The sequence below is a fragment of the Pyrus communis genome, chromosome 6 (assembly GCF_041283825.1).
Source record: "Pyrus communis isolate YQ-2024b chromosome 6, ASM4128382v1, whole genome shotgun sequence".
NCBI lineage: Eukaryota > Viridiplantae > Streptophyta > Magnoliopsida > Rosales > Rosaceae > Pyrus > Pyrus communis.
Window position 1 is genome coordinate 22,375,837 of NC_142570.1, and position 71,122 is coordinate 22,446,958.

A 71,122-nucleotide genomic window follows, 5' to 3' on the forward strand; every position below is an offset into this window, starting at 1 on the left:
CAGTGAATGGGTGTGTGGTATCTAAATGACTCTTTAGTTGTTTGACCAGTGAGATATCGATGAAATAATGTGAGTTACCTGAATCTATCAGAAAAATAGCAAGACAATTAAGTACTAACCCACTGACTTTCATTGTTTTGATGGATTTTGGAGTAGGCATTCCATAAATTGCACAAGCAGTTACCTCAGGCTCTTCATTGTCATCAAAATGGTGCTCAATAAGGTCTCCATTTTCGTACACATCCATGAGTAGTACTTGACGTTTTGGACCTGCACACACATCCTCTCTGGAAAATTTTTCATCACAGTTAGAACACAACCTGTTCTTCCTTCGAAATTCAATTTCAGCTGCTGTTAAGCGCCTAAAACTTTCATTTCTTGAAGGAGGCTCAGTCTTTGGCTTGTTGGTGATATCAGATAACGACGTAAGCTTGAACTGGGATGCAGATGAAGAGTTTCTTGGAAAAGATCAAACCTTTAATTCTACCAAATTGGCATCAACCTGTTGAGAATACGCAATGGCTTCATGAACATCGAATGGTTTCAGAATCTTGACATCATGGCGAATTTCTAGTTTCAATCCACCAATAAAACAACTTTTCAAGAGGCCGAGGGTCATTTTGACGGTCCGATTTGCAAACGTCAGAATTCCATAATGTAATTCCTTAGCAACCCAGATTGTCGAAGTTTCACCAAATTTTCAGTGCAATCCATAACGTCAGATGAACCAAATTCCCTACAGAAAATATTTGTAAAATCTTCCCATTTAGGATAATTCCTAACGCAATTAACCCACTGAAACCATTGAAGCGCTTCACCCTCCATATGAAAGGAAGCCATACGAACTTTCTTGTCGGCCATAATATCAAAGTAATCGAAATATTGCTCCGCCTTATAAATCCACCCAAAGGATCATCCCCTTCCTGGAAGCAAGGAAAATCAAGTTTAACCAGAAGGGGTCTTGGTTGAAACCCAAATTCATGGCAGTTGATATGCTAGGTTCTTGAATCGTCATGCAGATTGGGATCAAATTGAGTTGCCTTCGATGAATCTCCCGGACAACCCATTGCACCCTTTTCTAGAAAATCGCGATGAAGCTTTTCGATTCGAGCATCTGATGAACCTTGACGCTCTTCCATGGCGTCGAACCTTTGGAGTAGAGTGGTGATAGTGATGTTGATCGTAGCAAGTTGATTTTGCGATTCCATAGCTTTCTTTGTCGATATATGAGTCATACGACAGCAGAGAAGGGATGAAGGAGTCAAGACTGGCTCGATACCAATGATAGATCCTCAATCGACCTTAACTCAGAGAAGCCATGAGAGAACTCGAAGAGAGAGAATGACAAAAGGAATTCTAATACTATTTCATAACTTCCCTTCTATCACTCACAAAACCAACCATATAACAACTTTTCCGAACTACTTTTATCCTATTACATCTATACTAACAACCTTATTACAAGTATTATAGCTCGATCGCTCAGATGATGCCATCTGGCACAATCACAAGCATCTTATTTACTAGTAATCCTGTTAGAATCCTAACAGTAATAATATGTGGTTAGCCAATAAAATAAACATACGTATTGGTGGGTTACTTAAGGCTTCTGTAAGAACTAATTTTCATTTACCAGGAAAAGCTATTTTTCCAAATTTCCCTTGCAGAACTAGAAAGGAAAGAAAGACCAACTTCTCTCTCTTTGTTTTCAGTCTGATCTTTTGCATTGCCTGCCGACGAGAGACTCAGTCTCGTGAGATAACAGTTACCACCCACCAGCAGACCATTGCAGATGCTCTAGTCTGGCAATCTCAGCCGTTCATTTCCAAATCTCGCAGATCTGATAGCTGGACCCAATCCCATCAGCTGATTTGTTCTTGATTCACTGGATCAGAGATGCCGGTAGCTGCTTCCGCCATCTACTTCTTGAACCTCCGCGGTGATGTTCTCATCAACCGTCTCTATCGTGACGATGTTGGGTAATCTTTCTCTCTCTCTCTCTGCTTTTAGGAACTGTTAATTTGATGGTGAAATTGTTGAGATTTAGGTTGTATGTTTAATTTTTTGTTATGGGTTTGGCCTGAAATTTACTTTTATGTATCTACAAAGGTTTTTGGTCAATGGGTTTTCTGTATTGTGATTTATGATTTCTGGGTTTTGGTCAAAGTTTTGAAATTTAAATGGGACATGGTACTTTTGTGATTCATGAGAGTGTGCCGAATTGAAATGTAGATCAAAGGTGGTAATTGATACATAGTTCTGTTTTGTTATTCATCATACAATTGCTGTCCAGTTAATTGATAGGCTGTGGGTTTTGCTCGGTTTAAGTAGCGTAGGATTTAGATGAAACTAGCTGAAAATTCCCCGCTGCTGCCTGTATCTCAGTTCACTGATCGTTGTCTTGTTAAGCTATTGTCTAACCAACTAGCTAATCAGATGTGATTCCCTCATCAGTCGTTAACCGTGTGGCTTGATAGAAACTCATGAAGATTGATGGTGTTATGGCTTTAGGTAAATTTGTTACAATGAAATTAAGCCATCAACAATGGGCAAAGACATAATGTTACCTTTTCTCAGGGCTTAGTTAACATTTTAATTATCTAGTTCTTCATGTATATGTAATAGTCTGCTGGATAGAAGTGAGGGCTTATTAGTCAACGTCTACAGTGGATTTAAGATCTTTTTTTTTTTTTTTTTTTGTCTTACAAAATGAACCTAATACCTCCTTTATACCATAATACACTCATTACGTCCTGTACTAAGTTATAGACAGGCAGGCTCCTTAGTTTTTCCTTGTATATGTATTCATTCTGGGCTATGTATGCAGAAAGGTATTATTTTGAAATTATTCGCCCTTGAGAAGGCAAAAGAGAGGGTTCGGGCTAGGTTCCAAGCTCACTTAAAAAGTTCTATAGGGTGGTGCTAGAATATATTGTTAGTCTGGGAATGCTACCTTGTTAGGCCTTCTCGTCATGAGTGGAAAATTTTCTTTGTCAGCTCTTTGCTTGTGTTTGGAGCATCTATGCTGGTGCTCTATTTGAGTAAAATTTCATTAAAGAATCAACCTTGTGGGGTTGTCTAAATACTCTAATCATTTTTTTCAGCGGAAATATGGTGGATGCTTTCCGCACACATATTATGCAAACAAAAGAACTCGGAACATGTCCTGTGCGGCAGATTGGTGGATGCTCTTTCTTTTACATGAGAATCAGCAACGTTTACATTGTGATTGTAGTCAGCAGCAATGCCAATGTAGCCTGTGCATTCAAGTTTGTTGTTGAGGTAATGAGATCTTATCATCTAAAGTCTATGTAGATTTCATTTTCCTTTAGAATTCAAGACTTTTATATATAATGCTCTGATGTAAGGATCTTATTTGCCCTTGTTGATCTGTTCTCTAAAAAAGTTGAAGGAGCTTGCATCGTATCTTGACTTCTAAGTTTTACTCCCAAAAAATTTGACAGGACAAAAGCAATTAAAAGGGAATTATTTTTCCTTTAGTTTTTATTTTTTCCGATGTTTATCTGGAGTGCATATATGTAGTCTTGCCTTTTCTCTCATTCATGCTTCTTCTGTATTGTAGTTTACCATTCTTTGCATCATAGGTAATTCAAGGGTTTTTTTTATTGAAGGAATCTTTACTCTCACCAAGACACTGTTGCAAAACGCTAAGAATTCCAATGACTTATTATATAGATGAGTAGACTTTCTTTTATGACAAAGAACAGTAACTCATTTCTCTCTTATGGGGGAGTGAGAAAATCTACGTGCCTCACAACATATCTTCAATCTAATCCTGTGAAAGTACTGATTGGTTTTTGGTTGAATTTGGAATTACTTTGATAAAAAAGTTTCTTGAAAAAGGATGAATCAACTGTTTTGTTTTTTCCTTCTTTATGGCGGCTGGATTAGTGCTGTAGTTAGCTACATGACTTTAGATGTGGGATAGTGCATTCTCAGGAGAACTATTAATAATTGGCACGGAGTTCTCTTATGTCAATGGTCTCCTTTTTATTAATTTCTTTTTATGCTAAAAATATTTCATTAATGTGGTAAGTTGTAACTGGTAAGTATACAGGTCTTGCAAGGAATGTGATAATCTCCCCATAAAGTTTTTTTAACTCACCATAGACAGGTTTAAAGTAATACCTGTCTTTTGAGCTGAGGTTGGGGAACATGGTTGGGTAATGTGTTTTTGACTTTCTGGGATATGAACCAGCAAATAATAGTCTTAGATTTTGGTGAATGATTCTGGTCTATTCTGCTTGCAGGCAGTTGCACTGTTCAAATCTTATTTTGGTGGGGCTTTTGACGAAGATGCAATTCGTAATAATTTTGTTCTGATTTATGAGCTATTGGATGGTACGTAATTGAACAATTCACCTCAACTGTTTGCATGCATTTACAGAAGCTATTGTATAGTATACAAAAACCATTATCCTGCACATGTTTCACTCTTTAGAATTCACCTCATAAAATATGGCAAAGAGTTTAAAAGCAGAAGATATTGGGGGAATGCCACAAATTTTCAAATAAGGAAGGATTTTTATGTTGATAGATGAACTTTAGTCGCCGAAGATGCATATTCTAGAAGTCTATTTTGTAAATACAAAACAATTCAACTATACACACCATCCTCTTATAACATGACTAGGTTTGTTAGTTGTAGTATTGTTGGGCACAAGACCATGTGTGGGACTTTCTAATATGGCATGTCATAACCATTGTTGTGCATGTGCATACAAGGCATTGTCAAAGGATTGTTTTTATTAGATGATGTCTATTTCATTTGACGCCATCAATTCTGGGCTTGGCATCGTTATCTGAGAATATCATGAATTTCACACTTAAGAATGTGAAGGGAAATTCTCGACCCTAATGATTAGCGTGGTTCTTTGTATCCGTTTTCCTACCACTTGATAAAAGCACTCTTTGGTTATTTGTGATCTTGATTATTGAATTCATCTTTAAGGAATATGATGATGTTGAAATAAGTTGCACTAAGTAACATTGAATTTTTTTGTGATTGTGATCTGGTACCAATTTCATTGACCATGTCAGAATCCATACATGCATTCATCACATTACTTGTTGATTATGATGTTCAAATGCTTGCATGTTTTCATTATGCCAGTTGTTTATATGATTTAAGCTTTTATCTAAGTGTTTGCTTGTAATTGTATGTATCTTTAGAATTCATCATGTCTGAATAGTCAATATCCACTTTTCAATTGCAGAAATTATGGATTTTGGTTACCCACAGAATCTTTCTCCAGAAATTTTGAAGCTTTACATCACTCAGGAAGGAGTGCGCTCTCCATTCTCTTCTAAGGTAAGATATGGTAGGGCTATTACGTGTGATGAATTTGGTGACTTTTTCTCAATAATAATATACGGAACCTTTTAGTTCTTCATGTGTGTATCTGTATCATGATCTTTCTCAAAAAAAAAAAAAAAATGTGGACATCATGATATTAGTTTCTGATGATTTTTCTTTTCAATTGTGTGCCTAAAACAACAGCCTACAGATAAACCTGTCCCTAATGCAACACTACAAGTTACAGGTGCTGTTGGTTGGCGTAGAGAGGGCCTTGTTTATAAAAAGAATGAGGTATTTAGAATTTTCTTACTTTTCTTTTACATCTTTATTAAACAGTCTACTAGATTACAAATATTTCATTCGTGCAGGTCTTCTTGGATATTGTGGAAAGTGTAAATCTTCTTATGTCTTCCAAAGGTAGGCAGGTGTTTTTGAATGTGTTTGACACAAACAAAGTCTGTTTTGTCACTTATAACTGATTTTGGAGGCTATAGGTAGTGTTCTGCGCTGTGATGTAACCGGGAAGGTTCTAATGAAGTGCTTTCTCTCTGGAATGCCCGATTTGAAGTTGGGCTTGAATGATAAAATTGGCCTTGAGAAAGAGTCACAACTTAAATCCCGTCCCACCAAAAGGTATGTTTCAATGGCTCACTATGCTGTTCTGGTACTTAGATTGTATTTAACTTCAACCACCAACTTCTTAGCGTAATATTTGCTTTCAAATTTCTGTTTCCTTAGATACGGGTGAACTTTTTAACTAGTTACTCTTCCTTTTGAAGACAAATATAACTAGTTTATTAGATTTCCACATGGAATAATGTTGTTACATGCTTTTGCTGATGGGAAATTTCTTAACTCAACTCCCTAGCCTAACATTGGAAAACAAAATATTAAGTATATAAATAGAAGAGAACAAAGTAAAGCGCACCTCAGTTTTCAGTAGAGAACCCTCAATACAGTGAAGCTTGCATGCTCTCTTCTCTAAATTGTGGCCAGCCTATAAAGATTAAATAAACTTTTCTATTTGCAAGAGAGAATTTAGGGCCTTACTAAGGAATTTCTCTCCAAGCAAATTGCTTACCTTAATTGAGCTGCAGCAGACATTTAGTGGTATTGAAGACATATTTGTTTCTTTCTTTCTGATTGATATGGAATGAGTTTTCTGCAATGTACATGTGCACTGTGGTTAAGATGTAATACATTTTTCTTTTTCTTTCCTTAGTTTCTTCTTGCCTTGTTACTGTCAAATCTTTAGTAGATTGAGATTTACAACTCTTATGTTTATTTGACCAATCATTTTTATATTTTTATTCCAGCGTTTCGTAAACTTTGAATTTATCTTTTCTTGGTCATTTTATTTGCCTTTATAGTTGGATGCAGAAAAGTTGATATCTGTATTTAAAACCTTGCTTGTTGGCCTTTATTGAGATGGTTATAGTTTCTGACCGCACAAAAATGTAATCCCGTTTTAGTTTCTATTTTGACTCGAGTATTTTTGCAGTGGGAAAACTATCGAGCTTGATGATGTTACTTTCCATCAATGTGTAAACTTGACGAGATTTAACTCAGAGAAGACAGTTAGTTTTGTGCCACCTGATGGTGAATTTGAATTGATGAAGTAAGCTCATACTTCCTTTAATGTCTTACTTTATGCTTTGAATTTAATTTAGCTTTTCTTAATCTCAGTTCTGCTCACTTCATGGTAGTGTTTTGTCATTGCTCATTATTGTGTTTCATTAGGATTTATTAGGATGCCGCAACATGGTAAAACTTGTTTTTATAATGAGGCTTGCTATTTAACCTTGTCTGTGATTTCGAAGAGTTTCAATTATGCAATTCTCATATCATTTGATGTTCTGATTATATCTTCTATGTTTTTGATGGCCCAGTTGGTTTTACGACTCATAACTCCACTCATTAATTTTTTCTTTTTTGACACGAGCTTTGTTGGTTGATGAAGTTATCAAGCAACAATAAGTCCTCAATAGCTGCTATATTGTTTTACTTAAACCTTTTGAACTCTTTACCACTACCTTTTCTGCAGTAACATGCGTAATGCATGCAAATTTGCTAGTATTAAACTACGACATCCAAATATCACTCTTACAATTATTTATCATAGGTTGAATTTCCTTTGATACAGTTAAATTGTCATAGTTACTTATCAGTGTTCTACAAATTTCATTGTATTATGAGGCCTTCTTGTGTGGTTGGATTTTATGTGCCTTAGGTATCGTATTACTGAGGGTGTGAATCTTCCATTCCGAGTATTGCCTACAATTAAAGAACTCGGCAGAACTCGCATTGAAGTAAATGTTAAGGTTTGCCACTTTGCATTTTAAAACTGCTATCATTTAGAAGTTCTTTGCTGGGAAGATAGCTTATAGACGCGCTTGCTTTGCAGGTCAAGAGCGTTTTTGGTGCAAAAATGTTTGCTCTTGGGGTTGTCATCAAAATTCCTGTGCCAAAACAAACAGCAAAGACAAGTTTTCAAGTGACATCTGGTCGAGCAAAATATAATGCTGCTATTGATTGCTTGGTCTGGAAGTGAGTTCTTTATATGTTTATTTGTTGAATTATAGTCCTTTAAGATTTGAATTAAATTTTTCATTAAAAATAATTCTGCAATATGATTCAATGTAGTAGCCCTTGGACATGGTCGTAGGTGGTAAAAAGATGAGTTAGATTTGGAGTTGGGAAAGATTCTACCTTTCTAGGTTCAAAGTGTTCAAATTTTGTCGGGCATATATGGAGCTTATAGCCTATAGGAGGCTAACTGAAATGTGTCTCTGCGTGTTGCACATTATTGTTGTTTCTTCCACTATATTGTATTAACTTTCTTGCACTTTGTAGGATAAGGAAATTTCCAGGACAAACAGAGCCAACTTTGAGTGCAGAAGTTGAGCTGATTTCCACGATGACAGAAAAGAAATCTTGGACAAGACCACCAATTCAGATGGAGTTCCAGGTGCGTAACTAATCGTCATTACTAATTCCAGGAGTATTGTGACAATTGGGCACACATTTCATTTGTTTTTAATCCCAGCAGCTCATCTCCACCTCCGTAGGTGGTGCTTTATTAGAGAAGAATAAAAAAATGAATTAAATGTTGCCAAGCCCTAAATAGGTTGATGTGTTACCGAACTAATACCTTTCATGTAACTTTGAAGTTCTGTTCCACGTCTATGTCCATCTGAAGCACATATCAAATGATTAATCATAAATTACTTTTGAAGTTATTTTAATCAATTATTAAGCACCTCAGTAGGTGGTTACAGATAGAATAGTGAGCCATTTCCTGGCTTATAGTTTAACATGTCCGTTTCCTGTATGTTAAGGTTTTATCGCATTCAATATTATTTTTCGTCCACCTATTTAGAGGCGACTCATTGGGGTTATTACATATACAGGTTCCAATGTTTACAGCGTCTGGTTTACGTGTGCGCTTTCTCAAGGTAATGTCTTTGCCCCGTCAACACTGGTATGCCTTAGCTAGAAAATGTATAGTTTATTCATTGATTTTCTGCAGGTATGGGAAAAGAGTGGATACAACACTGTTGAGTGGGTTCGCTATATCACGAAAGCTGGTTCATACGAGATTAGGTGCTAGAGACACGGGATTGCTGCTGTGAGGAGAGGAATATCAGGTGGATGCTGGAATATTTTATACGATTGATTTGAGTGGGAAGAAATTATTCAGGAGTTTATATTGACGAGGATAAATTATAGGGATTTCTATTGCTTGTGTTTTCATGTCGATATGCTTGTTTGCGATGAATGTCTTGTATCCTGTTGTAAATGCTAGCTTACTCTAGGACTGGTTTTGAGCCTTTAAATTTGTTCTCTGTTTCTATTGAGAAAACGTTTAATGCGGTTCGGCACACTTTCATTTGTTGAAATAATGAGATTGTAAGTGAATTTGTGATGGCTTAGATGGATTAGTAAATTCGGCATCACATTCCGTAATTTGTGCTTGCTGTACTTTGGAATGCTGTTTTCATTGTAATTCCTTGATGTGGTTAGCTAATTGGCTAGGAAGCGTATCTGCCCTGTTGCGCTCAAGTTCAAATCCACTAGCAGTTCTTGAGTATAAGCGTTATTCTATACTAATTTACACTGGACAGGAGAGTTTTTGAACTCATGACGTAATGAGGAAGACCCCAACGATCAGAGCAATCCATAACTCAAATTCACTTGTAGTAGTTCAGCAATTTAGAATATTGTCTTGTGAACAAATGTACTTGTTTAAATCCTTCAGCACACGAGCCTTTAACAATGCTTATCTCCGTCGAAGAAAAGCAACCAGTTCAAGCCCTTTCTCGACTCAGTACTCTAGGACAAGTAGACGTAGATGACTCTCAGGTTGGAACTGGATTGTGCTCGGACAACGGCCATGAACTTTCTTGTTTCCGTTTTTGTTTTTTGAGAGAAAATTACAAGAATGCTTAGCTACTAGTAGCATCTGAGCCAGATCTTAACCAATGGATCCTTCAGCTTTCCCCCATTCCCCATTCCATCATTAGAATGTTCCAACCCTTGAATGGATTTCTCAATATTTTGGAGGGAGAAATTACATATTAAATATGCATGTTGAATTCCCTTATCAGCAGAATCTCAACACAAAACGAGGTGTATTCCATGCCAGCATAACGAGGCATACTCCGCGCATGCAGAACGAGGCCAACATAGGCACGGAAAGTGAGGAGGGCGCCGCTCACAGAAAAGGCGTCATGGTTCTAGCATGCAAAACGAGGTGGGTTCGGTCATGCAAATTGAGGTTGGCTTAGGCCATCTCCAACCGAAGGGTCTAGAGGGCCAGAGGGCCGAAATATCCCGAAAACCATCTCCAACCAAGGGCTAGGCCATAGGGCTGTGGAATCAGAGAGGGCCCCACGGAATCAGAGAGGGTTGGAGGGCTGGCCAGAAAAATCATCTTTCCTGTTGGTTATAACTGACATGAATACGTTTATATTATTTAATATAAATGTATTCTCTGTCGGTTATAATGCTTAAGAAAAAAATTCAAATGCAACGGCTAGATGACGTTAGCTAGCCGTTGCATTTGAATTTTTTTTTTTTTTACAGTTTTATTATTATTTTTTATTTACAAAATTTTTCCCATAACTTCTATTTTTCATATTTTTTTAAATTCCATTTTTTTTCCTATAACTTTTATTTTAAAAATTTGTTTCATATTTTTTCCTATAACTTCTATTTCACAATTTTTTTTTTTAAATTCCATTTTTTCCTATAACTTCATATTTTTTATACTCCTACAATGGCGGATGATGAAGGTGATGTTGATTATGGATATTAAATTTAAGTTGTTGTAGTTTTTAAATTTAAGTTAATGTTGTTTTCGAATTTAATTTGTAGTTTTTAAATTTAATTTGTTGTTTTTAAATTTTAGTTGTAGTTTTTAAATATAAGTTGTAGTTTTTAAATTTAAGTTGTTGTTTTTAAATTTAAGTTGTTGTAGTTTTTAAATTTAAATAATAAATTATGTTTGGCCCTATAGCCCTCGGTTGGAGACGGTTTTTTGTGACAGGGCTAAAACGAGCCCTCTGGCCCTTTGGCCCTCGGTTGGAGACAGAGGCAAATATGGGCATGTACTATTCATTAAAATATTAATATCTTGGAGGACCAGAGGGCTAAAACGAGCCTTCTGGCCAGCCCTCAGTCGGAGATGGCCTTAGCGAATGGAAAATGTGGCATGCAAAACGAAGGTAGCCGGCGTGTGAAAAACAAGGTACACAAAATGAGGTGGGCCAACACATGGAAAACGAGGATATAATCTTGAATCTAAAAAAAGTAATGTAGGAGAAAAAATTCAGAGAAAAGGAAAAAAGCAGAAAATAAATAAATAAAACAGAAAATGATATGATCGGTGGTTTATACCGACTTAAAGCTAAAATGTTGCTATTAAGGTAGCGACTTGATAGGCCATGAAGTCGCTATCTTTGTCCCGATCATCCCTTTTCAATTTTTTATTTGCTCAAAAGTAAATAAATTCAATCTGATTTTTGAATTGTTGTAAATCTTATTTTAGTCTTGTATCCTGTTGTAAATGCTAGCTTACTCTATGACTGGTTTTGAGCCTTTAAATTTGTTCTCTGTTTCTATTGAGAAAACGTTTAATGCGGTTCGGCACACTTTCATTTGTTGAAATAATGAGATTGTAAGTGAATTTGTGATGGCTTAGATGGATTAGTAAATTCGGCATCACATTCCGTAATTTGTGCTTGCTGTACTTTGGAATGCCGTTTTCATTGTAATTCCTTGATGTGGTTAGCTAATTGGCTAAGAAGCGTATCTGCCCTGTTGCGCTCAAGTACAAATCCACTCGCAGTTCTTGAGTATAAGCGTTATTCTATACTAATTTACACTCTGGACAGGAGAGTTTTTGAACTCATGATGTAATGAGGAAGACCCCAACGATCAGAGCAATCCATAACTCAAATTCACTTGTAGTAGTTCAGCAATTTAGAATATCGTCTTGTGAACAAATGTACCTTGTTTAAATCCTTCAGCACACGAGCCTTTAACAATGCTTATCTCCGTCAAAGAAAAGCAACCAGTTCAAGCCCTTTCTCGACGCAGTACTCTTGGACAAGTAGACGTAGATGACTCTCAGGTTGGAACTGGATAGTGCTCGGACAACGGCCATGAACTTTCTTGTTTCCGTTTTTGTTTTTTGAGAGAAAATTACAAGAATGCTTAGCTACTAGTAGCATCCGAGCCAGATCTTAACCAATGGATCCTTCAGCTTTCACGTATTCCCTATTCCAGCATTAGAAGGTTCCAACCCTTGAATGGATTTCTCAATATTTTCGAGGGAGAAATTACATATTAAATATGCATGTTGAATTCCCTTATCAGCAGAATCTCAACACAAAACAAGGCGTATTCCATGCTCGCATAACTAGGCATACTCCGCGCATGCAGAACGAGGCCAACATAGGCACGGAAAGTGAGAAGGGCGTAGCTCATAGAAAAGGCGTCATGGTTCTAGCATGTAAAACGAGGTGGGTTTTGTCATGCAAATTGAGGTTGGCTTAGGCCATCTCCAACTGAAGGGTCCAGAAGGCCAGAGGGCTGAAATATCCCGAAAATTGTCTCCAACCGAGGACTAGGCCATAGGGCTGTGGAATCTGAGAGGGTCCCACGGAATCGGAGAGGGTTGGAGGGCTGGCCAGAAAAATCATCTTTCCTGTTGGTTATAACCGACATGAATACGTTTATATTATTTAATTTAAATGTATTCTCTGTCGGTTATAATGCTTAAGAAAAAAATTCAAATGCAACGGCTAGTGATGTTAGTTAGCCATTGCATTTGATTTTTTTTTTTTTTTACAGTTTTATTATTATTATTTATTTACAAAATTTTTCCCATAACTTCTATTTTTCATATTTTTTTAAATTCCATTTTTTTTTCCTATAACTTTTATTTTACAAAATTTGTTTCATATTTTTTCCTATAACTTCTATTTCACAATTTATTTTTTTAAATTCCATTTTTTCCTATAACTTCATATTTTTTATACTCCTACAATGGCGGATGATGAATGTGACATCCCGTCCCGGAAATATCGAAACGTACATTTGAAATTACAAATTTTACCCCTAGTTCGTTATTTTACGTGTAGTTTTGTGTTGTGTGGTGTTGTAGGACCACACACACACTCATACACCCCGTTTCACTCTCCCGTGTTTTCCTCTCCCTCTGTCTCTTTTCTGTCACTTCTCTCTCTCTCTCCTCCCTCACAAATCTCTCATTCACTCTCCGTTTTCTCTCTCTCTCCTTCGAACTCACACAGACCACCCACAAACCACCCCAAAACTATACCAACGAAGGATCTAAGACCACCATCGTACTCCTGAAGACCACACGAACACGATGGTACCAATTTCAGGTGAGTTTCACTTCGGAAAACATGGATTTCAATTTCACTGTGCGTGTGCACTGTTCATGCACACGTAAAACTTGATGTTTTCTGGGATTTTGAAGCTTGTAGGAAGCTTGGTGAGGTCCTAAGGAAGCTCGGAGTGCTTCGTTTGAAGGATTTGGACGTAGGAACACGGAGAACGATAAGTTCAAAGTTTGGCCGGAGCTGTCGGGGCTTTTTCCGGCGAAACCACGGCGAGTTAGGGGTCGAGACAGGTATGGATGTGTTCGTCTCGTCAATACCTTCATTTTGATATATAGTACGTTGAAAATGGTTAAGAAATGAAGAAGTTATGACACTTTGAAATTTACCCAGAAATTCCGGCAAAACACTATTTCCGGCGAAACCAGTCCGGCGACGCGAGGAAGAAGATGCGCGCGTGGGCAGTGCGTGAACAGTGCGCGTGGGGGCGCGTGAGAGCTCCAAATTGAGTTCTGAAAATTGTCACGCGTTCGTGACGTCGTGTAGATCACCGTGGTATATTCATACACCCAAATTGAGTAACGTATGAGAAAGTTATGGACGAATGTTTGGTGTATGTGCGTTAAATAACGTCAATTTGGTTACTTTTTGTATAGGTGAAAATTATACAGAGGAAGAATGTAACCAAGCTAAGGGAGGTTCAGAGACCTATGAGACGTCGATGTGATCAGTGAGTGGGCAGTTATTTTTCAGTATATATATATATATACGTATGCTTGACGTATTTCCCAGAAAACGTATTTTTAAAAGAAATACGAATTAAATATCCTGTCATATATGCATCATATTTTAATATGTGCATTACCATAATTATGCATACTGTTGCATGGTGCTGAGGAGGCCCAGGTAAGTGCCAGGTAAGTGGTATTCATGTTTGTATGCAATATTAGTAGTTGAGATGTTTAGAGAGCTCATAATCTGCACCCCGGTGTTAGTGCTCCCGCCCAGGGCCAGGGCACAGTCCTTCACGTGATGTTCACCAGCACCACACGCTCGCCTTGGATCCAAGTTAGGTGCAAGCCTTGTCGTACAGACCACATTAGGTGGTTCCGACTCGTAGGTGACCCGCGATTATTCGCACAGTCTTCACGTGATCGTAGCACTAGAGCGTATATATTACACCCAGTCTTGTCGTACAGACCACGTTAGGTGGTTCCGACTCGTGTGCAGATTCAGATGATGAGTTGAGATTGGAGCTCTATATGCAGCGGTACATGTCACGTTAGGTGACTCCCGGCTGCCAGATTATATGTTATTGATGTGAATTATGCTTGAGCATTTACATTTGATTATGAGATTCTGTTGTGGCATATTCTCGAGCATGAATGGCATATTGCAAGCATGATTGATATATCTTTGAGCATGACTGGCATATCTATACATACGTATATATGTTTATTTTCTGGGAAACTATATTTGTTTTACGGCGAGGGGTTAGTATATTCAAAGAGAAAAGAAGGTTTTGAATAAGTTCGTTTTGCTGACCCACTCAACTTTGTTTTGCGCCCCTCCAGGTTCAAGAATTGAAAAGGTGTGGTGACTACGAGGAAATTCAACGGTGTTCTGACAGAATGGACAAAAATTAGGACTCACCTCTGGGTGTTTTATCTTAGAAATTGTATCTTTAAAGCTTCCGTACTGTGCAAATGGTTACGTCACTCTCACGTGACGGCCAGCATGCCCTCCTTCGGGACGGGGTGTGTCAAGTTGGTATCAGAGCCTAAGTTTCAATCTTGGACATCTTGAGAAGTTCTAGTGAATTCTGTCAGAACTACACCGCCTCGTAGCAAACCACGTAGTTAGAGGAACTTAGTCTCCCTGATTTAGCTGTGAAGGGAAATTATTATTTTGGTGATTCAGTATATTATCAAAAAGGGACATTTTAAGATGGGTTATGAATTTAATTTGAATCACCTTATGAAATGATGGACCTAAGGGAGCAAAGTGATGGATTAATCATTTGGAAAAGATGTTTTAGATTATGCAAGTCAAAGGAATCTTCCTTTTGACAGAAGGGTTGAGACAATTACCTGGTTTGAGTTATGAACTTGTATCCTGGTGGAAACAGGAGTATAATTCGTTGTCACCGAAGGAAACAGTCGATTGAGAATTGTCTAAGGACTTGTTTAAAGAAAAGAATTATTCCTTTGGCATCTTATGATGGTAGAAAGCAAGAGTTTGCAAATGTGAGACAAGGAAAGCTGACGATCAATGAGTATTATAGAAAGTTCTCAGACTTGCCTCGTCCCATTCGAATATTGCTGCTATTTTGATTGAAGTGTTATATTGTTTTAGGCTGGGTGGCATAAGGCAGTGGTACTTTGGGTGACCACTATCCATTGTAATTCTTACCAGGAGTATACAAGATGTTGTTGAGCCTTGAGGACTCTGAGAACATGTTCAGCGAGAGTAAAGAAGAATGATAAAAGAATGGGAATCAAAAGAGGACGATAAAGTTAATTATTCGTTATATCAAGAATATAGAAAGATTCGGAACTTCAAAAGAAGTGAAGCTGATTCTAGTTCTTTTGGCAAAGGTTTTAATGCCATTGGTCAAAGTCAAAGTGATAGATGTATTGGTAATCCCAGATCTCAAAGACAAGGTGATTTTGGTAAAAGAAATGTACCTTTGGGCTGTAGGTACAATAATGGACACCTTTAAGAATGTAGGCAAGAAAGCATTGGACGCTTTACAAGTGGATAGATGGGACATAGAACTGCAAATTATGTCCAAAGCCAACAGAAGCCCTAGCAGTCTTCTTTGCCACAACTGGCGCCGATCCAGCAAGTTCCTGGATATATTAATTATGGTCAGTTAGGCCGTGGTGTACACGAGCGAAGTATTTACACTAATAGAGGTTGTGAGAGACAACAACAAGCCCAGGGATGTGTTAACCACACATCACTGCAAGATACTCAGAATTATTTGGATTTGATTAGGGGTACGATAATTATTCTTAATGACTTAGCTAGAGTCTATTTGTTGTTAATGTAGAAATTTTACGTTATTATTGTTATTGCCTTGAAAGTAGTAAATAAACGTGGTTGAGACGTGTGTATGTATTTCCTAATGAGTGGCAAAATAGTAATATTACACCCTCGAGAGTTGTTGCTTACTTATCGAGACAACGATGATTTATCAGTATTGCGGGCTGCAGACCGTAATATTAATAACTTATTCGTGGATTCGTTAAGCAAGCAAACCGGTAGGTTATCCTATGTTAGTATCGTACTTATTTAGAGTGCTCAGTATTAGTAGAGTATGTATTGTTGCTAGCTACTTTTGTTCCATTAGATTGTAGGTTTTGATGTTATTCTAGAGCATTCTATTATGATACTTGGCATGACATACATTCATATTGTCTAGCATTTTTGAGATATATTACGTATATGAGTATATACTTTATTTCCGGGAAACCAATTATTTTCCATCGGTCTGGATGACTAGAGATTACTTTTGTAAGTATGCAAAGTGGAGTGAGGCAGGCCGTTATTTATGCTGTGAGAGCAAAGAGATTATTATCAAAAGGCTGCCAAGGATATTTATATCATGTGGTGCTAAGTGATGTCACTTCTAGTAGTGTGGAAGAAGTGGGAGTAGTCAAATATTTACCTGACATTTTCCCTGAGAATTTACCTGGATTGCCGCCAGTTAAAGATGTAAAGTTCACTATTGATTTATCTCCAGGTACAAACCATATATTATAGAATGTTGCCTTTTGAACTAAGAGAATTGGAAATTGGTTGATAAAGGTTTTTATTCAACCTAGTACATTACGTTGGGGGAACCCCAGTTTATTGGTGAGAAAGAAAATGGACGTTAAGGCTGTGCTTTGATTATAAGCAGTTGAATCGAGTAACAATTGAAAACCGTTATTCGTAACCTCACAATTGATGGTTGTTTGATCAGCTTCTAGGTGGTTGTATATTTTCTAAGATTGACTTGAGGTCTGGATATTATTAGTTGAAGATTATCGGTGAGGATGCCCTTATGATAACTTTCAGGATTTGTTAAGGTCATTTCAAGTTTTGGTGATGCCATTCGGAGTGACGAATGCATCTACTACTTTATGAATTTGATGAATGAAGTATTCCAATGATATCTAGACCGATTTGTTGTTGTTGCTATTGAAAAGATTGATAAGACTAGAGCAAAGTATGCTAAACATCTTAAATCGGTATTGCAAAGATCGAGGGAACGTCGATTATATGCTAAGTTTAGCACATGCCAATGTTGGATGAATCAAGTAGCATTTTTGAGATATATTATATCTGCTTCAGGTATTCAAGTGAATTCATAAAAGGTAGCAGAAATTGAGAATTTAGAACAACCACGAATCGTGATTGGGATTCGGAGTTATCCTAGCTTAACAAGCTATCATGGACGGTTCGTGAAAGATTTTTTCAGTCATTGCTTTGTCATTAACGAGATTGTTGAGAAAAGAAGTTATGTATGAGTGGGAAGGAAATTGTGAGCAAAGGATTCGACAACTGAAGTATTTCCTCACTCATGCACGTATTTTAGTATTCCCAGAGAATAGTGGTAATCATAAATTTTAGTGATGTTTCTTGAATGGTATTGGATGCATGTTGATGCAAATGTTAGGGTGATTACATACGTTTCACGACAAAAGGAACCTCATGAAATGAATTACCCTACTGGTGATTTGGAAGTCATGATTACCATTCTTGCTGTGAAGTTATGAAGACATTATTTGTGGTAAGAATGCAAGATTTTTATGAATCCAAAAAGTCTCCAATATCCATTACTTGGAAGGATTTTGATATAAGGCAGCGAAAGTGGATTGAATTGTTTAATGAACATGATTGTACGACCAGGGTGATCGTAAAATTGTTCTAGCTGATGCACTTGGTGAAAAGACTGTGGTAAGAATTAATGTCTGGCACGCTTGCCAAGATTGTCTTCTTGTAGATTGGAAATCAACTGAAGTAAAGTTGAGAATGGAAGATTGAGAAGAAGTAGTAATTGCTAATTTTCAAGTTAAGTCTTTTTAGTAAGGTCGTACTCAAGACTCAAATGGTTAACGAAGAAAATTAAGAATTAACCAAGGCAAAGAAAGAAGGGAAAAAGAAAGATTGCTGAGTTCGAGAATAGGATGGTTATGATTGAACTTGAAGTGTTAGTTGATCAATGTACCAAGTTAGTACATTTACTCCAGTGTTGAGTAACAACCACAGTGCAACGGTACTTATATGTTTTATGGAGAAGAGATTTGGGTTACGGAACTGCTGAGTTTCTTAAGTATGTTGGTTGCACAGTTTCTAAAGTAACGCCATAAGGACCATGAAATGTGTCGATTTTTGTTGATTTGTGGAAGAAATACTTCTGGATAGAGAAGATTCGATCACGAAAGAGTTTTGGTAGGCCCTGAAACTATGGATAAGTCTTCTCAAAGTATTCAGGTGATTAAGTTTAACCTGAGAGTAGCCAGGAATGGCAAAAGAGATTAATAGTTGAACATGTCACTAATCGAGTGTTTAACGTAGATGATCTTAAAATTTTGAAGTTTTCACTTTAGAAAAGTATGTTTCGACTGGGAAAGGAAAGCAAATTAAGTCCTAAGTACATCGGACTTTATGTGATCATCGAAGAGTAAGCGAAGTTGCTTGAATTACTTCCAGAGTTATTGTAAGAGCATGATGTGTTTCATGATTCAACATTTTTAGAAATTTCATCACGAAAAGAAATAGTGAGATTTGGAAAGGAGACAAAATAAGTCTTAAACACATCAGACCGTTTTTGACCACTAAAGGAATCGATGAAGTTGCATACAAGTGGTGATGTCTTCAGAATTGGCTAAGGTGCATAATGTATTATATTTCGATGTGTTGTCACTAGGTGGCAGATTCGTCACATGGAGTTCCGGTGAAACTGTTGAGAATTAATCCGGATTAGACTGGTTGAGGAACCAAGGACGACCTTGGATTGGAAAAAGAATGTATTGAGAATTAAGACAGTGTAATTGGTAAAGAATTTGTGGAGAAATCAGTCAGTCGAGGAAGCTACATGGGAGACAGAAGATCAGACGAGGAATTTGTATTCTAGATTGTTCTTTGACCACTAGGGGTCGTTGATTGGTTGTTTTGAATTTCGGGACGAAATTCTATTAAGGAGGGTAGGTTGTGACATCCCGTCCCGGAAATATCGAAACGTACATTTGAAATTACAAATTTTACCCCTAGTTCGTTATTTTACGTGTAGTTTTGTGTTGTGTGGTGTTGTAGGACCACACACACACTCATACACCCCGTTTCACTCTCCCGTGTTTTCCTCTCCCTCTGTCTCTTTTCTGTCACTTCTCTCTCTCTCTCCTCCCTCACAAATCTCTCATTCACTCTCCGTTTTCTCTCTCTCTCCTTCGAACTCACACAGACCACCCACAAACCACCCCAAAACTATACCAACGAAGGATCTAAGACCACCATCGTACTCCTGAAGACCACACGAACACGATGGTACCAATTTCAGGTGAGTTTCACTTCGGAAAACATGGATTTCAATTTCACTGTGCGTGTGCACTGTTCATGCACACGTAAAACTTGATGTTTTCTGGGATTTTGAAGCTTGTAGGAAGCTTGGTGAGGTCCTAAGGAAGCTCGGAGTGCTTCGTTTGAAGGATTTGGACGTAGGAACACGGAGAACGATAAGTTCAAAGTTTGGCCGGAGCTGTCGGGGCTTTTTCCGGCGAAACCACGGCGAGTTAGGGGTCGAGACAGGTATGGATGTGTTCGTCTCGTCAATACCTTCATTTTGATATATAGTACGTTGAAAATGGTTAAGAAATGAAGAAGTTATGACACTTTGAAATTTACCCAGAAATTCCGGCAAAACACTATTTCCGGCGAAACCAGTCCGGCGACGCGAGGAAGAAGACGCGCGCGTGGGCAGCGCGTGAACAGTGCGCGTGGGGGCGCGTGAGAGCTCCAAATTGAGTTCTGAAAATTGTCACGCGTTCGTGACGTCGTGTAGATCACCGTGGTATATTCATACACCCAAATTGAGTAACGTATGAGAAAGTTATGGACGAATGTTTGGTGTATGTGCGTTAAATAACGTCAATTTGGTTACTTTTTGTATAGGTGAAAATTATACAGAGGAAGAATGTAACCAAGCTAAGGGAGGTTCAGAGACCTATGAGACGTCGATGTGATCAGTGAGTGGGCAGTTATTTTTCAGTATATATATATATATACGTATGCTTGACGTATTTCCCAGAAAACGTATTTTTAAAAGAAATACGAATTAAATATCCTGTCATATATGCATCATATTTTAATATGTGCATTACCATAATTATGCATACTGTTGCATGGTGCTGAGGAGGCCCAGGTAAGTGCCAGGTAAGTGGTATTCATGTTTGTATGCAATATTAGTAGTTGAGATGTTTAGAGAGCTCATAATCTGCACCCCGGTGTTAGTGCTCCCGCCCAGGGCCAGGGCACAGTCCTTCACGTGATGTTCACCAGCACCACACGCTCGCCTTGGATCCAAGTTAGGTGCAAGCCTTGTCGTACAGACCACATTAGGTGGTTCCGACTCGTAGGTGACCCGCGATTATTCGCACAGTCTTCACGTGATCGTAGCACTAGAGCGTATATATTACACCCAGTCTTGTCGTACAGACCACATTAGGTGGTTCCGACTCGTGTGCAGATTCAGATGATGAGTTGAGATTGGAGCTCTATATGCAGCGGTACATGTCACGTTAGGTGACTCCCGGCTGCCAGATTATATGTTATTGATGTGAATTATGCTTGAGCATTTACATTTGATTATGAGATTCTGTTGTGGCATATTCTCGAGCATGAATGGCATATTGCAAGCATGATTGATATATCTTTGAGCATGACTGGCATATCTATACATACGTATATATGTTTATTTTCTGGGAAACTATATTTGTTTTACGGCGAGGGGTTAGTATATTCAAAGAGAAAAGAAGGTTTTGAATAAGTTCGTTTTGCTGACCCACTCAACTTTGTTTTGCGCCCCTCCAGGTTCAAGAATTGAAAATGTGTGGTGACTACGAGGAAATTCAACGGTGTTCTGACAGAATGGACAAAAATTAGGACTCACCTCTGGGTGTTTTATCTTAGAAATTGTATCTTTAAAGCTTCCGTACTGTGCAAATGGTTACGTCACTCTCACGTGACGGCCAGCATGCCCTCCTTCGGGACGGGGTGTGTCAATGAAGGTGATGTTGATTATGGATATTAAATTTAAGTTGTTGTAGTTTTTAAATTTATGTTAATGTTGTTTTCGAATTTAATTTGTAGTTTTTAAATTTAATTTGTTGTTTTTAAATTTTAGTTGTAGTTTTTAAATTTTAGTTGTAGTTTTTCAATATAAGTTGTAGTTTTTAAATTTAAATTGTTGTTGTTTTTAAATTTAAGTTGTTGTAGTTTTTAAATTTAAGTTGTTGTAGTTTTTATTGTTGTTTTTAAATTTAAGTTGTTGTAGTTTTTAAATTTAAATAATAAATTATGTTTGGCCCTATGACCCTCGGTTGGAGACGGTTTTTTGTGACAGGGCTAAAACGAGCCCTCTGGCCCTTTGGCCCTCGGTTGGAGACAGAGGCAAATATGGGCATGTACTATTCATTAAAATATTAATATCTTGGAGGACCAGAGGGCTAAAACGAGCCTTCTGGCCAACCCTCGGTCGGAGATGGCCTTAGCGAATGTAAAATACGGCATGCAAAACAAAGGTAGCCCACGTGTGAAAAACAAGGTACACAAAATGAGGCGGGCCAACACATGGAAAATGAGGATATAATCTTGAATCTAAAAAAAGTAATGTAGGAGAAAAAAATTCAGAGAAAAGGAAAAAAGCAGAAAATAAATAAATAAAACAGAAAATGATACGATCGGTGGTTTATACCGACTTAAAGCTAAAATGTTGCTATTAAGGTAGCGACTTGATAGGCCATGAAGTCGCTATCTTTGTCCCGATCATCCCTTTTCAATTTTTTATTTTATTTTTTAATTTTTTTATAGTTTTGTTTTGTTGCTAATTTTTCTTTTATTTCTCTTACCATAATAAGAAAATATAATATTCATGTTCTTCTATATATATTTTTCCTTGCAAACTCTATTATAGTTCATATTTAAAGACTTGTAATCATCAATTTAAAACCTAAATTTTAAGATATTTTAATTTAATAGTGGTTACTCAAATAAGGTAAAGTATGAAGAAAAAACTCAAGGGAAAAAACAAGAAAGCAGAATAAATAAATAAAATGGAATAGGTAAAGATCGGTACCACGCTACCAATCCTCACTCAGTGGTACTTAATTAAATTATCGTTCAATTTATTTATTTTCATATTCGCCTTATCGTACAGTTTTGAAAATTAAGTAAAACTTTCTATTGAGATTCTTGAGGGTAGAATTCCATTTGACAATGTTTTGGGCCTTACTACTATACTTTTCAATTAATTTTTTTAGTTTTTAGCTTAAATATTCACTAAATTTACATTTTTTGCTCAATAAATCGTAAATCTGCTTCCAAATGTCTTATGAAGTTGTCCTCAATGCTCAAGAAAAATATTCCCCGAAAATAAAAAAATTTGCTTTTTTTTGACAAAAAAACGTGGGTTAACACTCACAATTTTTAGTCGGTTTTGCAAGTTCGTACATATATCATTGTTTAACCTACTTATTTTCACCTTCGCCTCACCATGAAGTTTTGAAATTAAGAGAAGGACTTTCTGTAGATATTCTTGAGTATGGAACCCCATTTTAAAAATGTTTTGACGCTCACTATTATATTTTTCACTTATTTTCCTAGTTTTCGGCTTAAATATTATACTAAATGTACATTTATTGTGCAATAAACCGTAAAACCACTTCCAAATGCATTATAAAGTTTTCCTTAATGCTCACGGAAAATATTTCGTAAAAATAAAAATTTGCATTTTTGCCAAAAAATGTTGGATCTCACTATTTATTTTCACCTTTGCCTCACTATGAAGTTTTGAAAATTAAAGTAAAACTTTATGTTGAGATTCTTGAGGGTATAACCCCATTTGACAATGTTTTGAGGTCACTACTATATTTTCACTTGTTTTCTTAGATTTCGGCTTAAATATTCTACTAAATATACATTCAGCTTACAAACAACATTTGTTGTTGAAATTACATACTAAATATGTATGTACAGGAGAAGCATTATGTATGAACAAAAATCAGCAGAATCTCATTTCTCTCCTTCACTTAGTTTACAAAATATGTGCTCTCCTCCACCTCAATGAATAAAAACAGTTCAGCTTTGTACACTTTATTTGATGATAGTGACCATTAAGGGTTTCTAGGCTTACTGTACTCTAGTATAAATAGGTTACTCTTAAAAGTGTACAACGAGTCAGGCTGACCCAATCCATTTATGATGAGCTCTACGAATTTCGTGTTGTGCCATGCTTGATCCAAATTTAGGTTTCATTCAATTTATCATTCATGATGACATCGTTGGAAAGGTAAAATATGAAAACTTAATTCATTTAGGCAATTTATTGATAACTTTTTTTTAAAAATTAATTGATAACAAAGTGCATTGTTAAATAGTCACTTAGTATTACGGTTAGTGATATTTCTCTCTATTTGTAAGTGAGTTGTCTTAAGTTTGATTCTCGCTAAAAGAGAATTTGAACCACATTATTGCTAGCTTATTGTGAGATTAAACCCAACACTCTTCCTTTAGTATAAATAATATCGCTTGTTAAAAAAAAAAAAACAAAATAATAAGTGCATTGTTAAATTTTCAAAAATTGGGTGACTACAATGGCCATTATCGCTTTATTTGGGTTTGCATACTTCATTGGGGAAAATATCAATCAACATCTGAGGAGGAGGCTTGAGCCAATCAGGTAGTTACAGTTATCATTTCTTTTGATTAAAGCACCGGCCATATTTTTTATTTGTGTTTAGTTTTGATTAGATGGTTAAAATAATAATTTTATACGTTTTAATTGACAATAAGTGTTCAGTTAAGTGAGAGTTAAGTTCGATTCTCGTAAAAAATGAATTTAAACCATATTATTGCTAGCTCATTATGTTTTTAACGTAAATAATATTGTTTGTTAAAATAAAATCTCATTATTTTTTTTTTGTCGGATTTTCTCATTATTTCAGGCATTTCTGATTTTTTTTTTTTTTTTTAGCATTGATGCACATGCACGATGCAAAATGATTTGTTTTCTTTGGGAAAATAAAAAATAAATACAAAAGAAAACATTTGATTTTTTTATAAAAAAAACTAAGGAAAAATTCAAAAATACTTTTCTTTAAATAAAAAATCATTTTTAAAAGTACAGTTACCCAAAAAAAATATAAATATATTTTTTCGTTAAAAGTAATAGAATCTTTTCTTAAACCGCCCTTTTTTATATGCATTTTGTATAAGAAAACGAAGAGACCAAGAATTGGCCAATCCATCAACAATTACGGGATCTCACACTCCCTCTCGGAAGTCGGACCTCCTCCTAATACGGCGTCGTCGGGAGTACCGTTCACTCAGTAGAAGTAGATGGGGCTGCTTAGGAGGATAGCGGGGTTTCTAGGGTTTGCCAAGGACGACGGGACCGAAGTGAAAGACAACGAGGAGGAAGACGAGGACGATGATCAAGCCCACAATCGGGCCCACTTTCAAGAAACAGGGCTTCCCCGCAAAGGCTTCAGCGTTCCCCGCCAAGTCGTCGTTGATCGGAACCTGCCCGGTCCTGTCATCGTTCCTTGCCGCTCCGGCGACGGTGGTGTCCAGGTACCTCGATTTCGATTGCTTGATTGGTTGATTGAATGGTTTTGGAAGAGTCGTAATTTTGCAGTGTTGGGTCAAAATTTGAAGAGTGTTCTGTTTCAATTGCTTGGTTTCTGTGACTTTATTCTTTGACTGTGAGTTGCTTTGCTGCCATTGTTTAGTAAGATGTGGGAAATTTTGTAATGTGACTACGCATATGACTGGCGGATGAGCTGAATTTAGATAAAATCAATTACTGTGTGGAAATTGAGAGACTATGGGTAGTGTGGGTCGGAATTTGTTTCATTTCGAATGTTTGGACGAGTGAGTTTTGCAGTCTTTGTAACTTTAGACTTGATTCTTAAAAATGCACTACGAGAACACTATCAACGAACTACCCAAATGTAATGCATCCAGTCATTTTCAAGTCTGCCCGTCTAATTTTTGTAGTGAATTTCTAATAAATTTAGCCTAAGTTTCATGGAACCTTGATGGTCGGACTTAACTTAGTCTGTGTAGATGAGCATGCATATTATGCCAGGGTGGTTGAAGCTTCTTACGCTACAGGAACGAAAGGGTGGCTAGGGTGAGCTGAGAGGGGCTGGCATTGCCGCACATCTCTTTAATGGTGTTGGTCTCTGGGACTCTGTCAATTTCTTCCTCTTGTTTTGGCTTTGGGATAATCAAGTGTTCAGTTATACAACCAGAATTCTATTATCCCTTCGGAAGCCATTGTGTTTGATAGAGGGAGACAAGTGATCGTGGCTGACTTGTGGGATTTCTCTGTAGACAGCTTTTCATCTCTTTTTATTGTAGGAATGAACTTTGTTTACTTGGGACAGTTTTGTTCTGTCTACAGCTTTCCTTAGAGTTTCCCTGAAGAAGAAAGTCGGAGTATCCCTCATATTTCCTGTCGAGTCAACTTTTCTTCTGCTAGTGAGGAAAGCATGAGAATATTGAAATGAAGATTCCTTTTCTGTTTATAGGATATGATGTTTTTCCTTATTCACCCAGGGGAGTTTTAATGGTGTATGTTTTATTTCTTACCCTGGAGTAAGTTCTATTGCACAAAGACCTGAAACAATGCCAATGCCAATTTGCGGTAGGTAGATCCACTTATGGACTTCAGATCTTTAAATATCTGGAATTAATTTCACATCTTCTATAGTTGAAACTATAACACTGAATATTTCTAGGAGAACCACAGTTTAAAATTGCACTTTTCTTTTCGATTAATGAAAGTGTACAGCATGGTGGTTCTTTCATTGGCCTTGATTCCCTCTGTTCTGGGATACACTTATCCTAATTACTTTTTAAGATTTTGGGGTTGGTTGGTTGCACAGTGTAGTTTATGCAGTGGTGATTAGAATCCGTGTCATTCCATATGCTATTAATCTAGATGTGTCAGTTATGCTGTAGAACAGGGAGATGAAAATGAAATAGTCAGATGCCGGGAGATAATTCAAATGCCAAGGCAATGAAACGTCATTATAGTATTTTTCATATTTATCTCCATGGCTGGAGCGAAGCAGATAACGTTACTCAACTCCTATTATCTCTGCATCCAGGGTCTAAAATGGCATGCAAAGAGACTCAGGATGGACGAAGATGGAGATGTAGCAGACGAGTTCCTTGATGAGGTCTTCCCAGGGATGTCAATCAGTACAGAAAATAATAGGGCATTACCAAGGTTTGAAGTGAAACACAATACCAAGCCAGCTAAAGTGAAGAGTCAGGCCTTGCATGATGGGAAAATCAGACAGTGCGTGGAATACCGGGGTAGATCGCAGTGGAGATGAAGACTTCTATAACAGATCATCAAGTCCAGGGAGTTTTTAATATAATTTTAGTGGTCTTTTAACTTTTGAGTGAATTTGTCATCCGTGTTCTGGTGCGGATTAGAAATGTGGAGGACTACCTCCCATTATATTAATACCTAAGGTTTAAGGTTTGAAAACTGGTTGGTTCCTTAAGGTTTTGGGTTGTACTGATGGTTGGCAACAGAGCATCTTGGACCTGTGTTCATGGACTTGGACGTAGGAGTTGAGTGTAAACATTTCGTATAATTCAGTAATATACACTAGTAGTGGTAATGCTAATTCTGTGTTCTGGTGTTTTCTGTGATCAACATCGATATGTCGTTTAAATGGTCAGATCGAGTCTTATTCATTCTTTATAACACTCGAACATTCGTTGTGGAAATGTTGTCTTTGATGGTGGAAGAAAGGTAAGGTTCATTCTTTGTGGCATTACCCTTTGTGTTTTGCACGTTCATGTTTATTTTTATAGTTTGATTATCCTTTTATCTCTATCAATTCAAAAACGAGGAATTAAGAGGGTTGTTCACGTAAAGAAAATACGAGTGAAAATTATTTTCCTAGAACAAAGCTCTCTGAAATGTCAGGTTTTTGCCCTCATTTTGGGTTCTCTTTCTTTCTCCAGCCTTGGTGTATCTGTCACCTTCTGTGATATTATTAGATTGGGGAGCTGTTGTAGGGTAGTTTCTAGAGTTCTTTAATAATGTAGGAGGGGATTTAATTTTAGTTTTTGTTGGTGGAAATCTGGTTCACTATGTTTTGTATAGGGGTGGGCGCTGATCGATTTAACTCGGTTTGATATAACTGAATTAACTAGTATTCAACGGTTCTGTTTGCTTCGGCTTTGACTAATACTATCAGTGAAACCGAACAAAACCAAACCATTGTTAATTTGTTTGATTCGGTTTTATTTTAGTCTGATTTCAAAAGTATCAAAATCGAACCAAATCAAGAGTAAATTAATTCAATCTGATTTTTGAATTGTTTAACATTTTTCTTAAACCAAACCAAATCAACCCGTGGATTTGGTCTGTTTGTATCCACCCCTAATTTTGTATTAGTTTTTTTTTTGTTTACTCTAATGAAATTCTATTGCTCTCATCTAAGAAATTTCTCTGAACTTCCATATTCGGAATACTCTGGCAAACAAATGATCGCCACTATCTTACTTATAGATTCCACATGCAAACTCGTTTGGTATGTAAAATTCGATTAGGATATATTACTCACTCAATTTCAAGGCATGTGGAGGGAGAAATAAAAAAATTATGACCAACTAAAGGGTACAAGACGAAATATTCAAAAAGAAAACTTATTCATTCTAATCCCCTCTAAATTGATAAGATTATAGAACCTACATAAATAACACATTAGCATACTAACATAATTCTCGCGGAATTGAAGATTAGAAACAACGTTGATGAGCAAGGCAATAAATTCAACGGAATTGAAGGCTAGAAGAACATTGATGAGCAAGTCAATAAATGAAAGACCAAACTGATGAGTTTAAAACATTAAAGACCAAAATAACTACTTTACAATACATAAAAGACCATTTGTAACAAAAACCCCACAAGAGTGAGCAATTTACAGAGCTACACATAAACTTTGGTCTTAAACCCTAGTTAAATATGTAAACTTTTACTTCATGATTATTCAAAACCTAGGGACCTAGGGTTTACAGTCCCCAGAACGTACGTAGTATATTTATTTCAAGGGAAACTTGTGGGTGCGATAACCTCCAAGTGGGTATGCCGGAACCGTGGTTTTAGGCAGAGGAGCCGCATCGTGAGGTTGGTGATCATTGCCATGGCCATCGCGATGATCACCAACCCAACCACATGCTGATCATCCTGTCCATGGAGGGGAGGGATTTATTCTCTGCACTAGCAGTCGATTTTTCAGCAGAGTGCTTGGTTTTGGCCTCATTTATTGGTAATTGAAACTTAGAGGTCGGCTCACATTGGGCCTACTTATTTTCAATTGGAACTCAGTGGTTGTCTCTATATTAAGAGTTCAGACTTGTTTGTTTCATTATGAGTGCTTGATTTTTCAGCAGAGTGCTTGGTTTTGGCCTCATTTATTGGTAATTGAAACTTAGAGGTCGGCTCACGTTGGGCCTACTTATTTTCAATTGGAACTCAGTGGTTGTCTCTATATTAAGAGTTCAGACTTGTTTGTTCCTTTATGAGTGACAAGCTCATTGGCTTGCACGGGCCCGAACCGTGGCTCTGATACCATGTTGGAATTTTTGGATCGCTAGGCCCGCTCCACTATAACGACACTAATACTGTTCCCACCTTTACCACCCACCCAACCTGTCAGGTATAAAATTTTACCACAAAAGACTTCGGTATTAGTTAGAATAGAGTAATTGTATTTAAACACATTGGATTTCTTCACCCCACCGATGTGGGACACTTTAACATGGTGAATGCAGGGACCAGTTGGGCATGATAGTTGTCGACTTCTGCCTCTCTTGGATTAATCCGTTTTAGCCCGTTAGGGTTTAGATAACGGTCGGCTTATCCTGTCAAGGGGAGCTTCGTCTTTCTGATATTATACTTTACGTGGCACGCTCTGATTGGTCGTAACTATTTATGGTTCCAAATAGGATCTTCGTTATCTTCTTAACTGCGCATGGCTTACCCGTCAACCAGAGTTAGAGTCATGGACCATGCCATTCCCTGCAATCCCTGCATTTCCCTTTCTATCCACCGGAAACCGCCACTCAACTGCCAAATCACTTGGCCGAACACCGTCACCCACCACTCCAACATAACCAAATGGCGCCGCAACACGACTTCCGAGCTCCAAACTCAGGTGGCTGTCAACGACCGAACCGGTGACTACTCTCCTTCAGTTCCCACACACACAGTCACAGTTCACGACCGACAACGAGGCGTCTCCCACCAGTTCCTCGTCCCTGAGGTAATTGCCGAGTCTGGCCTTCTCTTTGTTTGTTTGTTTGGTTGCTGAGAAATTCAGAGAAAATTCTCTCTATTTTCCCTAGAAAATTAAGTGAACGTACTGAAATTGAAATTTCAGGACCAGTACATATTGCACACAGCAGAGTCGCAGGACATCACTCTTCCATTCGCTTGCAGGCACGGTACTGTTCGTTTATTCATTTTTTACTAATAATTTTCTTGAAGTGGATGAAAACTCGGGACTGGCTATGGTTACATGCATTTACTCAATGCATTCACCATCTTACGGTCAAATGTTGGCATATATGATATTATCTGTTTTTGGTTGCGTATCTGACTGTTAGATGGTGAATGTATTAAGTAAATGTATGTATCGTAGCCACATTCATACGGGATAGGTTATAATGTGACGTTGAATTTTTCCAATTCAATCTGTAGGACATGATTTGATGTGGGTTTGTTTCCCTTTTTTTTTTCTTTTTCCAATTTATTTATGATAGAATCCCACTTGTTTTTCCTCGGCAGGTTGTTGTACTAGTTGTGCTGTACGCGTAAAATCTGGAGAACTTAGACAGCCTGAGGCACTAGGGATTTCTGCTGAACTGAAATCAAAGGCATGTAGTTTTGAGGCCTTTTTATGATTTTAATAATGTGCACAATGTCTTGATTTTGCATCAAAGGTTTGTTCATTGATAGTCAATCAACGTATATTTTCGAGTTTACTTGAACACTGGGTTTGTTCGATGAATAAATCATGGAAAACAAGAAACGAATGTCAGGGCTACTACTTTTGTAGTAGCGTCTTAAGATAATGTATCGAAGTTGGAAACAAGAACACATACAATTGGAAAAGTATTGGGAAATGGCCTTCTTAATTGCTGACATGATGGGAAACTTATGGGGTTTTGATCTACCAAATTCTTTTGGGAACTAGTCCTTTATGTGCAGGGGGTTCTTGTGTGCACCACACACAATATTAATCCTTGGGTGTACACACGAATTTGACCTTTAGTGCTTCGAAGGTGTCGATGTAACCTCCCCCTACAATGTTACTAGAACAAGTCCTGGTAGCCACAAACTGATCATATTTCTCGACGATGCAGAAATTATTTGAAACTAATAATGCGAAGTTATGATTAAAGTATTCTTGACAAGTTGTAATCTTGTCGGAAATGCAGGGGTATGCACTTCTCTGTGTGGGCTATCCATCATCTGATCTTGAAGTAGAAACGCAAGACGAGGATGAGGTAATCTACCGAGTTCTACCCTTCTCTTTCTGGAAATGTAAAGATCTTATTTGGATGTCATAAACTTCGAATCTATTTCATTGAGATTGGAATAGCATATAAAGTTTACTCGCCTCTAATGAAAATCTGAATCATTTTTCTGTCATCCGTTGTGATTTAGTACTCAAACTCTTGGACCCTTGCCGGTTGCAATTACCGATCTCTTTTCTTTTGATGGAATTATTTGGTAAATGATGGTGTTTTGCACCGTCCTAATTTCCACATATGTTCTCAAAGAAATTATCGCTAACCAACTGAATGGAGCGTGTATTATTTGTTTTTTTCTAATTGTCTTTCCATTCATCTGGTTATAGAAATCTGAAATATTTGCACCTACAGGTATATTGGCTTCAATTTGGCAGATATTTTGCCCGGGGACCAATTGTGAGTTCCTCGTCATTCTCTAGATTTTTTCAAATTTCTAATCAAAAGTTTAAGAATGATACCATGGGGTCATTTCGAAATTAAGATTGATATCACGTGGAGACCTCGGACTGAAAACAAATCTCGTGTGAGGAACAAAAGAAGAATGATTAAGCTGACGCCAAGAAACTAGTGTAATGATATCTTACTTGTACAGTATGTTCATGATGCAGGATAGAGATGATTATGCATTGGAGTTAGCTATGGGGGATGAATAAGCAATGCAGAGTATTCATTTTGGAGTCGGGATCTATTGATTAATACATGCATGTGTTGTATTTTCTTTGCCTCCCGGGAATGGTACTCGTCCATCTTCACTTCCCTTGGTTTATGTATCATTTTCACCGAGTGTAGATCCAAATCTAAGGATGATCGTCGCGTAGGTAATGTTCTCTCATACATGCTTTGTTGTTGTCATGGTTTTTTAGCTTGGATCGAACAAGGCCCTACGCGGGCTTGAGTCAATTCTCTAGGATGACCTCTATGTAACCAATTCATGCAATGAAAAGAAAGAATGGTAAGAGATGACTTGCCCAATGTATCTATCAAAAATGTTATTCTGGAAAAGATCACTAGTTTGGTTGATCATGAGCAATGGATCTATGTCACTGTCCCCTTTGCTATATCTTGTGTCCGTATTGCTTGTCAGTTTTACTGTTTCGTAACCAAGCGAATACGCTTGTAGTGGGCAAATGAGATGAAGTACACGATATTGTGCAGATTTGGTACTTGGTATTGGAAAGTAATTGGTTCGTTACATATAATGCTTCAAGGCTCCATCTTTCCGGATGAATTGAGGAGAGATGTGGCCTTCTTAAATTTAAGGCATTTATCTTGTATCGTTTGGAGCAAGAACCCTAGATATCAGTTAGTTGGTTCTCTTTTCGGCCGCCATGATAGGTATGCTAACGAAGGAGTGAGTAGATCTATGTCGTCCATTGGAGGACCAGCCTATGATCATATCCATCACTTAGTAGGAGCATCACCTTCGACAAAGCGAAATTGAGCATCAAATTCAAATTTTATGAAACCCGATGGCAATATCGACGTCTCCCTGAATTTGTATTGGTCTTCAAAAAACTCACAGGTTCCATGGTTTGAAGCAATAGCCAGTTGTGGTAGGAATATATAGTGACATGGTTTTGTGCCGTGTAAGTCACAAGTATCAACGGAATTACTACATCAGCAATCCATATACCAGATGGGTTGCTCTTCACACCACCTGTTGATGCGAGGAGCAAGTAAAAGTTGGGCTCGTTTGCGAATCTCTGATGTTCTTTACTCTAACTCCACGTACTAGCCAGCTTTGCTTACGATGGAATGTTGAATTGGGCGGGGTTTTGAGAGAGAGACTAAAAATTAGGTTCGACTGTTCATGATCAACGACATTAACAGTACCAGCAGAAGTACTAGTAGCTGCAAAGGTGATCATATGGCTGATCATTACTGAATGTCATATCTTTGAAAATTGTTATGACCCAAATGTCTGTTGGAATCAAATGAAAGTTGTTTTTAATCTAATGGCTGACAAGGAAAGGATCAACTGTTAAGTCTTTACTTAGTCTCATAGGACAAGTGTAGGCTTAGATTTCTGTTTATGAATTAAGGGCTAAGATTGCTTGTAACAGAAAGTGTTGGTCTGATATTTTCTATAAAATATCTGTGCTGCTGTTCTCTGTGCACAGAGCTCTGCACATTCCTAAAAACCTTTCCTCTTCCGTGTAACATTTTCCCTCCTAAAATATCAACTTCAAAACAATTCTAAGATTCTAACATGGCCTCAGAGCTTAGGTTCTGATCAAGAATTCAGAACTGGGCGTTTTGTGTGCTTCGTACTACTGAAAAGGAGGGAAACTCATTTCCAGATTTTTGAAAACCTTACTGTTCTTACAAGTCTCACATGGCTACTTCGAGCAGTGGAGGAGACCTGAGGGCTCCCATCTTCAACGGGTCCAACTACGATTTCTGGTCTATCAAGATGAAGACCATATTCAAATCATATGATCTTTGGAGCTTGGTGGACAAGGGTATCGAAAATGCAGAGTCTGGTGATGATTCCAGTGATGAAGATCAAAAGTCAGTTAAGAGCTCAATGAAGATTAATGAAACCAGAGATGCAAAAGCTCTTGGCATCATTCAAGGGGCAGTTTCTGACGAAATATTTCCTCGAATCTCAAACTTTGAATCATCCAAGGCTGCGTGGGATGTTCTTCAACAAGAATTTCGTGGTGACAAAAAGGTTAGATCTGTCAAACTACAATGTTTAAGGAGAGATTTCGAGTACACTAGAATGAATGATGGCGAATCTCTATCTGTTTATCTAACTAGGATGACTGATATAGTGAATCAAATGAAAACTCTTGGTGAAGAACTATCAAACCAAAGATTAGTGCAAAAGATACTTATAAGCCTGCCTAAATCCTATGATTCCATTGCATCCATTATAGAAGAAACTAAGGACCTTGATTCTATTGAGGTTCAGGAAGTGATTGGTACACTGAAAGGATATGAGCAGAGATTAAACATGCACTCTGAAAGCTTATCTGAAAAAGCTTTTACAAGCCTAAGTGTGACTGACAGAGATAGCAGCTACAAGACTCAGGGAAGCAACTCAAATCAAAAGAAATTCTGGAAAGGAAAAGGGAAGAAATGGGATAACAAGTTCACTCCACAACCAAGATCAGAATCTAGCAGTGAATCCACTAAAACCAAGTGCAAAATATGTGACAAACTACACTATGGTGTCTGCTGGTATAAGGGAAAGCCCAAATGCACTAAGTGTGAAAGATTTGGTCATATGGCAAAGGACTGTAATCCAAGAAGGAACCAAGCTGTCAACTATGCACATAGAGCAGAAGAAGAGGAAGTAAATGTTTTCTATGCGTGTAGTGTTGCAAGAACTGAAAATAAAAGAGGTATCTGGTACATTGACAGTGGATGCAGTAATCACATGACTGCATATGAATCACTATTGGTCAACATTGACAGAAGCTTCAATTGCAGAGTTAAAATGGGAAATGGTCAACTTGTGGAAGCTACTGGAAAAGGAACTCTTGTTCTAGAGACAAAGGGTGGAAGAAGATTCATCAAGGATGTGATACTAGTACCTGACCTTGATGAAAATCTCCTTAGTGTGGGACAAATGATTGCACATGGTTACTTCTTACTCTTTGGGGATGACATGGTGGAGATCTTTGATGACATAAGCCTTCAAAACTTGGTAACACAAGTTGGCATGACTGAAAACAAAAGTTTTCCACTTATGCTGGCCTACACTTAGTGGGAACAGATATTTTCTGTTATTTATTGATGACTGCACCAGGATGGTTTGGGTTTATCTCATGAGAAACAAGAGTGAAGTCTTTACTATTTTCAAAAAGTTCAAAGTAATGGTTGAACTTCAGAGTGGTTTTAAGATCAAAAGACTGAGAAGTGACAGAGGTGGTGAGTTCACCTCCATGGAGTTCCAAGAATTCTGTGAAGGGGCAGGATTACAGAAGCAACTGACAGTGGCTTACACACCACAGCAGAATGGTGTAGCTGAGAGGAAGAATAGGACTGTGGTTGAAATGACCAAGTCAATGTTGCATGATAAGAAAATGCCACTTTCTTTCTGGGGTGAGGCAGTCAATGCTTCTGTGTATCTTCTAAACAGGTGTCCAACTAAAGCACTCGAGAGGAAAACACCATTTGAGGCATTTAGTTGCAGAAAACCAAGTGTAAAGCACTTGAAGGTGTTTGGATCAATCTGCTATGCACAGATACCATCTCAATTAAGACACAAACTTGAAGTCAACAGTATCAAGTGTGTTCTTGTAGGCTATGGAAGCTGTGAAAAGGGCTATAGGCTCTACAACATTGAGACACATAAAGTTATAATCTCAAGGGATGTGGTGTTCAAAGAAAATGAAGCATGGAATTGGGAAACCAAGAAGATTGACACCATCTCTTTTCCATTAACTATGGAAAGAACACAAGCAACTGTGCAATCTGGAAATGAACCTGTTACAACAGGTGGAAGTCAAAACGATTTCTCTACACCATCACAAGGATCTCAGTCCACTACTTCAAATGCAGAAGGACAAGAATTGCAGGGTTCCTCCCCAGGAACAACTCCATTAAAGTTAAGGAGTTTAGATGAGATCTATGCAGTCTGCAACTACTGTATTGCTGAACCAGAGAGTTTCGAAGAAGCAAAAATGGATCAATTTTGGCAGAAAGCTATGAGTGAAGAAATCACTATGATTGAAAAAAACTCTACTTGGCAATTAGTGGACAGACCAAGTGATAAACCTGTGATAGGTGTGAAATGGATCTACAAGACCAAGCTGAATCTGGATGGATCTATAATGAAGAATAAAGCAAGACTGGTAGCCAAAGGCTACTCACAACAACCAGGGATTGATTTCAATGAAACCTTTGCCCCTGTGGCAAGGTTAGACACCATCAGGACCTTGGTTGCCCTTGCTGCTCAAAAGGGTTGGAAACTTCATCAATTAGATGTTAAATCAGCCTTTCTGAATGGCACACTGGAGGAAGAAGTGTATGTGGATCAACCACAAGGCTTTGAAGTTCCAAATGAAGAAGAGAGAGTGTATAAGTTAAACAAGGCACTGTATGGACTCAAGCAAGCCCCCAGGGCTTGGTACAGTGAGATAGACTCCTATTTCAACAGATGTGGATTCAACAAAAGTCCTAGTGAAGCTACTTTGTACACAAAAACTGGTGAGAAAACTGATATGCTTATTGTGTCCATATATGTTGATGATGTGGTTTTTACTGGAAATTGTGAAGAATTGATTGAAGAATTCAGAAATGATATGATGAGGCAATATGAGATGACAGATCTTGGGTTGCTGCATCACTTCTTGGGAATTGGAGTAATACAAGATGTTACTAGAATTTTCATACATCAAGAAAAGTATGCACAATCTCTACTTAAAAGATTCAATCTGGAAGGATGCAAATCTGTGGGAACACCATTGATCACAAATGAGAAGCTTTGCAAAATGGATGGTTCTGAACCTGCTGATGAAAATCTCTATAGGAAAATTGTAGGGAGTCTACTCTACTTGACTGCAACTAGGCCTGACATTATGTATGCAGCCAGTCTCTTATCAAGGTTCATGCATAATCCCACAAGAATTCATATGGGAACTGCTAAGAGAGTACTCAGGTATATCTCAGGGACCTTAGACTATGGGATCAAGTATGAGAAGGGAAAAGAAGCAATCCTAGTTGGCTTCTGTGACAGTGATTGGGGAGGCAGTGAAGATGACATGAGAAGTACCTCAGGGTATGCATTTTCGTTTGGTTCTGGAATATTTTCTTGGGCTTCTGTCAAGCAACAAAGTGTTGCACTGTCTACGGCTGAGGTAGAGTATGTGAGTGCTGCAATGGCTACCTCTCAAGCTATATGGTTGAGGTTTGTGTTGAAGGATTTTGGTGAAATGCAAGTGGATGCTACACCACTTATGTGTGACAACACATCAGCAATAGCTATGACTAAGAATCCTATTTTTCACCAGAAAACTAAACATATCAAAAGGAAGTTTCATTTCATAAGGGAAGCATTGCAGGAGAATACCATTGATTTGATCTACTGCAAGTCTCAGGATCAAATGGCAGACATCTTCACCAAAGCTCTACCTAAAGACAGATTTGTTTATCTCAGAGAAATGCTCGGGATCAAAACCAAAATTCATTTGATGGGGAGTGTTGGAATCAAATGAAAGTTGTTTTTAATCTAATGGCTGACAAGGAAAGGATCAACTGTTAAGTCTTTACTTAGTCTCATAGGACAAGTGTAGGCTTAGATTTCTGTTTATGAATTAAGGGCTAAGATTGCTTGTAACAGAAAGTGTTGTTCTGATATTTTCTATAAAATATCTGTGCTGCTGTTCTCTGTGCACAGAGCTCTGCACATTCCTAAAAACCTTTCCTCTTCCGTGTAACATTTTCCCTCCTAAAATATCAACTTCAAAACAATTCTAAGATTCTAACAATGTCGTCCCGAGGATGTCTTTAGATGTGCAACCTCAACTCCTTAACCAATAATATATTGGTTTGAGACTTGAACGAAGAAGAACAAGGGCATGATGATCGATCAGACGGTCGCTGCCAAATTGTGCTTGAAATGCAAGAGGTTTATGCTCGTGATGAACCAGCGCGCGCATGGTGGAGGAACTAGCAGCATGTGCATGCTCAAAGTGATCTGTTTTCTTTTTGGGCTTGTCTACCTGAAGCGTGATTTGGCTTCAATTTAATTGTACTGAGCCATTTATTTGTTTGTTTAGTTATACTGTGTTTTATCCGATGACTGGTTTTGGCCCTCTACTAGTGCTTTACTGATCTCTTCTTCGTTGGCAATAATTTCTTCCGGTGACTTAATTAGCCCATTTGGAAGTGCTTTTTTAGAAAGCACTTTTTGTTCAAGGGCACTTCTAGTAACATCATTTCTATTAGAATTGCAAGTGCTTCTTGAAAAAGCGTTTCTTGAATGAAGAACTTTTAACTTTTTCTGCCAAACGTGATGAAAAGTGCATTTGGTGATCCGAAATCGCTTTAGTTATTTGTTATATGCATTTGGTGCTGGTGGCTGGTGCGGTTGGTGCATGCATGCTAATTATTTGTTCGAGATTTCCCAAGTGTCCTAATTTCCTTCTTTCCTAGTTTCTCTTTTTCTTCCTTCCTTCTTTCCTAATTTTTTTCCTTCCCTTTATTGCTTTTGTTTGCTAGGCCAAATTCTTGCAAATTTGAACTGTTATATATTCCAGTTTTTGTTGTTTTCTTAATTTCGAACATGTAAATTGTAACAAAGTATCAATTTCACTCATGTGGGGGACTAAAGTCGGACAAATAAATCAAGGTTGTTACACATCACTTTCATATGTCTGTGATTCTTTCTTTCCTTTTTTTTTTTTTTTTTTTTTTTTTTTCTTTACAGCCATTTGTGAAATTAAATTGTGGTACACTGTAATTGCTGCTATCCCTCTGGCATGAATTTGCTTGCAAACTGAAAATTAATCGGTGGTTGAATTTCTTATTCGGGGAAACTCGACGCTAAACATGAATTAGGATTCATAAACGCTCGCGTGGACAATTCACCGTAAGAAATATTTTTAGGTGCAATGCATGTGCATTTGATGGCATTGTGAGCAATTGATTGATCTAATAATGGAACGTACTCGATTGTAGGAGGCTGGCATGGGGGGTCTGTATGCATGCGTGAGCACAGACATAGACATGCGGTAGGCAGTAGTACATTCATGGTGGGGAAAGAAGTATGAGGAACGTCTATATCTGCGGGTACACAATTTGGTCTGGTGTAGCAGATATTTTGTTGCCCCGTACGTTGATGATATATGTATGGTTTGGTATCAACCAACAGCAATCAGATTCAGCACAGAGGTACAAGTGTCCAACCTTGATATTATCTTTTGCAAAAACACCTCTGAAATTGACTTGGGATAAAAGCAAGAAGAAACAAGTTTAATTTAGAGTTAGGATTATAATACTCTTAACTAACTTCCCTAAACTTAGGTCTCAAAAGAAAGCAGTAGGCATATGTATCAGACAATTAACTCTATCTCTAATCATCCATAAAATATAGAATCTAAAGTTATATTTGACAATAAATTTGACTCAAACTATCTTCAATGCACCATAAAAGTTGGGTTCATATATGACTTTGATGCTATATGCAAAGTTATATTTGACTTGGATGTAACCCTAAAGTTAAAAGTGAGACCCCTACATTTTTAGAAGATACAAAACTTGTATTTAACTCTAAATTTAACTTAATCTCTTTCAAATATACATGACTTAAAAGTTAAAAGTCAAATTTGACTCCGTATGTACTGAAGATATTATAACTTGCATTGCCTCCTTTTGAGTCAAATATAACTTTATAGCTTTTAATTTTTAACTTTTAAATTGGAACCTAATTAGTTGGTCACTGATGTTATAATTAAGATTTCCAAAACGAAAACTCATTTGGCTTTCCTCAAACAAAAATTTTTAGATGGGATATATTCCAATTTATAGACTGTATCAAAATCACCATGAGCATCTCCAAGAAAGTCTACAAAATTAAATTTGAAGTGCCACATATAATTTTTGGTGCTCTACCAGAGTTGTCAAATGAATCTTCCAATTTAGAAAATGGCACCTACACCCTCTTCAAACATATTTTTTAGGGGTGTGATATTCACACACCCCTTTTTACTTCTCCCACACTTTTTTGATTTTTGGCCGTCGGATCAGATGAATTGAAGAAGATCTACGGACAGAAATTAACAAGGGGTGTGTGAGAAGTAAAAAGGGGTGTGTGGATAGCACACCCCTTTTTTTATTATCAAAATCTGTGTTTTTCAAGATTTACAAAAATCAAACACTAAAAAAGAAGGTCATACACTAAAAAAAACCTTCTCCAGATAAAAAATTATTGTCGAGCCAAATAAAGTTTCGTTGCTTAACATTTTACCCGAAGAAAATTTGTTAGGCAAAGCTCGTCACTCAAAAGCTTGGCCGACGAATATCAAAATTATGAAACAACAAATGCTAATCGTCTAATTGCCACGTGGACCAAAAAACTTATATTTGAAGGATCACATTTAGAAAAACTATTGGAGATACACTAACTATTTTGAATAACACATAGCCTAATTTAAAGCACATGTGTTGATAGCTGAAGCCATTGACTATGGTTAAAACTTAAAACTGAATTCATGTCTTTTCCATGTGATACCGACACACAAAAAGGAGGAGGTAAGAGCTGTGGGAAGATATATTAGAATCAATGCTTGAACAAATGATCAACAGTTAAACTTTTGGACCTCTACAACTGTATACCATGTAGAATTTGTTAAAGTTTGAACATTCATTTCAAAGCTTCTTGGAAATAAGATTAAGAGGTTCCAAGATCCATAGCTGCAGGACATGTCTTCTCACGTGTTTTCTGATGAAATTGGGATTTCATCGTAAAACTAATTGGCAATATGGGGCGTAACCCAAGATCATATAAGCACATAACAAACATTGTCCCTCACCGACGTGTGACAACTCTTAACACGCCCCTGCACATGTGATGGATTTTCAAGCCTACACGTGGACAATAACTGGGCGACGTGCAGCGCGTGTGGCCGTTTAGCTCCACACGAGGACAACCCGCTCTAATACCATGATGAAATTGGGATTCCAACATAAAACCAATTACTAATATGGGGAGTAACCCGAGACCATATAAGCACATAACAAATCTTATCCCTCATCAATGTGGGACAACTCTCAACATTTTCAAGATTGCAAAAATCTTATTATACTTCATTGTATGTCATGTACTAAATAAATAGGACGCTGAATGTATAGCAAAAAATTTAACAATATAGAACACACCATTGCATTTAGAAATCTCTTCGGATGGAGCAAAACTTAAGAGAGAGATCTATCAATTAGTTGAGGTGACACTTGACACATATTTGGCTGACAGGTTAACACTGATCAATACATAAAAAATTAACCAAACCGAGCATATATATATATATATATATATATATTATTGTGGTAGAAAATAGAAGGTTCGCTGATGCTTACGTTTATAGTACAGAGAAAAAGGGTACCAGTGAGGAGGGGGATGTGATGGAGAAAAGCGAGGCAGTGGGGGTACATAGCAAGCAAAGGTCATAATCTCTGTAGGGTAATTTTATAAAGAGGTTTAGGGTTCCCCACCATGCATATGCAGCTCGCAGGATCTCACGAGGTGAAACTCAGATGTTCGGATTATTCACAGACACAACTACTGACATAATTCAACTACTCATTAAGCCAAAACGACGACGGTGGTGGGGAATGAGTACTATGTGGAACAAAAAATAATTAAGAAAATTATAGAGGCGATACGTGGATTTTTGGGTTAAAATGATAGAATTACCTTCGAGGCACACTGGGATTTCCACACACATGCAACGGACAATAATAGCTCAATCAAGGAAGAGTCAAAGGTGATCAAAATGATATTTATTCAAATCCCTCTCATCACTTCTCATCAAATCTTATTTAAAAGGTAACTCCCAATTTTCCTATTCAATTTAGGTTTAATTGTCAAGTTAATGGCAAGATATGATTTCACATAATATCTTGCAATTACACTCACAATTTGACCATATATGGCTGGCCCCTATTTTACAAATAGGGCCAGTCACTCCCCTATAGATAGCCATATTCTCCCACTAAAATTCTAAGCCATTCTCTACCCACAAATTCCTAAACACGTTCTCTTTCAAATTCTAACTTTGGCATCAGAGATTCTTCGGCCAAACCCCCTCATTCATCATGGGCGCGTGAGGCTTTTGGCCTTAATCTTAGGTGTTATTAGTCTGCAAGTGCATTTTAGGTGTTATTATTCTGCGCGTCGAGTTTGGTCATAATGACAACAATCACAACTAACATCATTCCACAATCACATCAATCAATAACCAGTGTTCTAAAAATCGGTTTAGGTGGCCGCCTAGGCACTGAGCGGTGGCCAACCGCCGGGATTAACACAAAATCGGAAGCAAAATCTGGATGGGGATTAGGTGGGCGCCGAGGCGGCTTGAGCGGCCCTTAGGCAGCGACTGGGTGGCCTAGGCGGTCTAGAAATTTCAATTTTTTTTTTCTATGTTAGAACTTGAGAAAGGATGAATGCTTTTGGTTTTTCTGGACTTCATGCTTCTGGTCTGTGTTCGCGAAGAGGAAGAAGATGAGAGAATTAGTTTCTCTCTCTTCTTTCCACACCCACGTGATCACTTTTAAACTATTTATTTATTTATTTTTCTGTCCATTCAAGTTTGGACAGCTAGTCTTGACTTTTCTTAAACAAAAAAGGCTGTCAGTCCATCCATAACATCAAGTGCTATTAATTTTTTTCTCATTAAAAAAACATTGATTGTCACGTTATTAGTTCATAGCATCAAGTGCTATGGATACGCATTTTATTATTCTTTTACTATCTTATTCAGAGATTTCATACAAGTATAATTTTTTGTAAGTATTAGTATACATTTATTTACAAGATATACAAGAAATTTACCTAAATCTGCCTAGGCCGCCTAGGCGCTAGGTGCCAGTCCGTCGCCCGACCAGTGCCTAGTGCTTTTTAGAACTTTGTCAATAACACATACCATACACTGAAATGCAAGGCTAGAGCGACACAGTTCGGCCAAAGCCTGCATCTTTGAGGCTGTCTCAAATGAATAAATCCAAGGAACCAATGAGTCAAATGATGCAATTTCAGACCACTCAATGAAATCCATCAACATCAGGTTTCGGACCACTCAACAAAACCAAGACACTAAAGGGGATTCCGGACTACTCAATGGAATCCAAACCAGGATACGATTTTGGACCACTCAACAGAATCATGGAGTAGAAGGGATTTTGGACCTCTCAACGGAATCCCAGTGGATATGATTCCAGACCACTCAACAGAATCATGGATCACGAGGGATTTCGGACCTCTCAATGGAATCCAGACGGAGCAGGGAACCAGACCACTCAATGGAACCCCAGCGAAAATCCAGTTCCGGATCACTCAATGGAACCGAGAGGAAGTCCAAGAAATATAGCAACGCTCGAAGAAGAAGACATGAAACAAGTGCTCAAAATACAAAAACTCAACGAAACAAGAAATGGAACAAAGCACAAGGTACATAATTAGAACGACTCAACGAAACAAGAAATGAAATAATGATACGATATGTGAAACAAGTCTTGAAGCAACAAACCCCATGACAATTGGTTCATGGTCCACTACTAGCCCTCACATTTCATCACATCAGGCCAAACATACAAATCAAGCCACATTTCAAATATGCACATCAAATCACGTTTCATAAATATTTCCAATTCACAATCAAATCACATAAATCAATGGCTAAAAATAAAAATAACAGTTCAATAGAAATAACATTTAATAACCAAGTATACACAATATGGCGCCACTAGTACGTAAATTGAGACACGCGTCAAACGAGAAGGACACGTCATCACGCTGAGCCCAATAAGATCCATGGAATCTCAACAACACTCTAAGATCAACGACATGCTAGAAGAGCTTAGGCTTGTTAACTAAAAAGTAAACTGTCAATCAAGATCAAGGGTAGGGTTCACAACCCTAGAAATCTAAATTGGAAGATCTGCTTATCAAACTTCTGATTCGTAACTTCCCAAAGTCCACATTATGCTTCTAGAACAACATACTAAAACTTCATTACGATCCAACGGTCGGATCTCCGCCACGAATCCGCCGGAAACCCTAGAAATGGGTGGCTTCGATTCAACTTCTCCGGTGCTCCGCCGCCTCCAAGGTTGTTTGGGCTTTATTCCTGGCCTCAAGGAAAGTCTAATGGTGGTGGAGATTGATGTGATTGCATTTAAAAATGGCCGATCGCCAACGTGGTCCGTCGCATCCATCGGTGCGATTCTTCATGAGTCCAAGCCTAATTTCTTCGGATTTGGGGTGGGAATGGTAAGGAGAGGGTCGTGGAACACTTCCCAAGTGGTGGCTACGCTTAAATCACCGAAATTTGGCCCGAGGAACCAACGGGTTCCATTGTTTTCGATCGGGTCGGGTCACAAAACGGGTCAATGAGGAGGGGGTTCGGGTTGTATGTTTCCTCCCCTCCCTCATTTCCCTCATTCTTCTCCCTTCCCATTGGTCCCTTCTCTTTTCCCCCTTATTTCTAATTGGTTGCCCCTAATCCCTCATTTCTTTTATTTTCTTTCAATCCCAGCCATCCACGTGTAAAGATGGTAATTCTAACCGTTAGACCCAATAACCGCAGATAACCGCCCAAATGGATTGGATTTGGGTATGAAAATTTGGGTATATTTTGGGTATGGGGAAAAACTGTGAATATTATTCAGTTATAGTTTTGGATATGGTTATAGGGGTCTCCAATCCGTATCTGTCCCTGAATTCGAACCGAATAATATGATATAATTATGTAATATTAAAATATTAAATAGTATATATATATATATATTCATTATTCACCGAATCCATTACCTTGAAAATATAAAAATTGCATTGTGTGAGTTGCATTTTGTGGGAAAGTTCGAAATTTTTTATATGAATAAAAATATATGATAATTCAATGGTACTTACAGGAGATATCAAATATTAGCCAACATTATCAATGTTTAGCTTTAATTTTTATGCTTTACAAGATCTATTGTGGCATCCCACATCGCCCAGGGGAGTGATCCTTATATGTATATTCTCATCCCTACCTAACACAAGGCCTTTTGGGAGCTCACTGGCTTCGGATTCCATGGGAACTCTGAAGTTAAGCGAGTAGCGCGCGAGAGCATTCCCAAATGGGTGACCCATCGGGAAGTTCTCGTGTGAGTTCCCAGAAACAAAACCGTGAGGGCGTGGTTGGGGCCCAAAGCGAACAATATCGTGCTACGGTGGAGTCAGACCCAGGAAGTGGTCCCGTCCCGGGCGGGGATGTGACATTGGTATCAGAGCCTAACCCTGGTCGTGTATGCGCCGACGAGGATGTCGGGCCCCTAAGGAGGGTGGATTGTGACATCCCACATCGCCCATGGGAGTGATCCTTATATGTATATTCCCATCCCTACCTAGCACGAGGCCTTTTGGGAGCTCACTGGCTTCGCGTTCCATGGGAACTCCGAAGTTAAGCGAGTAGCGCGTGAGAGCATTCTCAGGATGGGTGACCTATCAGGAAGTTCTCGTTTGAGTTCCTAGAAACAAAACCGTGAGGGCGTGGTCGGGGCCCAAAGCGGACAATATCGTGCTACGGTGGAGTCGGGCCTGGGAAGTGGTCCCGTCCCGGGTCGGGATGTGACATCTATTCACTAAATCATTTTATCATCAATTATATAGTGACGAAATTAATATTTCCTAAATTATCATGCGTCAATTGGACGAATATATTTTTTGTATTGACGAAGATGGATATAACCATTAATCGATGGAGAATTCGTTACCCGGTGGGTATGGTTATGGATAATACCCGATGGTTAATTTGTGGTTATGGATATGGTTAATTTTCGTGGTTATAGGGATGGATATAGTATTTCCGTCCCTAAACTGAACCGTTACCATCCTTATCCACATGGTACTTCTAGATTTTCTGGAGCATTCCAGATTATGATCAAATGACCATTTTGCCCTTAATCTTGCTCATTCATATCTTATTCGGTATAACTTTGTTTCACGAACGGTTTACGCCTACGCGTTCGTGAGATCGAACTCTATTCGAAAATATAAATTGTAACCTTAAACGGTCTACGAATTTTAAATAACTAATTTCCAAACTTCAAACTTTGTAACTAGTTTAATTAAAATCTAAATTCAAATAAATTAATATAAATTCCTGAAAAATAATATAAAATCTCAATAATACAAATACGTAGATTATAACAGTGAAATCCTGGAACGGGATTTCATAGGGAGGAACTAACATAGGTAATCAAGGAGAAACCTCGACACCTTTCGTGGTTATGGTGTCATGGCCACCTTCTTCTAGCCGGTCCTATGGCTCGTCGTCTTTAACAATTTCTCACCATTTACTCGAGAAAATAAAGATAATTTGAAGTGTACTTTTTGTAGTCAAACCTATCATACGGAAAATACATGTTTTAAAAAACATGGAGTTCTTGAATGTTTCCAGAAATTAAAGAAAAAATTGCATGCAAAGGAGCGCGCTGCCAATGAAGCAAGTGGGAGCTGTGCATTCATAGCTACTGCCGCACCTGGTAACAATGAGGCCGTACCCACTCAAGGAGATCCGAGTCAGACTTTGTTGACTAGAACCAATCCTAGTGAATCATCATCCAATACAGGTATTGTTGGACGTGTTCTTTTAGCCTTAGACACTGAGCATCATACAGGTTGGATTTTGGACTCTGGTGCAACTGATCATATGACATTTGATAAAAATTTATTTACATGTATGACAACAACTCATCAAAAATGTGTAGCAACGACGAATGTCACCACTGCAGGGGTTATTGGGGCCGACATTGTGGACCTCACGCCGTTCTTCTCTCTTCACCACTGCTTACTTGTTCCATCATTGTCTCATCATTTATTATCTATCCCTCAAGTTACTGAGCAATTGGATTGTGTTGTACTTACGTATCCATTACTTCAGGATATTCAGACCAAGGAGATAATTGGGCGTGTCACTAAGAGAGAGGGGTTATATTATGTGGATGATGTCGTTCCTGGTAGAGCTAATGCAGATCGAGCATCCCGTACTAGTAATCTGCAAGAAGTTTGGTTATTGCATCGTCGGTTTGGACATGCTTCGTTTGGTTATTTAAGGCGTATGTTGCCTAGTTTATTTCATGAAATAAAAGAATTTGACTTACATTGTGAAGTATGTATTCTTGCGAAAAAACATCGTGCTTCGTTTTTTCCTAGTATGAATAACATATTGTTTCCGTTTGATCTTGTGCATTCAAATGTCTGGGGGTCTTCGCCTGTTAGTACCGTTTTAGGGGTTAAGTTGTTTGTTATGTTTGTGGATGACTACACTCGTATAACATGGATATATGTGTTGAAAAATAAAAGTGATGTTAGTATGATTATTCGGTCTTTCTCTCAGATGGTTGCTATACCATATCCCTCCGTTATTAAGGTTCTCCGCTCCGATAACGGAGGTGAATATGTTAACTTTGAGCTATCTTTCTTTCTCTGTGATCAAGGAATCCTCCATGAAGCAACTTGTCCTCATACAACAAAAATGGGGTTGTTGAGAGAAAAAATCGTCATTTTTGGAAAACGCTTGTGCATTGCCTATTGGTGTGTCCGGACCTAAGCGTTTTTGGCCTGAAGCCGTCATATGTGCAGTGTATGTAATTAATCAAATGCCGTCTCGGGTTGTAGAATTCCATACCCTACTCCAAGTATTGACGAAACATGTTCTTGTTGTATCTACCAATACTCTTACTCCTCGGGTGTTTAGGTGTATTACTTATGTTCATATTCACAAGATTCATCATAGTAAACTAGATCCCTATGCTCTTTGGTGTGTATTCGTTGGGTTTTCATCCCAACAAAAAGGTTATAAATGTTACCACCCTGAAACCTGACACATGTATATGACAATGGATGTTACTTTTTTTTAATTGGAATATTTTTATACTCCGGTATCATCACATTCAGATCATAAGGGGGAGAATGCTAGCATTTGTGATCTTGATGGTGATTTTGGGTGGTTGGATGTACATGAAGACGTAATAATTGCTTCAGGGAGAGTGAACCGAGACAAACTCGTGCAAACTGGTGCATCAGTGCCTCGGTCCATTACCGAGACTATTGCATGTCATCGGCTGCCATCTACCGAGAGTAGTGTAGAATGTCAGCAAGGCCTTACCGAGGAAGAATGTGCTGGTGTTTAGCCAGCTTCTGCCGAAGAAGAAACAGCACCACAGTAGGTTGCTGCCGAGCCTAATACTACCAAGACTCTTGTCGAGCTTACTTCCCCTTCTCTCTAGCTCAATAGTGCCGTCGTCTAATACGTCTTCTTTGAATATCCTTGAGGTAAGTATCATTGATGCTCATGTAACTAATGATGTTATGAGTACATATAAGTTGCCACCAAGGCAAAACTGTGGTGTACCTCCTGACATGTTTTCTCTGGAAGGAAAAGTGAAGTATCCAATAACCAATTATGTGTCATGTAAAAATCTTTCACCCGAACGTCAAGCTTGGGTGAACAATGTAGAGTTAATTCAATTACCAACTCGAATGGATGATGCTTTGAAGAATCAAAAATGGGTTAAATCAATGGATGAAGAGATGATGACACTACAGAAAAATAATACGTGGGAAGTAATGGAACTACCGAAGGAAAAAAAACCAGTTGGGTGCTCATGGGTTTTTATAGTTAAATACAAGGCTGACGGATCACTAGACAAGTACAAAGCAAGGTTGGTAGCAAAAGGATATAATCAAACGTATGGTGTTGATTATCAGGAAACTTTTTATCCGATATCTAAGATGAATACGGTACGAGTTCTTATCTCATTAGCTGCAAATTTGGATTGGTCATTGAAACAATACGAGTTCTTTTCTTCATGGACATCTGGATGAGGAAGTGTATATGGATTTTCCTTCGAGATATAATACTGGAGTGTGCCAATTGCGAAAATCACTTTATGGGCTTAAGTAGTCACCTCGTGCATGGTTTGGGAGGTTCACTCAGGCCATGAGAAAGAATGAGTATTATCAAAGTCATTCTAATCATACGCTATTTATGAAACGGAGAAATGGTAAACTAACAGCTTTAATTATTTATGTGGATGATATGATAATAACAGGTGATGATTCAGATGAGATTGTCAAACTGGAAAAAAACCTTGCTGCCAAGTTTAAGATGAAGAATTTGTGATTTAAAATATTTTCTTAAAGTCGAGGTTGCTCGTTCGTCCAAAAGTATTTTCTTGTCTCACAAAAATATGTTGTAGATTTGTTAAAGGAAACAGGTATGCTTGGGTGTAAACCTGTGGATACTCCTATTGTGGAGAAACATCACTTGAAAATTTATCCAGATCAGGAACCAGTGGATAAAGGCAGATATCAGAGATTGGTAGGGAGACTAATTTATTTAGCTCATACTCGTCCAGATATAGCCTATGCAGTGAATGTGGTGAGTCAATTTATGCACTCACCAAGTGTGGATCATATGGCTATGGTTATGTAGATTTTAGCATATTTAAAGTCTGCTCCAAGGAAGGGAATTTTGTATAAAAATCACGGTCATATAAGAATTGAGGGGTTTACTGCTACTGATTGGGCAGGTGATGTGACTAATAGGCATTCTACATTTGGATACTTTACATTCGTTGGAGGAAATTTAGTTACTTGGAGAAGTAAGAAATAAAAGGTGGTGGTCTTCTGCGGAGGCTGAGTTTAGAGGCATGGCGCATGGAGTGTGTGAAGTCCCTTGGTTGCGTAAGTTGCTTTGGGGTATTGGTTTCAAATAGAAAGAGGCGACGAATTTGTATTGCGACAATAAGTCGGCAAGAGAGATTAGAGAGAATTCGGTACAACATGACAGAATGAAGCATGTGGAGGTTGATCGACACTTCATTAAGGAAAAGCTTGAGAAGAAGATTGTGTCAATACCGTTTATGAACTCGGAAGAGCAACTTGCAGATATTCCGTGTGTAGTAGGTTTTTTGGTGACTCACTTATCAAGTTGGGTATGTGTGACATCTATACTCCAACTTGAGAGGGAGTATTAGCGTGAGTAATCTTTAGGGAAATAGGAATGTAAATATTGTGTAAATATGAGAGTCCTTTATTAGGAAGGATATCTCTTTGTGCCTTTTTTTTTGTTTCCTTGATGAACAGGGACTGTATGTACTTATATACCAAATTATGCAATACATGAAAATTAAACCATAAATTTCTATTATACGTGTGTTAAGAGATTCCTTCTAGATGTTCTCAACCTACAAATCTCAGAGGTTACTGTTGGAAACTTGGAGTCAAAATCATACATTATAACCAATATATATCCCCAAATTACATGCCTAAATAATTAATGAATCCTCACCACAAATTAATTTACTGAAATATCTCCTCCTGCTGGTCCACCTTTTTAATTTTCTTTGGATGAATGTGGTGGGGGTGCATCTTAATTGACTGCTAACCAATAATTTTTTTGTATATTATATATGACAAAATTCACAATTGACAATTCAAAAGCAGAAAGTTTATATATATCCTTATCCAAAGATTTCCAATAATGCACTCAAATTTTCATAGTCTTGTTGTAGAAATAATACTTCTCATAGATCCAAATCTTGACATAACTACTTATTCACGCAAGGAAAAAGACTTAACTCTATACATGTGAAGGAGCAAGAAAGTTTTCTCTTCTCACTGAGAGAGACGCAATCTTGGAGGAAAACTCTTGTAATTTAAGATGCAAACCCAAAGTTGTGCGTAGCATCTTTCAGTAGTGTATGATAACTTTTAGTTGTTGAATTTCTGTTCGGGGGTGTTCGCCGGGACCTGACGATGCGAATGAACTCACATTAGTTATCTGGAAAGGAATGTACGTGGTTTCTGCAAATGAAAAAGACTACAGAATAATCTATGAAGTTATAAATGTTCAGTAATTTACTTTTGGTAGCAACCTCTTCATTGAATTTACTTTCTTAATTATAATTTGACCCCATTTTGAAAACATTTGAAAGGATTTATAAACCGCAATATACAGCAGAAACTCGTTAGTTGTACTCACCCCAACGGATGTCACAAAATTGCATACCGCACATTTGACAGATCTTGCTCCATATTGATACATTAACAGCATCCTGCAGTTTCCACAATTCACATGTGCAACCTGATTTGCTGTCACAAATGCACATTTGATTCTTATGTCCATTTGACTGATTAAGAGAAAGGAAAAAAACATTGTATCTCTCAGTGATTCAATTTATACCTTCCAAGGCTAGATTGACAGTGTGACAACAAGAACATTGTACACTCGTTGCTCCACGGATATACATGAGTAGGGTGTGGCATCCTCCGCAGACTAGCTGTGCCATTTCTGTGCCTGCTCAGAGTGACACATGAATTTTATTACATTTAGGCTTTGCTAAATTTATGGTCGAAATTACATCAAATTTATTTCAAGAACGAAAATGAATACATACCAGGAGGCGGCACAGCAGTCACGGCATTGCAAACAGCACAGCATACAGAGGTGGCTCCAACAGGATAGAGTAAAAGGTTTCGGCATCCAGAGCACACAAGCTGGCTCTGTGCACCTGAAGAACAATAAAGTTTGTTTTCATAGATAAATGAATCATTAATTGACATGGATTGGTCGGTTGTAAAATTGATGAGCATGTAAAGTATTGATGCAGTGCAGACCCGAAAATTCACTAGTGATATATGACTTAAGCAACAGTCCTAGCCGAATATTTGTTCAAAAAAAAACTTTCTCCGAGAACTGAAGATGAAGAAAGCTTAACACAAGCGACATAAGCAACAATCCTAACCCAATAAACGGAAAATCAAAAGCAAAATTGTGTGACATTTGGTTTGTTACACCAATTTTGTGCAATGTCGAGAATTTTAAGCCGATCCATCATCTTTCTCAGCAGGAAAATAGACAGAAAATTCACATTTTTGTTTTTTTTAAGCCAAACAAATGAAATAAATTTGACAGATGGTGAGTATTTTGCTAGATACCATTTGCAGGTGGTGATGTGTATGGTGGTGGTGGTGCTGGAGGAGGAGTTGGATATGGGGCAAGTGGAACTGGCATTATCAAATCAAATCTCTTCTGTAAAACTCCTTTTATTATTTATCCTTCTCTTCCTACTTCTTAGCTTCTAAAAGCCAACTGCCTCAGATTCAGGGGACATCACATTCTTCTTACCAGTCCTGGAAACAGGGACAACAAATCAAATACCACTTGAAGTAAAATAAACATAAAATTAACCTTATTTTTTGTATATATAACATATAAACAGGATTATATATACAATTCATAATTTCATAGACAATTGGAGGAGCAGTTGAAGAGGAAAATCTCGAGAGATGCATTGTCTAATTGCAAATAGTTAAACTAAATACAGATTTATTGAAAGCTGTACAGTATACCTGTAGTTAAATGAAGATGCCCAGAAAGAGAAAGAAAAGCACAAGAAAGGGTATGCAATGGATTTCAGTTGAAGAGCCTTAATTGGGGCAAGCAGCAAACACACACCTTTATTTATTTGCCACTTGCTTATCAAGCGGGGGGAGAGAGAGAGAGAGAGAGGTGTTAAAACAAGAAAAAACCATACGACTGAATTTACGTGGCTAAATTTTCACAGTAAAAATCTAACTGTTCAAACATCAATACATCTTAACAAAATGAAAATATGGATGCATCCTATACACCATGCACTATATAAAATAAAAAATAAAAAATAAAAAAAACCCTAACAGGCTAAAACAAGATTTCCTACCCACCTGTTTTCCCCACACTGATCAGTTCATTTAATTTCTTAAGCTGCAATGAGACTTTCATGGTCCTTTTTACCTAAAGATAGATAGATGGGGGGGTGATTAAGATCAACTCTGTGAGGCACACTGCTGGACCCACACAGCTCCCCCCACCCCTCTCTCTCTCTCTCTCTCTCTCTCTCTCTCTCTCTCTCTCTCTCTCTCTCTCTCTCTCTCTCTCTACTGGTGGCTGTGCAATACATGCACGTGAGTGAAACAAGCAGCCACACGCTCTCCTTTGGGAAGGAGCATTGGACGGCCTGCAGTGAACCACGCGAGTCGAAGGAATGATCGGGGCCTTATGTGAAAAGGCTATCGATCGACCATGAAATGAAATGCAAAGTACTTTTACAAATTAGGTGGTGGTCCTGCATCTTTTTGCATTATTATTATGATCTTTTGGATATTCGTATATAGTTGAGGGAGACGAGTTGAGTGTAAAAGTTCGATCGCTATCTCATCTGTACTCAGATCTCTGCTGCTACATAAAATTCAGTATAAACAAGCAGTCCACACACATACATGCGAGACTTGCATTTACCATCCTTTTCATTGTCTTGACGGTGCAGCATTTTTTAATTTTTGATTGTTGGAAACGTAACAGGTGCTACTGCCCTCTTGTATGCATTCTGCTGGTGAGCTTGTAATCATCATTTCAACACAGTGATTGGCTAGTATAGACTGTATAGTGCTATCGAGTACAAATCTACAGAATATAATTAGTACATTGTTGCCTCGTTTGTTAGAGAGGAATTGCTTGAAGATGATATTCACTATATTAAAGACATTTTGAAAGAAAAAAAAAAGAATGACAAATTCCTTATTTTTTTCCAAATTGAAGGTTAGTTAGGAATAGTAGTACCCTACAAACTTAGACAAATTATGGAAGTTTTTATCCAATCTTTTCTTCAAAATCCAATCTCTTCTCTAACAAAGGAGGTCTTTCAGTATTAACAAATGCAGACACAATATGTATCTAACAAATATCGACAATGCATCAAGTTCTTTGGATTGGTACCCCATATTTACTAAGCACAGTTATTCCATTTTATTTAAAGGTGCTACGTAGCTACCACACACACACACACACACACACACACACATATATATATATCTATATATGATAATGCTAGGGAGATCAAGTTTTTTAAACCAAATGATGTGTCACCAATAAGAAACAAGTATGTTAATCGACACTTAATTAATAATCCAATTATATACAACCACATCATTTGGTTTGAAATTTTGATTTAAAATATTTGATCTCCCTAACATTACCCATATATATATATATATATATATATGTATGTATGTATATATATATGTATGTATGTATGTATTGGGTCGTTTTTTATTCAGTTCATGTATGACCAAGGAAGGCTGCTTTTTCTTTGGTTAGAACTGATCAGGATCGAAGGACCTAATATATACTTCCCTGTTCTTGAACATGCATGCAAATAAACCTAGTGAGTCATGAACAAAGAAATACTATCCTATGTTAAGAACCACTAGCAATCGAGAAATACATATCATAGTGGAAATAAGTGTAAAAGTTAGAGGAGGAAGAAACAAAATGAGCAGTAAATCAAAGAAGAGGCCTTAAAGTATGGGCTTGTAATAAATTGAAGTTTTTAGGCAAAACTACAAAAAACCAGTTGCCCATAGATAAGTTTGGAAAAGGAGAAAGGGACCACCATGGTTGTACTTCTGTTGGCTGTTCTCCACACTCTAAATTGATCCTGAGTGGATATTCCTACCATTAGTGTTCTGGACATGTCCTTCAATAATTCAAATTTGATGCTGTATCATATCACAAATTTAAATTTGATTTTGCTCCTCGTCATTATTGCTAGCCTGCGAAGCAGCAAAATCAAATTTATGACATGATGCGGCGTCAAATTTGAATTCGTATATGGTAAGAACATCCATCAAGATTTTGTTTTAATTATTAGAGTGTCGTTTCTGTACAGCAACAATAACCATTTGTACGCAGAAACTAAACTTGTGAGCCAAATTAACAAGAAACTGAACTTCTGAAAAGAAAATTCTCCAATTTCTTATTAATTTTGAATTAGTGTAAACGTTGAGAGTGGATGGAATGGATATGTTAGAATTCCTCTGTCCCACATCGGCTAGAAGGCTTGAGAACAAACCCTTTAAATAGAATTACCCCACTCTAACTAACACGAGGTCTTTTAGATTAAAACCCCACACCTGACGGATTGAGCAGATAGTTAAGTGGGGACAATATCGGAGTTGTTGGAGTGGGCCCTCGGCTCGTCTACCTGAAATTTAACATGGTACTTGAGCCAAGGGACGGGCTTGTACATCCACGTGAATGGGTGGGTCCCCTTTGACCCCGTGTGAATGGGTGAGCCCCGACTTGGCTCCACGTAGACCAAGAGATGCCACGTGAATGGGTGGGTCCCCATTGGCCCCGCGCGGCTCCACGTAGACCAAGAGATGCCACGTGAATGGGTGGGTCCCCATTGGCCCCGCGCGAAAGGGTGAGCCCCGGCTTTGGTTGCTGATATGTGGAACTTCACATGTGACCCATAAAATTGGGTCTCACGTACGGGGAAGTGTTTGAATTCCTCTGTCCCACATAGGCCAGAAAGCTTGAGAACAAGCCCTTTAAATAGAATTACCCCAATCTAACTAACACCGAGGCCTTTTGCAATAAAACCCTACACCTGACGAATGAGCATGTGGCCAAGTAGGGACAGTATCAGTGTTGTTGGAGTGGGCCCATGGCCCGTCTACCTGAAATTTAACATGGTATCAGAGTCAAGGGATGGGCTTGTACATCCACATGAACGGGTGGGTCCCTTTTGACCCCGTGCGAATGGGTGAGCCTCGACTTGGCTCCACGTAGGCCAAGTGATGCCACGTGAATGGGTGGGTCCCCATTGGCCCCGCGCGAACGGGTGAGCCCCGGCTTTGGTTGCTGATGTGTGGAACTTCACGTGTGACCCATATAATTGGGTTTCACGTGCGGGGAAGTGTTTGAATTCCTCTGTCCCACATCGGCTAGAAAGCTTGAGAACAAGCCTTTTAAATAGAATTACCCCAATCTAACTAACACCAAGGCCTTTTGCAATAAAACCTTACACCTGACGGATGAGCATGTGGCCAAGTGCGGACAGTATCAGTGTTGTTGGAGTGGGCCCATGGCCCGTCTACCTGAAATTTAACATGGTATCAGAGCCAGGGAACGGGCCCGTACTGCCACATGAACGGGTGGGTCCCTTTTGACCCCGTGCGAATGGGTGAGCCCCGACTTGGCTCCACGTAGGCCAAGTGATGCCACGTGAATGGGTGGCTCCCCATTGGCCCTGCGCGAATGGGTGAGCCCCGGCTTAGCTCCACGTGGTTGCCGATGTTTGGAACTCCACATGTGACCCATAAAATAGGGTCTTACGTGTGGAGGAGCGTTAGAAATCCTCTGTCCCACATGAGAACAAGCAATTTAAATAGAATTACCCCACTCTAACTATCACCGAGGCCTTTACCCCACACCTGATGGATTGAGCAGGTGGTTAAGTGGGGACAATATTGGTGTTGTTGGAGTGGGCCCTCGACTTGTCTACCTAAAATTTAACATGGTATCAGAGCTAGGGGATAGACCCGTACTACCATGTGAATGGGTGGGTCCCCATTGGCCTCACGCGAACAAGTGAGCCTCGGCTTGGCTCCACGTGGTTGCCGATGTGTGGAACTTCACGTGTGACCCATAAAAATAGGGTCTCACGTGCAGGTGACTGTTAGAATTCCTCTGTCCCACATCGGCCAAAAGGCTTGAGAACAAGCCCTTTAAATAAAATTACCCCACTCTAACTAACACCGAGGCCTTTTGTATTAAAACTCCACACCGGACGGATTGAGCAGGTGGCCAAGTGGGGACAGTATCGGTGTTGTTAAAGTGCATGCACCTTTCATGAGAAAAACATAGAGTTTGAGGTGCATTTTGCTCAAATCCAAAGAGCTCCACACCACCATGCAATTCTTAGGGGCCTTAAAGGTCGACAGTGGCGTAGCTTCGGCCTCATCCCAAATGAACCAAATGTTCTTTGTTTTTTTTTTTTGGCGAACAAGATAATATATTTTCCGGGCAAAGATGCCAAAGAAACAAAGAAGCCTACCCGAGGCAAAAGCAAATAACAGAAACTAGAGAAAAGTAGTACAAGGAGGCACAAACGACACCGCATCTAATGCTAAAAGTGTCACTCCTCGTATTACCATGAAGAGATTAAGGGGGACAAGGAAGACCATAATTACACAGAATATGCATAATGGAGCATGAGGGTCTGTTGACCCAAATATTATCACATACCTCCCTACTTTGCTGCAACGCCAAAAAATCTGCAGCCATATTGGCCGATCTTGGAACCCAAGACCAGCGGCAGTTATTAAAAGCCTCCTTCATTCCTTTGCTCCGCGCTAGAATTGGGAATGCTTCCTAACTGCCCATCATAGTCAAATCTCGAAGACAGGAAATAGATTTCAGAGAGTTAGATTCCATAATGACATAATTCCATCCTATATTTCTTCCTAACTCACACCCATGCAACACAACCAATATTTCCGCTACAGCCGCAGTAGAGGCCGTCACCTTATATCTGACCGTTGCCACAAACCTGCCCACTTCATCCTAAGCCACCATACCCATAAAATCTGAACCTCAACCCCTTAACCAACTGGCATCCACATTAATTTTAATGAATCCCGTAAAAGGTGAAGACCAATGGACATTAGAAACTGATCATGGGACAGAGATCGGCAGGCTAATGGCCGGGGCCTGATTACTTTCTTTGAAGGCAGCCACCGAATGGGTGATAACTGCAATAATTTGCCGTGGAAAGATGGATTATTGATTGAAGAGGAAGTTGCATCTTGCCTTCCATATATGCCAACAAGTGATAGCAACATATGAAAATAAGATGCTCCTAGCACTCGTCTGTCCATTTACCGAATCAGAAATAACACCCAACCAATTTGCCCAAGAGGTAACCTCTCCCCTGCGTAAGCCTCTTGTCAACATTCCCCCGTGCCACACCTCATCCACCCACGGGCAGTGAAGAAAAAGATGTACCATTGATTCTTCCTTCGAGTTGCAAAGAGGGCCGATTGGTGAAGGTGAAGATCGGTGCTTAAACAAATTAGCCTTCGTTGCCTCTGCCTCATGTAAGGTCTTCCACATAAGGCATCTTATTTTTGGCAGTACCTCAAGCTTCCATACACATTTCCATAAATGTTTTAGGATGAAGGCAGACCTATGAGGGTTACCATTTCTTTGTTGCTGATTCCTGGTCATAGCCCAATGACATCCAGACTTGACCGAATAGATTCCTTTTTTCACGAAAGGCCACACCAATCTGTCATTCAACGACGGGTCACCCATATGTGTCTTAAAAATCGCCTTAAGCTCCTCCTCCACCACAAAAGGTTTAAAGAAATCAATATCCCAACCCCCATGTTTAGTGCATAACAAAGAATTGACCCTAAGGTTTAAAAAGACTGACACCGTGCCCAAGGGAGATGGACATCCCAAGGGAATAGATGGCAGCCATCTATCCACCCAAACCCGAACATCATTTCCATTCATTATTTGCCAGTATGTACCTCCACAAAGAATTTCTCTACCAACAAGGAGGCTTGACCATGCCTAAGAAGCTTTTACACCCCGCTTTGCATCGAAGAAAGAGCAGTTGAGGAAGTATCAAGCTTTAAGAACCGACACCCACAATGAATTTGGCTCCATTAACAACCTCCAACACTGTTTCGCCAATAGGGCATCATTGAACTCCATAAAGCACCTTAAACCTAACTCGTCTTCTTCTTTCGATCACCCCAATTGCTCCCTTGAGACCCAATGAATCCGGGTCTTCCCTTCCTTTTGTCCCCACCAAAACTTAAAGATCATTGCATCCAAATCATTGCAAAATGTCGTAGGAAACTTGAAAAGGTTCATGGGATACGCCGGACTTGCTTGCACCACCACCTTAATTAAAACTTCACGCCCCGCTTATGAGAGAGTTGAGCGCTTCCAAATGTTCTTTTGCTCCTAAACAAAACACACATAGCTACTCATTTTTCTTTCTTCTACATTTTTTTATTTTAAAAAACTTTATTGACATTCTCCTTGTTGGGGGTCGACACTAATACGAAATCATTTATTAGTGTTGCTATGATAACCGACAAGAAACGTATATTATTGTCGGATATTAAGCAATATCCGACAGAAAATGGATGCAGTGGCGGATATAATAAATGAAAGAATTGCCAGCGTCATGAAATGAATTTTCCGACAGAAAATACTCTAAAACCGACAGAAATTGTGTCGGATATAACTAACAGAGAATCTCTGTTGGATAAAACCAACAGAACTTGTGTCAGATATAACTAACAAAGAGTTTATTAATAATGATTAATAAGAGCATCCAACAGAAAATATATTAATAATAAAAAAAAATATAAACCACTTTCTGAATCATTTCTTTCCCTTTCAAATGTATTAATTTCTGCATAACAATAAATAACCAAGCCATTACTGCTGCTTAGAGAAGACACAAAATTCCTAGTTTTTTTCACTATGCTCAGAGAAGGCAACAGTATGAGATTTACTACATAATGATTTATCAATACAAATTTACAAAAAAGATTATGGCAGCAACTGCATGTACCTCAGAGACACATATTATGATTTTCACATAAACATTCATGGTGTTAATTCCTCTTGTGAACAGAACGTATCCGATTCTGAAAAGTTGGTTAAGACTGGAAGTTTCTTGCATATTAAGTGCTTGCGCCTCTGCAACAGCAACAAAACCAAAATGGTATCCGTCTTTACAATGTCGTATCTTGATTTTTTATACATGTTGAATGAAGCTGTATCAATCATCCTGCAATGCAAGTACCCCTCTCTTGAGGAACTCATCTACGAGATTAGTTCCTCGCTTGCCTTCAAAAGATGCCATCCAATGCCCCTCTTGAAAATTTACGAAGTCGTAATCTTAAATCAAGTCTCATTTGAGACACAGTGAACTAAAGCTTTGTCTTTTCAAATATGGTGTTATAAGTGGGTAGTTTTGTGATCATTCAGTTCAAAAAACAATACAGTTACGAAAACCAAACGCATTCAATCTGCGAATTACGACAAGAATACAATGCAATGCAATTATGCCGAGCACATAACATGCCCAAGAAACAACATTTGATAAAGTAAACTTCAATTAAGGAAGCAAAACAAACCTCCGAAGCAATGTTTTCACCACAATGTTACTAATATAAGGCGAATTCTTGGGAGGAGTTGGTGTAGGAGGAGAGGCAACGGCACCCTTTTTGTTAAAGCAAACTTCCAGTCCCCGCTAAAAGCTCAACTTCATCTTCTTCTTCTACTTCTTCCAGTCGTTCTTCTTCTTCTTCTTTGCCTTCTTTTTTTCTTCTTTTGTAAAACACGATGAGCGTGGCGGTGTTGGGAAGAGGCTCCATTTTTTCAAATAAGTACTGCTTGACCAAGTAGCCTAGCACAGACACATACCTAGAAGGAAAAAGCATCAACTCCGCGAACGACTCGGCGAGTAACCAAGCCATTACTGCTGCTTAGAGATAGAGGGGTTTTATTTTGGAAAATTGTCATTATTGTTGATTAAAACCGACATAAATGTTTTTTTTAAAATAAAAACCGACATAAAATTTTCGTTATTGTCGATTATAACCGACAGAAACAAAATGGAGGCAAAATCCCCCCAAAATTCCCTCCGAAAATTTTAAATCCCTTGCCCCCCCCTCCCCCACCCCCCAAAAAAAATTTTGTTACGATTTTAAAAAATAAAATAATAATTGTTTGGTTTAATAAATAAATAAATAATATGTATTTAAATAGAATACGTTTTTAAAAATTAAATAAATAATTGTTTGGTTTAATAGATAATTTTTACACTTTTGGTTTAATAGATAATAACCCATGTAAAATATGTGATAAAGAAACAAAAAGAGAATTGTACAATGAAAATGTCATCGCACAAACTAAATATTATCTAATTAATACATAAATAAAAATTTTGCACAAATTACTTTTCCCACTTCAAAATTTAGGCAAATTTAACAGAGATATATGCATTCTATGAAACTAGTTTCCATGATCTAACCGTCAAACTTGCTTGTAGATACTACAAGATCGCATATGTAAAAAATCGCGAAAAAAAAAACATTAAGAGATTAGGTAACGGAACAAAAGTTTTCGACAATTATAAACAAAACATCACAATTTAACGGTTATTTTAGCTCCGGTTTTGATGATTTTTTTTACAGCTAAACTCCTCGACCCTATAAGAATGCAATGAACGAATTCGATCTTCAATTTAAAATATTTACACTAGTGGATACCATAAAATCTTATTTTATACTTAATGGAAGTATAATATTAACTCCAAGTGTTTGTTTAATCTACCGTTTTGACGCGATATGCAATCTACGAAACATTTTTCAGCGATTCAACCGTCAAACTTATTTGTACAGACTCCGAGATTGCATATGTAAAAAATCATAAAAAACAAATATTCAAAGATTACGTAACGGAATAAAAGTTTTCGATGGTTATAAACAAAAAATCACAATTTAACAGTTATTTTAGCTTTGATTTTAATGATTTTTTACAGTTACACTTCTCGACCCTATAAGAATGCAATGAATAAATTTGATCTTCAATTTAAAATATTTACATTAATGGATACCACAAAATCATATTTTATACTTAATGGAAGTATAATATTAACTCTTAAGTGTTTAATTAATCTACCGTTTTGACGCAACACACATTCTACAAATTTTTTTTTCAAAGATCTAACCGTCAAACTTGTTTGTACACACTCTGAGATCACTTATGTAAAAAATCACAAAAAACAAACATTTAGAGATTAGGTAACAAAACAAAAGTTTTCGACAGTTATAAATGAAAAATCACAATTCAACGGTTATTTTAGCTCCGATTTTGATGTTTTTTTGCGGTTACACTCCTCGATCCTATAAGAATGCATTGATTGAATTCGACCTTCAATTTAAAATATTTACACTAGTGGATACCACAAAATCTTATTTTATACTTGATGGGGAAGTATAACATTAACTCTAAATGTTGGTTTAATCTACTGTTTTGATGCGATACGCATTCTACGAAACGTTTTTCAGTGATCCAACCGTCAAACTTGTTTGTATACACTCCAAGATCGCATATGTAAAAAATTGCAAAATACAAACATTTAGAGGTTAGGTAACGGAACAAAAGTTTTCGATGATTATAAACAAAAAATCACAATTTAACTGTTATTTTAGCTCCTATTTTGATGATTTTTTACAGCTACACTCCTCGATCCTATAAGAATGCAATGAATAAATTCGATCTTCAATTTAAAATATTTAAACTAGTGGATAAATCTTATTTTATACTTAATGGAAGTATAACATTAACTCTTAAGTGTTTGTTAAATCTATCAATTTGATAGGATATGCTATACGAATCTAGTTTCAACGATCCAACCGTCAAATATGTTTGTATATACTCTGAGATAACATGTGTAAAAAATCGCAAACAAAAAAAAACATTCAAAGATTATTCTGGCAGCCGTCCAAAATTTTGCTTTGTTCGTGTCGGTTATATCTGACAGGGCCATGAGTGAAAAAAAAGGGTAAATTACATTTTCATACCTCAGGTTTCGGGTCTATTTCAATTCCTTACAACATCTTCAAAACATTTCACTTTCATACCTTAAGTACTATTTTATTTCAAAATAGTACCTTCGTTACATTTTCCATCCATTAATCCGTTACATGCTGACATGGCTGCCACATATATGCCACGTGGCTGCCAAAGGTCTGCCACGTGACAAAAAAAAAAAAATTAATTTTTTTTAAACATGAATTAAAAAAAAAAAAAAAAAAAAAAAAAAAGAGAAAAACTTGAAAACGCAGAAACCCACCCCACCCTCGCAACCCCTCTTCTCCCTCCCAAGCATCCCAACCACCTCTCTCTCCTCCACTCTCTTCACCTCCCCTCCCATCCAAAAACCCATCCCATCCCATCCCACCCAAAACCTGAATTTTCTCACCTAAAAAAAAAAAAATTGAAACACACAGCGACCCACAGTCTGCAAGAAGAAGAAAAGGAAGAGGGAGGAAGAAAGAAAAAAAAATTGAAACTATCCCTCCCCCTTCCCAAATCTGCAGCAACAAGAAGAAGATGAAGAATAAGAAGATGAAGAGGGAGGGAGGGATGAAGGAGGGGAAAATTTTGAAACTATCCCTCCCCTCCCCCCCCCCCCCCCAAACCCACAAAACCCAGATCCCATAGTTCCCGCTCCCCCGCGAAACCCAGATACTATAACCTGCAAAACCCAGATCCCATAGTTCCCGCTCCCCCGCGAAACCCAGATCCTATATTCACCCCCCCTACCCGCAAAACCCAGATCCCATAGTTCCCGCTCCTCCGCGAAACCCAGATCCTATATTCACCCCCCCCCCACCCGCAAAACCCAGATCCCATAATTCCTCCCCCCCCCCCCCCCCCGCGAAGATGATTTCTGGGATTTTTTTTCCTCCTTCTTCCCTCCCCACTCCACCCCCCCCCCCCCCCCCCCCCCCCCGCGCGAAGATGATTTCTGGGAGTTTTTTAACCTCCTTCAGGTTTAGGGATATTGAAGATGATTTCTGGGATTTTTTTTCTTCTCCTTCCTGTTGTTGCAGGTTTAGGGATATTGAGATGCTTGGGAAGGAGGAGAGGTGGGTTTCCCCTTTTGGAAGTTTCTTTTTTTTTTTTTTTTTTTTTTTATAAAAATTTTTTGCCACGTCGGCACTTAACTGATCTATGGATGGAAAATGTAACGGAGATATTATTTTGAAATAAAATAGTACTTAAGGTATGAAAGTGAAATGTTTTGAAGATGTTGTAAGGAATTGAAATAGACCCCAAACCTGAGGTATAAAAATGTAATTTACCCAAAAAAAAAATTTAAAACATGTGTTTATTTAATTATTTTTAATCAATATAACATTTTAAAATAATAAAATCAGATATGATAGAGTACACCAGATGTTTATGTGTGTTTATGTGCTAGAAAATGTGCTTTTTGGCGCATTGAAAAAAATTGTTTGAATTTCTTTGTATCTTGTTGCTTGCCTGTGAGGGAGCATAATCCTTATTAAAAAAATGATCGAGCTTCAGATTGTAGTCTGTTGTTATTATTCTCTCAGAAAATTTATGGCCCATGGGAATTGGGTTCATTAGTGTGACATCCCACATCGCCCAAGGGAGTGATCCTTATATGTATATTCACATCCTTACTTAGCACGAGGCCTTTTGGAAGCTCACTGGCTTCAAGTTCCATGGGAACTCCGAAGTTAAGCGAGTGGCGCGCGAGATCACTCCCAGGATAGGTGACCTATTGGGAAGTTCTCGTGTGAGTTCCCAGAAACAAAACCGTGAGGATGTGCTGGAGGCCCAAAGCGGACAATATCGTGCTACGGTGGTGGAGCGTGCCCAGGAAGTGGTCCCCCCCCGGGCTGGGATGTGACAATTTGGTATCAGAGCCTAACCTTGGCCGTGGTGTGCCGACGAGGACATCGGGCCCCTAATGGGGGTGGATTGTGACATCCCACATCGCCCAGGGGAGTGATCTTTATATGTATATTCTCATCCCTACCTAGCACGAGGCCTTTTGGGAGCTCACTGGCTTCGGGTTCCATGGGAACTCCAAAGTTAAGCGAGTAGCGCGCAAGAGCACTCCCAGGATGGGTGACCCATCAGGAAGTTCTTGTGTGAGTTCCCAGAAACAAAACCGTGAGGGTGTGTTGGGGGCCCAAAGCGGACAATATCGTGCTACGGTGGTGGAGCGGGCCCGGGAAGTGGTCTCTTCCAGGCTAGAATGTGACAATTAGACTTTAGGGTCAAGAGTGAAAATAAAAATATTTAAAATATGTGTTTATTTATTTATTTTTAATCAATATAATATTTTAAAATAATAAAATTTTCATTTATGTCGGTTATAACCGTCAAAAAGTAAAAAAATAAAATAGTCAGTTTCTGTCGGTTATAACGCCACCATTAACAAAACCGTGAGGGTGTGTTGGGGGCCCAAAGCGGACAATATCGTGCTACGGTGGTGGAGCGGGCCCGGGAAGTGGTCCCCTCCGGGCTAGGATGTGACAATTAGACTTTAGGGTCATGAGTGAAAATAAAAATATTTAAAATATGTGTTTATTTATTTATTTTTAATCAATATAACATTTTAAAATAATAAAATTTTCATTTATGTCGGTTATAACCGCCAGAAAGTAAAAAAATAAAATAGTCAGTTTCTGTCTGTTATAACGCCATCATTAACTTAAAAACCGCCAAAATCTGCCACTAAATATCCACCAGGACTTTATGTCGGATATAACCGACATGATTTCTCTAATATCCGCCACTAATTAAATGATGTGTCGGATTAATTTATCCAACAGGATTTTTCTAATATCCGTCACCATCATCTGTCACCTAAAGCTAATATTGTAGTAGTGCGATAGCACTGCAACTGGAGAGGCGATTCAAAAACAAGATCTTGAGTACATAAATAAAATCGTATATAAAAGGTTTTAGGTTTGAATTGTGTTTATAATGAATTCGATATCAATTTATTCTCATTGTTTTACTGTAAACATATCATTGTTTAAAAACGAAATACGTAACAAGTTCTTATGGCTATTCTAATCCATCTGTAATGATTTTGGAATCAAATCCAAGGAAATATAAAAATTTTGTCCAACTTGGCTGGTAGTACAAATTATTTAGGATAAGCTTTGGAATGGAAATTTTCTGTAACATCAACAACCAAGCTGTTACAACATAATCAAATATATGGAAATGTGTCTTAACATCAGCCACTTCTTTGGTCATTGATCAAATCAACACACATGATTAAGTTTGTCAACTACCTCACACCGAAAACTTAGTGATAATCTGAGATAAATCCCAACTTTCGGCACTTTGCCTTACCAGCAGTGGAGTGCTAACGTGCCAAAGACCATCCTATTTAGACTAGAGATAAGGTTCGTACATTAATTAGGAGCCGAAAAAATAGACTTAAGCCTTACGAGGAGTTAAGGTTAGTTTGATAACTATTTAGTTTTTATTTTATTTGTCGTTGGGAACATATGGGAAATAAAAAGAAAAAATAGGGATAGCAAAAAAATAGAAAAAATAGGATAGGAAGAAAATGGAACAAATGTACATGGCAAAGTACACCAAATGAAACCTAAAACCTGAAAACATTTCTAGTAGGTTTGAGTTTCAAATTTTTATTTTCTACACACTCCTTCAGTTCTTGCTCTCCTTCCTCGGAGGACCTTTCATCCACACTTCTTAACTCCTTATTACTCCATATATATATATACACACACACACACACACATATTCCCTCTATGAATTACACTTCCTCACTCCTTATTACTCTATACATACATACATATTCCCTCTGTGAATTCAATTATAAATTGGTCTCTTGGATGGTTTTGATCCGTGCATTTTCAAACTTACTAGTACCCTCAATCTGGCAACAAAGGCACCATACATTGAACATGAGACGAGACAAATAAAAAAGGAACACAAGAGAGAGTTATATGTCAACAACATAGAAATACCAATCCTTTTTCCAAATTTAATGACAACACTATCACATCGGATGCTGACATTATAATCCATGTGCTGCCCACAGATTAAACTCCAAACTGAATTCTGTCTCTCTTACCATTATAGCATAATGACATTACAAGTAAAATTAGAGCACCATCAGATTCAAATACACATCCGGTTGATTCATTAATCAGGATAGTGACACTCTGACTAGCAAAAGAAGGAGACAATCCCAAACGATGACGCACTTTTAAAGTCATGCTTACCTTATATGATGAGTTTATCATCCAAATATCGGTGACTGTTAGGCGAATTTAAACCACATTATTATTAGCTCATTGTGAGGCTAAACTCACCCTCTCCCCTTTAGTATAGATAACATTGTTTCTTAAAAAAAAAATATCTGTGATTGTCGAGTAAAATCAATTCATCAGTTCTTTTTTTTTTTTTTTTTATTAAACAATGGCCACAAAGACTAAAAAAACTACATTAGTATGTTGGATAAGCAACTTCAACTATATCATCAATCAGTATGGGCGATAAGATAGAGGATCTAACTTACTAAATATACTACACAAATTGTCAATACACTCAAAATAGCCAAATCATCATTAACAAACTAAGTTCATTACCATGTAAATATGTCAAACTTTATAAGACCAACTCTGATGAATAAGATCTCGACAATTGGAAGTGCAGTGTGATGGTACACAATATATATGTTCAAATTAGATCGTAGAATTGAAACGATGTGACGATTCGTTGTTTTGGTAAATCACGATAATAGGACTGTAAACATATATCAACGAGATACTAGAACAGTTTTGTGGAAGCAACAAATTAACTCAGAGTGCACAATAATTTTAACGAGGTAAAACCCCTCCCTTCACCATTGTGTTTCCCAGATTGTTGAAAAAAAATATGCATAATCATAGAACTCCATTTAGGATTATACATAAAGGAAAACTTGGAGGGTCTATTTCAGATATCATGAATTAGACACTAACCCATAAAAGAGATAAAACACTCATCCAAAATACATGTTGGTCCATTTTGTTTCACTGTGCTATGAGTTATCCATTCAACACAATCCTATAGACCAATAAGGTCTTGGGATCATTAGCAATTTAGCTGACATAAATACCGTTGAATAATACCCTAAATCATCTTAATAGTTGTTAATACTACAGTCTAATGATACTATTATTTACTTGTAAATGAGAGTCTTAAGTTCAAATTTTGGAAATGACGAGTTCGCAACTCATTTATTCCTCTCTTTCTTGATGTATATATATCATTGTATGAAAAAAAAAATGAGTACTTTGATCAGGTCCAAAAATTTGAGTTGTTATTCGGATTGTGATGCTTGAAAAAAAAAAAACAGCTTATTTAAAAAAATCTAGAATATCAAATATGTTTCATAAAACAAAAAAAAAGTATTTTTTTAACTGATGTCAATGAAAATAGAAAAGCATCGAAAAACAGAAGCAAGATCTACTATGCTTCTTAAAAAAAAAGTACTTTTTTAAAGCATAGTGATTAGTGCCCATTCAGTGAAATTTTCAAATGACAAATATGCCCTCACATGTTTTACAAAATCAATATTTGCCCCTACATTATTCTCTTTGACAATTATTACATCATATTAAATACCATATCTTTTTTAATCATTTAACATATTCATAACATTTTATATGAAAGTTTATCAAACACTCAGACACATTTTTTTTTTTGTTAAAAGCACTTCTACAAAAAAAAAGTTAATCAAACACTTAACAACTTTATTTTACAGCAATTTATTTTCATAACACAATATAAATAATTTTATTTATTTTATTATTAAAGCATAGCAATACCAAACTAGCCCTAAATTTCTTGATTTATGCATCTTTACTCAAATTTTTAGTTTGAATATTTAAATATTAATATCTATCTACTTTCAATAAAAATAGTTTAATATGTATATATATATATGTCATTATATATGATACCTATATAATATATTATATGTTGTTAAAATACATTTTACCTGTCATATAAGTATATATGAAAAATAAATAAAACTTTATCTACCTATCATTCATAAAAATAGTTTAAAGAAATTTCATCTTTCATAGATTTACAAATAGAGACATACATGCGAATACATGTAGTACCTACAAAATAGATTAGTTAACACATAAGTAAAAGATAATCTTATAAATAAAGGAATATTTATCACAATTTAATAAGAAGATAATAAAAATAAGTTGATGTAGATTATTAGGTGAGTGGACCTAATGTAACAAAGTGGACAAAACACAATAATGACTCACAAAACCGAACTTATATCAAGTTTCCTCTAAAAAAAGTTAGGAAGAATTTTGAACAAACAAAAACAAAACAGTAGCTATTTAGTATTACGGTCTAGTGGTATTATTCTTCACTAGGTCTTACGTTCAATTCTCACCAAATGCAAATTTGAACCACATTATTATTAGCCCATTATGAGGCTAAGACCACTCGTTTCCCTCAGTGTAGATAATATTGTATGTTAAAAAAAAAGGTAAATTGAAAGAAATAGCAGTGCCTAGCAAGTGGCCCTTTACCACAGTGGTGAAAAAGAGTTGAGCCCTTGCATGATGGCATCAAATCTTGTTGATGACTAATCTAATATCTAATCTAACAAAATCTATATAAAAATAAAAAATCAATGCCTAGGGTTTTAGTCAGAACCTTTTAGCATTCAGCCCAAGCTGGACTCGGGCTTAAAGAATAGGATTGAGTGAGATCCGTCTGCACTCTGAAGCCCAAAGGACACTTTGTTCTTCTTCTTCTTGTTTCTAAATTTTGCGTTCCCAGTCCTACTGACCTGTAGCCTCCACCTCCGGGTAAGAATCTCAACTTTTGTCTTTCATCCTTAATCGGTTGCTGTTTGATTGTGTTGAGCAGATTTTGGCTGTACCAAGTTTAGGATAAGTAAACACAAGAACGTTTGATTGTGTTTGATTGCCCTTCCTTATTTATTTATTGTTATTTAATACAGAACCCTCTTCTGGGTACCATTGATTCGATTGCACTCTGACAAAGTATCTCCATTTATGTCTTTGGTTGATTAAATATTAAATAACATCAAGCTTTGTACTTTTTAGTCGGTTGATATGTAGGAGGAGAAATCCATGGATGACATGACAAGTTTGTATGCTTTTGAAGCAAAATTGTGTTGATTGGTTAATAATTATATGTAAATGTCTGGTTGTTGAACTCTCCAGGCTGGAAACTATAAACTAGCTCCTTAGAATTGACAGGAACAAGAAAATGGGTGAAAGTACACGTATGGAAAAGGGGTTTGCGAAGAGCAGCATTGATCAGAAGATAAATATCTATATTTGGGATATGGATGAAACTCTTATCCTGCTCAAGTCTTTGTTGAACGGAACATATGCAGAGGTTTTCAACGGTTCCAAGAATATACAAGAGGGTGTTGAAATCGGGAAGATGTGGGAGAAGCACATTCTTAGTTTGTGCGACGATCATTTCTTTTATGAACAAGTAAGTTTAGAACTTCATTTACAAATACACATATTCGTATGCATGTTCTTTATTTGAATTTGAATTTTTGCATGCTATGTAGATTGAGAACTGCAATAAACCCTCTCTCGATGCCTTGAGCCAATACGATGATGGGCAGAATCTTTCTGATTATGATTTCGACAAAGATGGATTTGGTACTCCACATGATGATGACAACAATAGGAAACTTGCTTATAGGCACCGAGTCATAGCCCATAGGTACAAACAGGTGTGTAAATGCAGGCATTTTGCAAAAAGAATTTTTCTTTTATTTACATTGTTATGCTTTTACTTGTCAGTTGGTGTATGCATTGGTAATTGTCTCAAACTCTTACACACCATCGAGGCAGGCCTGCTGGTTTCAGGATTGCAGTTATTTGGAGTGGACTGTTCTAGCCATGATAGAGATGCACTGGTTTCTTTGGTGCAAATCTGTTTTGGCACATGATCAGTATGAGCAATATTTATTATTCTAATCTATCGTAGAATATGTAGTTGGTCAGAAAGGCATTTAAATTTGCTAGGAACTGGCTCTAGGATCTGACAGAACTCCAAAAAGAGAAACAGCATCAGCATTACTCATAATGCACTCCGTATGCTGTAATAAGCTTCAAACTTCTTCTTTCTTAAGAAGTTCATTTTAAAATTTAAATAAAGAAAAATGCATGTTCCTTTCTTTGAAGATTCCTTGTCAAATGGGTGTATGGAAAACGTTGTATGATCTTATCTGTTACCTGTATCATCTTCTTTCAAACACTCGAGGGACGAATGAATCAGATAATTAACTTAATCATGATGGCATTCTATATTTGAATGTGACTAAGCTTGACCACCAGTCTTACAGAATTTGGCTCTGCATGGCTGGCTCCTGATGGATTAGCTATCTTGGGCTTATAAATAGCAATCTAAACTATTCTCTTATTAAGACATTTGATGTGGGAAAGTTATATTGAGCTTGCATCATACTGATTTGACATCTGTTCTTATTATTCATTTGTATGGAGAACTAATATGCTTTTGTTTTCTGCTTAAGAAAGTTACATCCGCTTCTGTAAACTATTTTGGATGTTTTAACAGTAGACCTATTTGTAGAACAGCTCAAATGGTTTCTATTATTTCAGGGTTTGCGCAGTTTTCTTAATCAAGAGATGATAAAAGAATTGGATGAGTTGTATGATACGACTGATAAATATACAGATAGATGGCTCTCCTCAGGTATTTGCGAATGTGCTATCTTTTGTTTTCTTTCTTTTCCGATCATTGTTCATCCAGCCTACACGCCTCTGGTTCAACTTCCTTCTCTTCCTAATGATGAGTTTGGCCTTTCTTCCAGTATTCTAGATTGCAATACATAGATGCTTTTCCAAAATCAAGCGAAAGCTATCTGATTGCATAAAAACAGAATAATTGTTCTATTA

General features: G+C 37.7%; 5 protein-coding genes, 2 long non-coding RNA genes and 1 pseudogene across 12 annotated transcripts in view; 6 read left to right on the top strand and 2 right to left on the bottom strand.

The window, feature by feature from the left end:
* The first annotated feature begins 1,551 nt into the window (after nt 1-1,551).
* Nucleotides 1,552-9,286, top strand: LOC137710425 (Clathrin adaptor complexes medium subunit family protein). Its single transcript, XM_068449441.2, has 13 exons — nt 1,552-1,979; nt 3,105-3,282; nt 4,272-4,362; nt 5,238-5,332; nt 5,522-5,611; nt 5,689-5,737; nt 5,815-5,953; nt 6,822-6,938; nt 7,551-7,641; nt 7,725-7,867; nt 8,174-8,288; nt 8,731-8,775; nt 8,850-9,286. Exons 1-13 carry the CDS (start codon nt 1,897-1,899, stop codon nt 8,928-8,930), a joined length of 1,317 nt encoding a protein of 438 aa, XP_068305542.1. The 5' UTR covers nt 1,552-1,896; the 3' UTR covers nt 8,931-9,286.
* A 3,636-nt stretch (nt 9,287-12,922) lies between these two features.
* On the top strand, nt 12,923-15,070 carry LOC148696452 (uncharacterized). The gene is made up of 5 exons (XR_015963694.1): nt 12,923-13,233; nt 13,329-13,481; nt 13,582-13,743; nt 13,845-13,918; nt 14,763-15,070. It is a non-coding gene; the product is annotated as an uncharacterized LOC148696452 (long non-coding RNA).
* A 4,095-nt stretch (nt 15,071-19,165) lies between these two features.
* LOC148696453 (uncharacterized) lies at nt 19,166-21,494 on the top strand. Its single transcript, XR_015963693.1, has 4 exons — nt 19,166-19,738; nt 19,834-19,986; nt 20,087-20,248; nt 20,350-21,494. It is a non-coding gene; the product is annotated as an uncharacterized LOC148696453 (long non-coding RNA).
* Nucleotides 21,495-24,643: 3,149 nt separating this feature from the next.
* LOC137710846 (uncharacterized) lies at nt 24,644-27,101 on the top strand. The gene is made up of 2 exons (XM_068449989.2): nt 24,644-25,026; nt 26,571-27,101. The coding sequence occupies exons 1-2, from the start codon at nt 24,793-24,795 to the stop codon at nt 26,799-26,801; spliced, it is 465 nt and encodes a 154-aa protein (XP_068306090.2). The 5' UTR covers nt 24,644-24,792; the 3' UTR covers nt 26,802-27,101.
* A 1,681-nt stretch (nt 27,102-28,782) lies between these two features.
* LOC137710618 (ferredoxin C 2, chloroplastic) lies at nt 28,783-32,083 on the top strand. The gene is made up of 8 exons (XM_088696009.1): nt 28,783-28,859; nt 28,921-29,195; nt 29,267-29,750; nt 29,868-29,931; nt 30,275-30,363; nt 30,928-30,996; nt 31,375-31,419; nt 31,632-32,083. The coding sequence occupies exons 3-8, from the start codon at nt 29,460-29,462 to the stop codon at nt 31,674-31,676; spliced, it is 603 nt and encodes a 200-aa protein (XP_088552135.1). The 5' UTR covers nt 28,783-28,859; nt 28,921-29,195; nt 29,267-29,459; the 3' UTR covers nt 31,677-32,083.
* Nucleotides 32,084-50,173: 18,090 nt separating this feature from the next.
* Nucleotides 50,174-52,519, bottom strand: LOL1 (lsd one like 1). 3 transcript variants are annotated; one of them, XM_088696011.1, is made up of 6 exons: nt 52,454-52,519; nt 51,686-51,880; nt 51,145-51,258; nt 50,931-51,044; nt 50,730-50,839; nt 50,174-50,497 (listed from the first exon to the last, which is right to left on the bottom strand). In XM_088696011.1, exons 2-6 carry the CDS (start codon nt 51,759-51,761, stop codon nt 50,459-50,461), a joined length of 453 nt encoding a protein of 150 aa, XP_088552137.1. In that variant the 5' UTR covers nt 51,762-51,880; nt 52,454-52,519; the 3' UTR covers nt 50,174-50,458. The 3 variants fall into 3 exon arrangements, with proteins under 3 accessions (XP_088552137.1, XP_068306482.1, XP_088552136.1); XM_068450381.2 differs by lacking the exon at nt 52,454-52,519 and adding an exon at nt 52,100-52,364; XM_088696010.1 differs by lacking the exon at nt 52,454-52,519 and adding an exon at nt 51,982-52,048.
* A 6,685-nt stretch (nt 52,520-59,204) lies between these two features.
* LOC137711307 (GCN5-related N-acetyltransferase 5, chloroplastic pseudogene) lies at nt 59,205-60,079 on the bottom strand (annotated as a pseudogene).
* Nucleotides 60,080-68,846: 8,767 nt separating this feature from the next.
* The window catches only part of EYA (eyes absent-like protein), a 5,600-nt gene continuing 3,324 nt past the window's right edge, over nt 68,847-71,122 (top strand). The window contains exons 1-4 of one of the 4 annotated variants that reach the window (XM_068450252.2): nt 68,847-69,022; nt 69,404-69,683; nt 69,766-69,933; nt 70,826-70,919. In XM_068450252.2, coding sequence (XP_068306353.2) covers nt 69,450-69,683; nt 69,766-69,933; nt 70,826-70,919 — 496 coding nt within the window. In that variant the 5' untranslated portion in view covers nt 68,847-69,022; nt 69,404-69,449. Of the gene's footprint in view, nt 69,023-69,058; nt 69,111-69,143; nt 69,684-69,765; nt 69,934-70,825; nt 70,920-71,122 lie in introns of those variants that run through there. The other 3 variants (XM_068450253.2, XM_088696012.1, XM_068450251.2) reach the window with 3 other exon arrangements.

Coding starts and splice junctions, on each gene's coding strand:
- LOC137710425 (XM_068449441.2), top strand. CDS start 1,897: ATGCCGGTAGCTGCTTCCGCCATCTACTTCTTGAACCTCCGCGGTGAT. Junction 3,283..4,271: donor CATTCAAGTTTGTTGTTGAG/GTAATGAGATCT, acceptor TTCTGCTTGCAG/GCAGTTGCACTGTTCAAATC. Junction 4,363..5,237: donor GATTTATGAGCTATTGGATG/GTACGTAATTGA, acceptor TTTCAATTGCAG/AAATTATGGATTTTGGTTAC.
- LOC137710618 (XM_088696009.1), top strand. CDS start 29,460: ATGGCTTACCCGTCAACCAGAGTTAGAGTCATGGACCATGCCATTCCC. Junction 29,932..30,274: donor TCCATTCGCTTGCAGGCACG/GTACTGTTCGTT, acceptor TTTCCTCGGCAG/GTTGTTGTACTAGTTGTGCT. Junction 30,997..31,374: donor AAACGCAAGACGAGGATGAG/GTAATCTACCGA, acceptor TTGCACCTACAG/GTATATTGGCTTCAATTTGG.
- LOC137710846 (XM_068449989.2), top strand. CDS start 24,793: ATGGGGCTGCTTAGGAGGATAGCGGGGTTTCTAGGGTTTGCCAAGGAC. Junction 25,027..26,570: donor CCGGCGACGGTGGTGTCCAG/GTACCTCGATTT, acceptor CTCTGCATCCAG/GGTCTAAAATGGCATGCAAA.
- LOL1 (XM_088696011.1), bottom strand. CDS start 51,761: ATGCCAGTTCCACTTGCCCCATATCCAACTCCTCCTCCAGCACCACCA. Junction 51,259..51,685: donor CACATCACCACCTGCAAATG/GTATCTAGCAAA, acceptor ATTGTTCTTCAG/GTGCACAGAGCCAGCTTGTG. Junction 50,498..50,729: donor ATTTTGTGACATCCGTTGGG/GTGAGTACAACT, acceptor TCGCATCGTCAG/GTCCCGGCGAACACCCCCGA.